The 60,948-nt window shown below is 41.1% G+C and overlaps 4 protein-coding genes across 10 annotated transcripts; all 4 read left to right on the top strand.

Annotated features, from left to right (window-relative positions):
- Positions 1 to 10,432: 10,432 nt before the first annotated feature.
- Positions 10,433 to 21,140, top strand: hao2 (hydroxyacid oxidase 2 (long chain)). 6 transcript variants are annotated; one of them, XM_037110571.1, is made up of 8 exons: positions 10,433 to 10,457; positions 14,775 to 14,927; positions 16,947 to 17,098; positions 17,410 to 17,693; positions 18,043 to 18,261; positions 19,856 to 20,014; positions 20,487 to 20,556; positions 20,653 to 21,140. In XM_037110571.1, exons 1-8 carry the CDS (start codon positions 10,441 to 10,443, stop codon positions 20,706 to 20,708), a joined length of 1,110 nt encoding a protein of 369 aa, XP_036966466.1. In that variant the 5' UTR covers positions 10,433 to 10,440; the 3' UTR covers positions 20,709 to 21,140. The 6 variants fall into 6 exon arrangements, with proteins under 6 accessions (XP_036966466.1, XP_036966471.1, XP_036966465.1 ...); XM_037110576.1 differs by lacking the exon at positions 10,433 to 10,457 and adding an exon at positions 13,136 to 13,258; XM_037110570.1 differs by lacking the exon at positions 10,433 to 10,457 and adding an exon at positions 13,265 to 13,432.
- A 1,324-nt stretch (positions 21,141 to 22,464) lies between these two features.
- On the top strand, positions 22,465 to 39,513 carry si:rp71-68n21.9 (kelch-like protein 9). The gene is made up of 11 exons (XM_037110585.1): positions 22,465 to 22,640; positions 24,935 to 24,991; positions 26,211 to 26,356; positions 27,007 to 27,173; positions 27,475 to 27,607; positions 29,164 to 29,360; positions 29,657 to 29,732; positions 29,901 to 30,458; positions 31,082 to 31,261; positions 31,521 to 31,634; positions 36,728 to 39,513. Exons 2-11 carry the CDS (start codon positions 24,987 to 24,989, stop codon positions 37,222 to 37,224), a joined length of 2,073 nt encoding a protein of 690 aa, XP_036966480.1. The 5' UTR covers positions 22,465 to 22,640; positions 24,935 to 24,986; the 3' UTR covers positions 37,225 to 39,513.
- A 1,568-nt stretch (positions 39,514 to 41,081) lies between these two features.
- hsd3b1 (hydroxy-delta-5-steroid dehydrogenase, 3 beta- and steroid delta-isomerase 1) lies at positions 41,082 to 44,069 on the top strand. Its single transcript, XM_037108629.1, has 3 exons — positions 41,082 to 41,467; positions 41,932 to 42,096; positions 42,493 to 44,069. Exons 1-3 carry the CDS (start codon positions 41,317 to 41,319, stop codon positions 43,299 to 43,301), a joined length of 1,125 nt encoding a protein of 374 aa, XP_036964524.1. The 5' UTR covers positions 41,082 to 41,316; the 3' UTR covers positions 43,302 to 44,069.
- A 648-nt stretch (positions 44,070 to 44,717) lies between these two features.
- Positions 44,718 to 60,338, top strand: pla1a (phospholipase A1 member A). 2 transcript variants are annotated; one of them, XM_037110596.1, is made up of 11 exons: positions 44,718 to 45,236; positions 46,665 to 46,884; positions 47,958 to 48,135; positions 49,152 to 49,260; positions 50,796 to 50,897; positions 51,635 to 51,727; positions 51,980 to 52,162; positions 54,229 to 54,318; positions 55,759 to 55,864; positions 56,935 to 57,090; positions 59,717 to 60,338. In XM_037110596.1, exons 1-11 carry the CDS (start codon positions 45,170 to 45,172, stop codon positions 59,802 to 59,804), a joined length of 1,392 nt encoding a protein of 463 aa, XP_036966491.1. In that variant the 5' UTR covers positions 44,718 to 45,169; the 3' UTR covers positions 59,805 to 60,338. The 2 variants fall into 2 exon arrangements, with proteins under 2 accessions (XP_036966491.1, XP_036966492.1); XM_037110597.1 differs by having other exon boundaries at positions 44,720 to 45,236; positions 51,998 to 52,162; positions 59,717 to 60,258.
- The last annotated feature ends 610 nt before the right edge of the window (positions 60,339 to 60,948 follow it).

Genomic DNA, 60,948 nt, shown 5'->3' on the forward strand with positions numbered 1-60,948 from the left:
AGTGAATGAAGCAGAGGTGTTACTCCTCTTTTTCCAGAATCAGCCAGTCAAGCAACGCACTGAAGAAGTGTAGCTGCTTCATACAACCAGCTGTGGCTGTGGTAGACAGCCACACACACACACACACACACACACACACACACACACGCACACACACACACACAGGCCACTGATGCAGCATTCAGATTAGTAAGAGATGACAAACTAGATATCATTCAGTGTTAATACCAGATGACAGTTCATGTTAAAACACTGGTGCAATGCTGCAACAACACAATGAGGTGCCAACTCTCTTGACTTTTTGCCGTCTGTCACCACAGATTTCCTAACTAGATGTCGAGCCTGTCAAAACTCTGCTCCTCTTTTAACTCAGTGTGCAGAGCTGAGGCCTCTGATGACATGCGTCACATGGTACGGGGAACGCTCCAGCCTCGCATTTTTGGATTTCCTAAAAAAAAAGTGAGTATTGGTGTGATGTGTTAACCACTTTAAAGCCGATTCATGCATCACCCAATCTAAAGCACGTTTCTCTACAGAGTGGAAGTAACATCCTGGATGAAATCATGTCAGCCAGCACTGAATAACCCTAAAAATGTTCATTCCTGCAATTATGTTGTTTTTTAAAATTCTTTTCATGATTGTGTCATATTGATGAATTTTATGTTTTCATTAGATGTATTCATGTTAAAATAAATAAATTTTAGCTTAAGGAACCACAATAGAAGTAGGTCACTCAACTTTATTGCGATATCCAGATGATTTTCAGGACTGTATGCTCATTTATGTTCTGTGTTTTTTAAGGAGCAGACAGCCATGGATGAAGCTTTCAGCTTCTGGAGGAATGAACACTCGCAGTTGAGGAGAGTTTTGTTTTTGTAAATTATTGGAATTAAGAATTTGATTCAACTTCCCTAACACTTCTTAAACTGTCTGCAGCAAGTTCCTTTAATTCTTCTTTTTACAGCTGAACGGTGTGAAATGAACTAGCAAGACACAAAATTGAAGAGAAGCACAGTGACACATACCCTCGTGGCAAATAGAAAGTGAGGTGTTTCCCTGGATCAAACTTAGGCAATAATGTGAGCCCAAATTCACTGTGTCAACACACATAGTTTGTAAGCTTAAGCTAGTTTTGTAGCTCAAACTCTGTGATTTTCAGTTAAATGCCTGAAATAAAGTCTGTGGTTATGATGATGACTACACAGTTTGGTCTATGACATAATATACATTATTACATTTCTCACAGTTTAATTATAAATCTCTTGCATGTGTTAAAAATGTTGTTTGCTAATTAGGGTCTAAATGAGACAGCAGAGGTTGTCACAGGGCCGGCCCGAGACATAAGTGAACTAAGCATCAGCTTTTTGCGATTTTCCCAATCGAGAACATTTTTTTGTGTGTGTGTGTGTGTGTGTGTGTGTGTGTGTGTGTGTGTGTGTGTGTGTGTGTGTGTGTGTGGGGCGGGGGGGGGCTGCAGAGGCTTGGGCCAGCACTCGGTTGTCAGAACAATAAATTACTACCCTACTCACTGGTCTGTCTTTACAGGCCCACTTTAGTTATAAACTATTCTAACTCTAACTTCATAACTTGTACAGTGATCAGTTAGAAAACATGTACAGTAATTGTGTAGTAAGACGTGTGTGTTGGTGACGTTCAAGTCATGTAACCACGATGTAGTCTGTTAATATTCTAAAATCAGAGTTTTAGCACTAGAGATTTAATTTAACTTTTAAAAATCACAAAGTGGTGTTCATCTGTGAAGATTATCATGACAAGCAAAATGTGAAAGTATCATAAACTTGTGTTTGACGAAGGGGTTATTTTCTGCAATAATACAAACTCTAAATAATCCATAGGCTTTTTCAACCAGGGCAATGCTAACTTCAGAGTTAGCGTAATAATACATCAGGCCAGTGTATTTAAGGTAATGATGAAAATAACTTCAAGTTGTAAGGTTGGTATCTTTACAATAATAACAATAATAATAACTACATATGTGTACATACATATGTGTGTGTATACATATATACACACAGCAACAATATTTTATATTATTAGTGCTGCTGTCAGTGAAAATGGTCAAAACTACAGTCGCTAGGAGAAGCTTCCATTTTGTCTTGATGGAAAGACTCACAGGGGGACACGCAGGGGAACGAGCACCACCACTTCCTGTAATACAGATCTGGCTAGCATGTGAATTTGTTTCAAAAGCTTGTGAAAGAGAGCCGCAACACATTTTTAATTTGCCTTGTTCGACGCAGCTGTATGCAGCATGCATGGTAATGATGTCATCTGCTGTCTGTGCGGGGCTGTGTTAATAACTGTGATATGGCGACGGTGGAACAAAGTAAACGAAGACAAGACTACAGAGCAGCTTCTTTCCTCGGGCTGCGAGACTCTTCTACTCTATTTCACGAAGTCTCCAACCTGGATACATTGGAACGAGACTCGCTATGATAACTTCACAGAAATAAGCCAATCTTTTGTTTATGTGGTCTGATTATGTTGCACATAGAGAGGTATCCATATTAAACTGAGACCATTTCATAACCAGTTAAAAGCTCCCTGTCACACACTGAAATAAGTTAAATGTCTCCTCTAATCACGCCGACTGCCTCACTTTCATTTTTCAACAGGCCGTTTCCTTCTCTGTTTCATGTCATGTCCAACTAACCCTTTCCTGGAAAACACTGACTTGTGCGTGAAGCATTAGCATTTGAAGACATCATGTTCCCTTTACATAACTTCACAAGACGGGCCTCCAAACAATCTCTGGACACATGAATGGAGAGAAACACTCTGACGTTCACCACAAAAGTGCCAAACTTCAACAGACTGCAGAAAGGGGCAGCGGGGGGAGGAAATAGCGTTTATGTGCAGAGCGGAAAGCCCGCGTGAAACTTAACGTCTTATTGCAGTCGCAGAAGAGTTCACAGTCGTCACAATCGGTTTTTCATAGCTCCAAGTGCACTTCAGGGAGGAATAAATCGCTCATGCAAATTATGATGTGCACCTCCCTCATCTGGAGGGGGAAAAAAAAACAAAAAAAACGAGCACAAATAATAGTTTCACACAACACCACCGCCCCTCGGTACATGTGAGCACACGGTCCGCCGCCTGCGCGCATGGATTGAATCATAAGAGTCTGAAATGGCGTGACTGCGGGCCGTGAGTTATGCTCTAATCTCTCCCAGACATCAAATACTCTGGACTTCCATCACTCAGCCGCTACATGACATTTACAGCCACTGATGTGTTCGCTCCTCTGCCTTCGCTTTGGCACTCCAAACAATGCTTTCCACTGACACACAACACTGCCGCTATGCTCCTGAATATTTCAAAAAAGACCTTGTCTATGGGAGCTTATCCATTAAACAAAACTGATTTACTACAATTGATGAATATACTTGCTTGTTTTTTTTCTGAATCTCCATTGTCTCATATCTTGTTATTTCATTGTTTGGTTATTTATATTTGTTTCATGTCACTGTCATGTCATTTCGCTCCAATATAAGTGAGGCCACATTGTGTGTTTTCTGTCAGGTAGTGGTCAAAACATGTAACCACTATAACTAAAAGTTCCATTTGACATATTTTCTCATATTTGGAGAATCTGAATTGTCTCTGTTTTTTTTTGTTTTTTTTTAAGCTTACGATTTATCATTCTAGCACTAACTCTGCCTTGTCAATCAAAATGTGTATCCAGAGTCCTAGACATTTTCCACTCTGGCTCTTCTTTTTCAAAATTTGAAAAAGAATTTGAAAAAGAAGCAACGTTAATAACTGAGGATCATGAACATTTTCAGGGTCACTTTTTCACCCAAACTATCATATGAGGTACAAGAGAGTCTCATTTCCACCCATCTTTTGTTTGTGTGAATACAAACTGCAATGTGGATTGTGTTTAAGAGAGGTAATCATAAAGAGTCTTGTATATAAACTAAAAATTCAGACTCACTGAAGAGCTTTGATAATATTTCACATCGATTCCGATCAAATTAAAATTGCCCATCGTTTCACAACGTTTCACAGCCATTCTTCTTTAATCTCTCTATGCCAGGGTAATGTAGCTTGGAAGTAATATCTCCATATTTCTCAGCTTCATCACAATTCACAATATGTATTTGGAAAAAAAAAATCTAATATCACAATATTTTTTAACAAATACCTTGATATTAGAATTGTAGAGAAGAATATTGGTAATTAAACACAAAAATTTATGATCAACAATCATCAACAATGCGGATATAATGATTAAGTGAGTAAACAAAAGTTTTAGAACGAGTGGAACAGTCCAGTGTGTTCAGAAAATGACAGTTTTATAGTAACGCATCCATTAAAAGTCTACACTTATGTCATATCAGGATTTAATGATACCCAAAATCTATAAATATTGATATAATAACTGATATCAATATACTGCCCAGCCCATATGTTATCATATAACAAGGTGATAATAATTCCAGCAAAATTAATAAAACAAAGAGGACAAAGTGTGCAAATTGTTGAATTATCCTCTGATAACAACACATGTTCAAGACAAATTATTTTTTAAGTATCTTTAACAACAACACAGCACAGACCTATGTCAGTCTAAATATCATGTGACTAAATCAGTTATAACAGAAGGCTGACCAACATATGTAACTCAAACACATGAAAATAACTCAGACTACATCACACAGTCTCATGAACACCAAGCATTCATTTCATTCATTAGTTTTTATAATGAACTATCTTCATCTCTTATCTTGAAATCCTGGTCATAGTGTTTCACATCTGTTCTCATCTGTTCTGTTAAATGTTTTATATTTCTTTAGGCTTCACTCATAAGATTAAATTGTTTTATCAGGTGAGGAAAATTAAGCTGTATTTATGTAGCCTGTATATTCACACATTTGTCTCAAAGTGCTACAATGGTAAAAACCATAATGACACTAACAACCTGAGATGCTCGATCCAGAGAGGTGGGATGCCTGACCTCAACCTGTTACTCTTGTTGTTTTCTGTTTGTCTCGTCTAATCATTCTGACATGTTACTGCTTCTTTGTCCTAACTGGAGTGGGAATGCGCAAAACCTGCTGAGAGACAGCTTTTAATTGAGTCAGTTACCACAGCAGGTAAGGTGTTTTGCTTAAACAGTGCTTTGCTCTTTTTCAACTTAAGAAACAAATAAAATCCTCCCATCTGTCTCTGGCCTGGGTGCGAGGAGTTAAAGCCATGATGGACAGCCATCAGGTTAGCATGAAACTGCAGCCCGTGCCCGTGGACTCCGCTGTATTTAGTCTGATAATAAACCTGGGAGAGACAGAGGTGGAGGAGCGGCGAGCCTCGTCAGGGCATGATAACACCTTGACAATTCAACACACATGTGCCGCGGCGTGCTGGGCCGCAGCCTCGGGGCACAGCCTCAGCCAGCATGTGGAAGAGGTTTTCCACTCAGCTGAACGTCCAGTGCCTCCAATACGGCGGCCCCGGAGCCAGATCTAACTCTGTGGTATTAGGCATTGAGGCCAGCTGTGGATTAACACAATTTGCACCTCCTCTCAGCACAGGTAACACCCACACCTCCCCATGGAGGTCCAACTCATCGGGCTTGGCCTTTGGCTCCACCTTCACAGCCTTTCGTGTTTAAAGCCGAAATAAAACAAATTCGGAGACACACACAGAAAGACAGACGTCTCTCAAGAAGCCAGGTTTTGTTACCGAAGATATTACATTTACAGAGAGAAAATTCAATTCTAAAAGCCTTAATGAAATGAGAGCGAGAGAATCTAATTTAACATCACTGCTCCCCGCCGCTGTTTTAAAACGCTTGAACAACTTCTCGGGGCGTTTTGTTTCGTCCGCGGCGAGCTGAGACACTGTGGCATTCATAGCATTTTCTCTCACATCCTGCCATCAATCCATCACTTACGGGTGGGGACCCTAACAAAACAAGCTCACGATATCAAAGGTTGGGACATCTGTGTTTTATATGTAAAGACCCTCAAAACACCTGTCAAAGTCCACACTCCACTTGACAAGTTTGACATTTCCATAAAGAGCAGCGGAACCACGTTTTGTTTGTGTATTTTTGTCCTCCGGTCTTTGTTTCTTACATTTCATCATCAGAGTCAGATCAGCACTGTAACTGACATAGTTTCTGGACCGAAAAGATAGTCAGCCTTCTCATGATGACTCGGCAGAGAAATTCCAAAATTTGGGGCCGAGCTGTGTAGGCCAAACAAATCCCCCCCACACACACACACACACACACACACACACACACACACACACACACACACACACACACACACCCCATCCAACCTCTGGAAACATCTGGTGGCATAAAATCTCAAGGCCAGCAGGAGTTGGAGCGTTGGGGGTACAGCTGCATTTCTTTCACGGCCATGTTTGACGGTCGGTCCAATCCTCCCGCCCAGCTCCATAAAAAAAGGTTTCATTCTGAGCGGTATCTTCCTTCGGCAGCAATTCAGCAGCAGTTTGGCTGAGTGAGGCCCTTATTTTAATTGAGGAACTTGATTATTTCACTTAATCATCAAATAAGACAGCTGTTTTAAAAGTTAAACCGTCCTAATGTGTACTCTTGGAGTTTTAAATTTTGGTGCAACATGATTTAGTATGCAATGATTTATTTGTGTTCCAAAAATTATTTGTTAGCTGTAGAGTATGTACGTTGTTTTTTTTAGGAATATCCTGCATAGTGTTTGGTTTTTTTTGTTTTTTTTTTGAAGCTGCAGTGCATCGAGCTCTCAGGACTCAAGAATTCGAGAGGCTGTATTTTCATATGCAGAAATAAAACAAGTTATCAATGCAGTGAAATTCTTAGTTCATTATGTCTCTATTGCTGTCAATTTACCTATTTAAAAATATATAAAAAATGTATAAAAGAAGAAAGATAAGAAATACACACACACTGACACAGTCCATTCCACTCACCACCCATGTACACTCACACACACTGAGGCAGAATGCTGCACTCTCAGGAACACAATGAGCTGAACTATTAACCAGGATCAGTCATTCATTTAGCTTCAGCCACAGTCAGACACTGATTGACCCTCTTGGACAAACTAACTGACAACACACACACATTAAAAAAAACTGAAGGAAGGACCAAAGGTTTGCAGGATACGAGAAAGTTGGAGAGTAAAGCGGGAAAGGCAAGGAATTTATACGGGAAAGATAGAAAGGTAGAAAAGAGAGAAATCTGATGAAGGAAGGGTGGATGGAAGAAATGAAAAATGAAGCAAGGCATGAAAGAAGGCGGACGGAGCAAATGGGAGAAGAAGAAAAGGAGGAGGAATGGAAGAAAGAAAGAAAGAAAGAAAGAAAGAAAGAAAGAAAGAAAGAAAGAAAGAAAGAAAGAAAGAAAGAAAGAAAGAAAGAAAGAAATGAGAACAGGAGGTGTTTGCTGCTCCTAAACAATTGACCTGGGCAAGCTTTTGGTGTTTTTTGGCACACAGAGAGAGGCCGGGGCTCAGACTGCTGACGAGAGGCTTAGCTGGTGCCGAGCCACGGTGGGTGGAGCATCACACTGGGTGGGGTGGAGAGTCGGGGGAGGGAGGGAGGATGGGGGGGGGGGGGGGGGGGGTAGGACTGCCCTCTGACACGACCCTGTCACAGGAGAGTAGAACCAACACGTAACCGTCCAAATAGCTGAGACTAAGGTAAGACGCTGAATTTATCCTCCTCAGTATCTGTATTTATTCACCTGAGTGCATTAACAGCATTCTGCTTCGTTGGCCATTTGCCTTTTACACAAATATACAAAATCTATTATTTGTTAACCAAATAATTCAATTACAGCAGCAAGGTGTCAGTATGTATTTTCTACTGTTGATGAGCAGCATTCCAAACGTTACCAGGCCTGTGTGACAGAAACTAATAATCTATAACAGAAGCTGCTTCAATCTTCTCCTTGTTTAGCATGGCACTCCTAATGCCACACAGCAGGTGTTCTAGAAATTCACCTGGACAATGTGCTCCCAGCAGCCATTCAGTGGCTATAAATGACCATCACCTTTCACACCCTACACATGACAGAGGCTCACATTCATCACACACACACACACACACACACACACACACACACACACACACACACACACACACACACACACACACACACACAGTGAAAAAAAGAAAAACCTATAGAAAGATACATGTGATAAAGACATTATAATATTAATAATAATGTGAAGATAAATCAGTACTGCCCAGGGGTAGAATACAAAGCAGTAAATGTGTTTTATGTGTTTTTTTTTTATATTTTGTGAATTTAAAGTGAGGGAAGACAAAACGCTTCACTAACACTGAATATGAGCGTATAAATCTTATTTAACTGAATAAATTGTTCTAAATGTTTTACACTTTTTTGTAATCCCTAAAAAAGAAAATAAACGCTGTAAAACTAAATTGTTAAACATAGATATGACTTCGAACACTTTCTAGTTAAACCTTAGAATGCACAGAGACGAGGACACAGGTAGGTCCAGTGTGAGGTGTGACTCTGTGTTGACAGCAGTGACAGGTGTGACCTCAGAGGTCATGTACAGTTGTTCTGCAGGCACACTGAACGCTGTGGTGTGTGGGTACCGACACGCTCATTAAACAACGGTCTGCTTGTGTTTACCTGCCTTACAGATGTTGAGTGGAGCTTTACGAATGGACCCACATTCAGTACTGCACTGCCCTCAAGTGTTCACAGTCAAAAGCTTACACTGCACTGTGTGTGTGGGTGCTGCAAAGGTTTCACAGGATCAAGGCTTCTGTATTGTACTGCGTAAAATAAAAGGATCCTGTGTTGATTATAAAAACAATGATACAACTGTCCAAATATTGCACACAAATAAAGTATACTGTGACCATTCTCCACTGTGTGCAGCAGTATGTGCTGTGATTGTAATACTACGACTGGTTGCTTATTAAAAGTAATAAGTAATAATAACCACATTGCCTCAGGGGGGCTTTACAATCTGTACAGTCAACTCCCCCCAAAAATGTATTTTAGTAGGGGGAAAAAAATTTAAAGAAAAGAGAAGAAGAGCCACGGAGGAAGGCTCTTTTTTACAGGACAGACAGATGTAATGGATGTCAAGTGCAGACAGCAACATCACAGTATACAGATTACAAGACAAGATATCTGATACAAGTAAGTAAGTTATAAAATATATGTAACACTAATGTTGGCTAAGTGAGTTAGCTACTCTTTCATTCTGCAAGTGTGCCATTCTCTGGCAACTTGTTTCACAGTAGTGGTACCCTGAGGGCTCAGGTTTGCCTCGTGGACAACCAGGAAGCAGCACTGTGTTGTTTTTATCATCATTTCTGTTCTGTTTGTATCAAATCTATAAATAAAATCCAAAATTAGCATGAAATGATTACTATAAAAGGCGATGGTAATGATTGCAGGTTTGGGTCATTTTAACGTCTGTCCAAAGAATGCCGAGGATTTGCACTCAAGTACAGGTACAGTTACAATGCTGAGATTTTACTCAGTCTCAAGTAAAACTACAGGTATTACGATAATACTTAAGTTAAAGTATAAGTCATCTTCTGGAACACTCCTCAGATTGCAGATATTTAATTGTTTATGTGTAATGCAGCACCAGGAGCAGGCTTTCTGTCTGAATGAATGAACTGCTCTGTTCTGATCAGTGGTCACCGCTCCAGCCTGCGCCTGCTGCACTGTGAAATATGACAAAGTGACTTCACTTCAAAAATCAAGGAAGCTGATTATCTTAGATTTACCAAGTAAATTAAACTAATTATATTGATTTTTTTTTTTTTTTTTTTTTTTTTTTTTTTGCTTGTGCAATTTTCATATTTGATAGTCTACTTTACTTGGTAATTCTGAGCTAATTGGTTTCCTGACTTTTTAAAAGTAAAGTTTCACAATTTGTGTTATAGAGTTTTGTGATGGTTTTGTGTCCATATGGCAGGGTTTTGCGATCAGAGAGCATTATTTGCTACAAAATTCTGATGAAAATGTTAGATTTACATTGTAAATTGTCAGATGCATACTTAAGTATAAGCAAAATTGCAGACTTGGAAAAAATAACAGCACAAGTACCCAAGAAATGGCTTAATCAAAGTCATGTAATGCATATTTTTAAACCCTGATTCTTAATATTCATGAGATAGTATTAATGATAATAGAAGTAGTAATTGTTATTGCAGCAGGCAGAGTAATCACAGTAGTGTCAGTACATGTATTCATGTTCATTCATGTAGGAGCAAGATTATCATTTGCTGTTGTATAATCATCAGTATCTACAGCAGAAGTATTATATTGGTATCACTATACATTTCTTTATAGGTGGATAAAATACTGGTGGTAGTATGAGTCTTGTCAGAAGCAGTGATGTGCACTCTGTTGTGGATTGTTCCCAGGTTATGAATCTGTCGGGAGAGAGAAAGTTCGACTGAGAGAAAATGAATATTTGCAATCGGTGAGTACTGACGTGAGCAACACAACACATCATCTCCACACTGTCTGCTCACACACCCGACTGTCTCTGTGCTCGCTGCGTTACCCTTGTGAACTACTGACACGACAGGATCCGTTCATTTACATTCATGAAGAAACATCATTCAACAAATTAGTCCATATTTAATTACAAAAAGATGTATTGTCATTTTTGCAATACCATTCTGATTGTTTATTCATTTTAATCATGTAATGTTAATTTCTTAACACCTATATAATCATTGTTTGCAGTGGTAAACATAGAACTATAATTATTATTACTGACTGTGTTATGTTTGATTTATTTATGTAAATTGAACTGTGATGTTAATGCACAAGACTTTTTACATATGAGTTGACTTTCTTATGTAGCCTGTTTGGTCCCAAACCTGAAACATTCTATTTACAGTGATGCCAGAGAAAATCACCAAATCCTGCTGGAATCAGAAAATATTAGCTCATTTTGACTGGTGAATGAATTAAATGATTACTTTATTTAAGAAATTATTGTTGATAATGTTACGTTGATAATTCTTAGTGCTACCTTAGACGTTGGCAATTCCACATTGCAATTCTTCTTGCTGTTATTTTTTCACTAACCAAATTTAAGACTAACCGACAAAGGTGCTTGCTGGAAAAACACCCGGTGACAGTGACGAGAAAGCAGCAGGAGCACCTCATGAGGTACACCAGGACAAATTTGATTTATTTTTGGCATTATTTTCATCAGTTTGGCATTAGCTTTTAAATGACCCAGGCAGGTCCACATTAATGTTAGAAGACCAACAAAATATGGAAATACATGATAAACAAAGGCAGCTGGACTTGCTTGATGTTTTTGAAGACATTTCACCTTCAGAGAGAATTCTACAGTTAACAATCCTTTATCCCCCAGATTGTCCATGACCTGCATGACTGACAACACTAACAGACACATGGTAGTTGGCTTGAAGATAATTATTAATTTCTTGTCTTACTCTTTCACTCAAATTACTGTGTAAATCAGTACGGTTAACACTATATACTGTACATAAATAACGTACGATGTGGATTTCAGAGTTTTTAGTGAATTTCTAAGGTTGTATTTTCATCCGGTTATCATGAGGTTCAGTAGGCCTGCACATGAAGCATGTCTTGGCCTCTGTTTAATGACTGTCAGGATAAGTGAAGTTGTGGCACCATGGCTTAATAATGAACATTGCTTTTCTTTTCCCCTTTTGTGAATGGTTAGCTAGCTTAAATGGCCTTGACTTTGCATTTTGGCATCATGTTTAGAGAATGAAACAGTCTGAAACAGAGTGATAGATTAAAAAAAAAAAAAAAGGGCAGACCAAAATGTGAAAGTAAATTAAAGTAAGTAGGCATATTGAAGTGGTGGCAACACGTGTCACTGGGAGAAACGCCCTTACTGATGACATCAGTCTGTCGCGTCATAAACACAGCCTCACTTAAAGGCAACAGCAGCCTGGATATGGCAGATGTGTTTGGCTCAGCAGGTAGGCTACTTGTTGCTCAGCTGTAACAAAATGAAGCTGATGACAGGCACATCAAAAGTCAACTTGGGCTGCGTTTCACATGCCTTCCTTCCCTTCTTCTCATTACTTTACCTTTGACAACCTGAAAGTAATCTTCCAGTCCTGAAAGAGACACGGTTTGCTTTCCAGCCTTCAGTCTGCAGCTTGTTGGCTTGCTGTCTGACCATCATATTTTTTTGTATTTTGAGCTAACCAGCACACTGTGGCTTTGACGCTGAGGACTGTTAACTGTTATTTTCACTCACTTTTCCTCATGATTTTGTAGGCCCTGAAAATGACTTTAATGATAAAATATATCAAAAATATATGGCATTTTCCTCCACGTTGGGCAAAATTTGAATGAGAAAAAAAGTGTTAACTGCTTCCCAAATAGACTTTTTGCACAGGAGCTATTTCAATATGCAACAGTGGGTTAACACATGCATTACATATTACAGTAATGCTGCGGTGGCTGCTGTGAAAAAGGTCTACTCCCTCAAAAAAGACAGGGCAAGTCGTCTGTATGCTCAAAGGAAGGATACTAACTTAATTACATTTTGATTTACTTAAACATTGTATTGAAGCACAATCGTGGCGGTTCTGGCATTAAATTGGCTAGTCTAACATACATAAAGATATTTGTAAAAAACATGAAAATCTAAGAGGGAATGCCCGATGTCCACTACTTGGATAATAAATAACTTTCCAGAAATGCTTCCTCTGTATACAACAAACAAATGCCTCCTAAAAGCCCCAGGGAAATAAAATGTCAAAGTGAAGGTCTATAGGGGCTTGAGGTTTAAGGGGTTCCCAAATAAACACAGTTTCCTCACTACAAATGATTTGGACAGACAAGAAAACACAACAGGGCCTAAACAGACCAGATGTTCTGGGTGGCAATATACTGTAAGACGAATGAGGTTCTCATGGCGTCAGGGACAGATCCCGGATGAGGGTGAGAGTCACCGGCAAGTCATTTCCCACCTCTCCTAAGCCTTTACAATGATTGGCTGGGAGGGAAATGCACCCAAGCTGCCTCCAATCATCAGTGAGGAGTCAGTCTCCTCACCTGCACACAGGTGATCTGAGTCCCCTGCAATTAGTCATGAGAGATTTTGGAAAATCATCCCAAAACAAAGAAAAAAAGTGAGTCCAAACCATTGGACTGCAAGAAAATTTGCCAAAAAAAACCCCACCCACGTTTGTTGGTTGGTTTGTCAGCAGGATGAAAAACTACTGAAGAGGAGATTTCCACTAAATCTGGGAAGAGGAAAGACCCCGTTATCTTTAGTGTGGTTTTAGAAACAGGGATTGTTTTAGGAATCTTTCCCTTACTTCCTTCAGCATTGTGATATTGGGCACATTTCCTATATTTTCTCGTGAAATAATGCATGGATCTTGATGAAAAAAAAAAAAATCTGCTGTGTTTAGGTGGCTTTTCTCTGTGAGTGAGTACACTTTGACGCAATGGATCTGGTGGTTTGTTTTTAATGTTGGATTTGGCTTGACTGAATTAAAAGGGACTGTTATGCCATGGCGGAGGTATGCACTTTACTGAGTGCCATTCTAGTTTGACAGATGTAGTAACTTTATCTTTTTTAAAAACTGTACAAAAAACGTGATGGACTGTTGAGTGTTTTTACGTTGTGGTACTGCACCTTTCACATCAAAAAGGATCTGAATACTTCTTCCAGGTGCAGGTGATCCTGACTAAACGCTCTCCAGCTGTTGTGTGTTAGCAGCTGTGTCACCATCTGCACCAGACAACGTGTGATAAATGATTAACTTTCTTACTCACGGAAGGAACGGCATTCAAAGCTGATTATTTGACATGAACTGCCAGTGTGGAGATGGATAAAAGAGGAGTTTTGTACACGCTGGCATGCGGATATGTGCATACAGCGTGTAAACATGCACGTCCTTATGTGCTACTGTCCCATCAGGACAACAGAGCACTGTGTCGGACACCTCTTGTCCTCACTATAGTTGGAATCACCATCAGCACATTTCCAGCTTGTGTAAACACAATAAGAGCAAAGGTTGCCCTCAGGTCACACACACTGTCGGGGGGCTTTCATAGCAGCTCTTTGAAAGTTTGATTCTGACGGACACAAAAGCAACGTTGAGGACACGAGGACTCACACTGACACAAGGACTCATCTCTGCTTCAAACCAAATAGAAAAGCTATAAAAAAGTCAGACAGTCATTTTAGTCGCTCGGATGTTAAAATGTTGAGGCTTGACTGTCGAGTTGTTGACTGCGTGACACGGGGGAAGATGGAACAGTGATGTTGCAACTCCAGTCCTTCGTGGAGGCCGGGTCATGTGAGATGAGGGATTTTGTTTATGAATGATCAATCATTTGTGGTAAGTCTCGAAGCTGTAAGCTCTTGCGTGCAGTTAGTATTTTTATTTTGAACCTGGAGTCTGTTTGCCGTCGGTGCCTTCAGCAATTTGATTCACATGGAGAGAAACAAATCCAGATGAAACTGGATATGTCTGGTTGCGGCAAGACTGGAAATAAATAACAAATCGTGTGTGTCCAGGTCAGCAGCAGTGTTTAGCACTGAGCGAATAGATATTCTGAATTCTGCTTTTGAAACGATTATTATGAATATCAGTGAGTGTGTGCATATGGTGAACTTCCGTGTTGATGTGCTGCATGTATTAATGATTATTCAACAAGAATGTTTTATTGATGTCAGATTATCTCCTCCCGATTCAATTCTTCCTAAACAGATTTCACTAAGTGTCAGAGTGACAATCTGATCTTTGTTCACACACAGAGAGGGAGGTCGCTGTGCAGAGATGGCTATGGTATGCCTGACCGACTTTGAGGAGTATGCAAAGGAGCATCTCTCGAAGGCCACCTGGGATTATTATGCAGCTGGAGCGGACGAATGCTGCACCAGGGACGACAATCTACTGGCTTACAAAAGGTACAGTGGGGAGCACAACATTTACAGAGACATTCAAGGTCACCACGAGCACAACAATTCAGGTGTATCGCTGTTGTTTAAATATTTAAAGGCACCTTGTCTTACTGTAACTTCATCCAAATGAGCGGCTCCAGACGTGCAGGCATTGTACAACATGTGCTGTGAGGCAGAACAGTGTGAACCCACCTGAGCTCAAATCACCATATTGAAGTGATGAACATAGTTATTTAAATTGATGTATGTCATGACATTTATGAACTTTACTTCAAAACATTAATAAATGCACCAAAATCATCAACAGAATATGAGGAAATAACACTTTTGTAATGATGCAAAAGTCGGCTACGTGTTATGTTGCAGATATATCTACTGAAGCTAGCATGCTAACCAGCTGGCTCGGGGCCACTTTGTAGGGTGATAGTCCAATTGTAAACAACACGAGCCAACACTCTCCCAGCGCTCTGAGCTCCTGGTCATTAGCAGAGTCAGCTAATAAAAATGCCAACTGCACAGTTAAGTGAGCTTACTAGCCAACAGCAGCTACAGGATGATATCCTGCCCAATATCTGTTTGGAGTGTGAAAGTGACAGGGTTGATTCTTACACCTTCAACAGCTTAAGACTAAAAACTAAAGCTCATATAAGGACACAGTCTGTGAGGCCATAAATAAAGTTTGGTGGACTTTGTGTGACGGCTGTTACTGATTCCTGTACATACTGTGCACTACGTGTGGTGATGATGCCTTACAGTATAATCATAAACAGGCAGTTGCATTTCTGCCCTGTGCTGATGCTGCATTGTTCCTCAGGCCCCCCTGCAGTGAATAAGGACATGTTTTGAGAGATGCATCACCAGTGGGACAAAGTGCATTCTTCTCAGCTTTCCTAATGTCTCCATGAAGACTGAAAGACTGCTTTCCCTCACTGTGATGGATCTGCACATTTAACTTCCTTGCATCAATAATGTTGTTACTAGGGATTTGTTTGCTGGTGCATTTGGGGTCAGGTTTTCCTCAGCAGGAATACAGATTGGGCTGTGTCTTGGAAAGATGATCCTAAATCATAGTTTTGGGGAGACGGAGTCCCAGAGGGTCTGTCTATTCTTAGTCAAAGAAATATGACTTGACCGCAAAAACAGTGGGTTATCATCTTAAGATGGATTTATTTTAAAGGAATGGAATACTGAATATTAAGACTTGGCAGTGCTCTGTCAACAGACTGGTTTGGTTCCAAAGGTCAAGATTTTCTTTTTGTTCAAATGGGAGAAAAAAAAGCATGTTGTGTGTTTGATAAAAGTTTGGTATCTAAAATAGAATCAAAATTGACATGAGTTTGTAACTGACAACCATTCTCTGAAATCCAATTTTAAAGTGGCAATTTGTCAGATGGCTGTAGCCAAAACTTTAAAACAGGGTCTTTCAGACTTTTTCCACCTGAGAGACAAAACAAAACTGAATTTTGGGCCACGAGGAATAAGAAAACATTCCAAAAACAGAGTTAAACAGCATGAACACTGATTTTTTGTAACTGTTTTTAATCAAATTTTCAAGACGGCTCCTGCAAAGAGCACATTGAGCAGATAGTGATATGCTGCCCCCTGTTGTTTTGGAGGTGCTCTCAAATGCTGACCATTTCTTAGAAGTTACACCTTTCAGTAAAACTCCATCAGGTTAGGACCACATGTATAGTCAAACAATTTGTCCAACATTAGAGATTTTGTTAGACTATTCACGCCAATGCGGCTAACAAGTCTGTATGGTGTGTCACGCTATTATGGGTATTCAAGTCAAGGAGTGGTTTTGTCATTTGTTTTAGTCTTTTACAGCTAGGGGGTGGATTTATCAGATTGATGTGATTGTTGTTGCTTTGTCTGTTCATCTGAAAATGTGTCTGTTCATTCACAGCTTCTCAGCTGATAAAATGATAATGCTGCTCTATTGTGACATGAAAAGTATATTGTATATGATGATATATGATGCCCACTCCTACCTCCTGTGTACCATGTGTACTTCACACTCAGGATCCGTCTGAGGCCTCGCATCCTGCGGGACGTGTCAGTGAGTGACACACGGACCACAGTGCAGGGGACGGAAATCAGCTTTCCAGTCGGTATCGCGCCCACTGCCTTTCACTGTCTGGCCTGGCATGAAGGAGAGGTGGCCACTGCGCGGGGTGAGGACTCTGTGTGTGTGTGTGTGTGTGTGTGTGTGTGTGTGTGTGTGTGTGTGTGTGTGTGTGTGTGTGTGTGTGTGTGTCTGTGTCTGACCCGGTTGTGGTTGAGTAGACAATATTAACCAGCATCAGTGTTATTATACATTGCCAACACTAGGTGGGAGCATAAGATTACTATAATCCAATTACTGCTCTTACATTTCTGAGGATCTGAGGCACATGGGTGCAGATTACTGTGACACTGGACTTCTCAAACCAACGTGTAACTTTTCAATAACCACAGTCATAATTCCTCATCCTCTACCTCACAGCCACGGAGGCACTCAACACCTGCTACATCACCAGCACTTACTCCACCTGCTCAGTGGAGGAGATTGTGGCAGCAGCTCCAAACGGTTACCGCTGGTTCCAGCTGTATGTGTACCGGGACCGGAAGCTGTCAGAGCAGATTGTGCACCGCGTCGAGTCCCTCGGCTACAAGGCCCTGGTCCTCACCGTCGACGTCCCATACACCGGCAAGCGCCGCAACGACATCCGCAACCAGTTCAAGCTGCCGCCACACCTCAAGGTCAAGAACTTCGATGGAGTGTTCCAGGTAACATATTCAGGACTCACAGACAAACCGGAAGTAGTGACGTGAGACACAACAAAGATGAGACTGAGCAAAGACAAGTCAGGTCAAATAAGTAAAGACTTCTTGATTCACTGCGATGTAAAAGAGCATACAACTGTTTGAAACGCCAGTCAACAGAACAGTCACATTGTTTACTTATATTGTGTGAAACATTGACAGGAAGTTAAATGTATTAGTGCATTTTTAAACTTCAAACTTGCCTCACAGCAATAGTTTTGTAGTTATCAGTGATAGCAGAAGCAACACCAAACCAGAGAACATGTGTTATCAGTTGATGCTCACAGTGGTTGTGCAAATGCACATTACGCAGGAGACAGCTGTGCCAGAGGAGTACGGGATCCCGGCCAACACCTTGGACCCCTCCATCAGCTGGAAGGACGTGTACTGGCTGCAGTCCATCACCCGCCTGCCGATTATCATCAAGGGGATCCTGACTAAGGAGGACGCTGAGTTGGCTGTGGAGCACGGCGTCCAGGGCATCATCGTGTCAAACCATGGGGGGAGACAGCTGGACGGTGGCCCGGCCTCGGTACTTATTGGCTGTTACCTCTAAAAATGATACAGTGTTAAAGATCAATTTGTTTTAATGTGATCTTTATGGAAGGTAATGCAAGTGTACACCGCTGTAAGAAACAGCAGTGACGCACCTTCCAGTAAGCAGTAGCACTGTCAGTACTACTACTGCTCAGTCCTACAGCTACGGCTCTCACTGGCATTACTACTGTGAGGATTAGTGCAACAAAGTTGTTTTAATATTAAAGAGTTGAGTGAGAAGACAGGTACCACTCTTATGACTGTACCATACAGGCACCTCGGAATGTCACCTATTACAGAGTTGTTGCAGTGATGGTTGAGGAAACATAATAAAAAAAAGATCCACATGCGCAGTTCTGTCTCAACATTTGCTAGAGTTAATGTTGCTTAGTGATATTCGTTTTCCACTGCCAGGTATTTACAGATGCCGTGGCTGTCCCTCTACACCACCGCTTAGTCCCTATTAACTACAATATCTTCATCAGCTTAAACTTAAACAAAAGTGTAAAAACTGAATTCACGCCTTTTTCCAGTTTCTGTCCTGAGACCTCATTTTGGAAAAAATATGTATGGTAGTGAATGTAGAGAGACAAAAAAAAAGTTTGTCAGTTTAAAAGATATTCATTATTGTCAAGTACGTCTGTTTGTCATAAAACTGATGAGATATCAGATTGTGAAAATATGTCATTATAAAGACTACACTACCAACAGTTTCAACCAACTCTCCTTTCACATAACTGCAGCTGTCAATACGAGCAGATTTACTGTGTTTTTCATCTTTGTCGATACTTTTTCTGTGCTGAGTTGGCAGCCATGTTGGTGTGTCAGTGAGAGGATGTAGTTCACTGAGCATTTAAACACAAAACGCGAGGATGAGGAAGTTCATTTAGAACAAACTGTGACATTCTTCACTTTAAAAATGATCCTTTAAATTGACAGACATCGTGCGTGAGATTCATGGCACGACTCAAATGGAATCAAAAACTGACAGAAGAGTCCAGCTCGACTTCTGACTGCAGCTTTTTATTTAGCAAAGCTGCCTCTGACAGCTGAAAGCCCGTCAGAGGTTTACTCTTGTCTTGTGCCTCTTGCTCAGCCACTGTCTCTCTTTCTCTTCTTAGCTTCCTCCGTCGATATCCTTTTCAGCGTCTTCCTGACAGTTTTTTGATGCAGTGATAGCAGTGTAAACATCACCACTCTCTGGCCATGCCCTATAAGCAGAGTCAGCTAGCAGAACTAACTTGTAGCTGCACTATGCAGCAGTTAAAAGGGGCTTTCGGGAAACTCCTTGAATGACAGAGTTAAGGCAGAGCAGCCGGAGGACATCGGAGGGAAAACCAGAGGACTTTTTTTTTTTTTTTTTTATTCATCATAATCAGTGACAGTTGGTTTAGCATGTGATGTGCTGTCATAACGCTCTACACACTGTGATGCCACTCACTCACTGAAGTTACACAGTGCAGGCAAGTCAAACATTAAAAAAAACAAAACAAAACAAAACAGTAGGTTGTTAAAATCACTGTTTTTTTTTTCCAGCATGTGCACTGTTGCTTTAATGTTTATCATATACTCAACTCTGTCGCCAACAGATTGACGCTCTGTCGGAGATCGTGGACACAGTGCAGGGCAGGATCGAGGTCTATCTGGACGGAGGAATCAGGACAGGGAGTGATGTACTGAAATCGCTGGCCTTGGGAGCCAAGTGTGTTTTCATTGGCCGTCCTGCAGTGTGGGGCCTTGCTTACAAGGTACAAACAACAGCACTGATCACTGTGTGATACTGCGTATGTGTGATTGATTATCACCGCACGGAAATGTTCTTCACTGAAATGTTATTCCTGACATCTGTCTGGCTTTGTTGACATACTGCCTCTCTTGTTTAGTTTCTACCAGGCTGCACAGAGCAGCTGTCCTTGACAGCTAAAGTTTATCTTTGAAAGGCATTGACACTACTGGAGCCAGGGCCTTGGTGGAAGGTTGCCATGCTAAATGCATGGTCTGAAACCGTTTAATTACTGTTCGTAACTTGCAGAGCCATACTGTTGTCTGAATTCGAGGATTTGATCCACTGTTTGAGATGCAGAATTAGATTTTACAGAAAGTATTTTTCTAAATAGTTTAAAGTTTTTAAAGAACAATAGCATCTTAAAAGCCGAAGCTGATGCCGGCTGTTTTGTGTTAATGTTCTATAGTAATGATGGTTCCTGTGTGATTTTTCAGGGTGAGGAGGGAGTGAGGGAAGTACTGCAAATCTTAAATGATGAGTTCCGTTTGTCCATGGCTTTATCAGGTGAGAGTTGTGACGTCAAGATACTAAATCAGAGTAACGACGCTCATATATTTTGAGCATTAATACAAAAGCAGTAATTCAATTTGTCTCATCCAGGCTGCAGGAACGTGGCAGAAATAAACAGGAACCTCATTCAGTTCTCCAAACTCTGAGAGACCAGCAGAGGAAAGCACAGAGGACAGTAGCAGCACCCACAGAACAGGACTCACTACGCAACCACACCAGCCGTGTTGAAGAAGAGACCAGGCCTCCACCGTGACAAAGGAACTGAAAGATGTTTGCCTCAGAAGTCGTGACTCTGTCATGTCAGGGAACACAAAAACATGCAAGCAGCTTCCATAGTTTGGAAATGACTCATGCGAGAGAGACGGTGTCTTGGGAAAGCTGAGGATCGGCGGCAGATTTAGCAAGTGAAGAATGAAAGTGTTTCTGCTTTTGGATTGGACAGGATGGGGGCACTTTTCATGAAACCAACACACTATGGGTTTTATTGTAACAAATCGACTGATCATGACATATCACTGCGGATGGAGATGCTGCCAGTGCTTGTGATTAAATAAACACCAGCTGAGCTGAAGACAATCTGTATTATTATTATTATTATTATTATTATTATTATTATTATTATTATTATTATTATTTATTATTATCTGTTATAAAATCTACTCTGGATCTGTTATTAGCAGGCAACAGCAGATAAGATGTAGCAGGAGTCTGTCTTTTGTTTTCATTTTCTTACTTAATACTGAAGGGTCTTTACATGAACAAATGTACTACAAGGAGTTTGACTGTTCATGATATAGTCTAATATGACTTACATGAGGAAAAAAGAGCCAGGACATGTAGTTATAACACATATTGTTAATCATTTACACAATTGTCATAAATCGATGCATTATGTCGTCGCCAAGCAAACACGTTCTCCCTGCACAACTCGTCAGGTTGTTGTTTGCCCCAAAACTACTTGGGAAAGTTTAGGAAAAGAGTTCACTTTCTTAAATGATTAAATATATGTTTGTTAACTTGACTCTTGGTCACAAATGGGAAATTGGCCTAATGGGCTTTAGGCGGACCATCTGGTGTATGATCCATCCAACCAGTTGGACATCTGTAGCTCTTTAAACTACTGCACTGCAGTGGCCACTACAAGAAGTGATGCTGAGTAAATTACAGTGGCCAACTTAGAAACACACACACACACACACACACACACACACTAGCCTGATCAAGATCTTTTACACAGGAAGGAGTGGTGCTCATACCACCTCTGTCCACCAGGGCTGCCAGAAACGAGACAAAATGAAAGTTCCTTGCAGCAGCTTCGATGCAGGGAAGATTCAGGTGCAGTGTTTAAGTATTTATCAGTGATAGAGGCACATAGGTGCCACAATAATCCGTAGCAGATATGGGTGTTCGTTTTCTGTGTTTTAAATCTCTAACAAAACTAATATAATCCTGTTATTCCAATGATCAGTAAAGAAAGACAGATCTGTGATTGTACTTTGTTTCAGTCACAAGTCTGATTAAAAAAAAAGCGAAATTAAAGGACCAACAACCTTTTCATTTATAGTTTTTGTGTAAGGTTGTGTTAGCATGTTATACGTTTTGATCTTTCAGCCAACAAAAGGCATAAAAATGCCGTAAGTTGTAGGAATGAGTGACAAACAATTTTAGACAACATGATCCTCCATTTTGGTTCTCATGCTTGTCTATCTCTACAGATAACTGAAGGCCTGCGAGAGTGCATGTATATATTTAAAAAAATAATAATAATAAATTTAAAAAACTTGTGAAAGCTATTGTTTAGCTCACTAATGACATCACCATTGTGACACTTAGGGGTGGGAAGTGTCAAGATGCAGAAGAGGCACAAACAGTGAGAAAGAGAAGTAGCACAGGAAGTGACTGAGGTCTCGGTTAAGGCAAAGAAACGGTAGTGCTCACCCAGATGCTTCAACTCTCCAACCAGACAGCGCAGTGCAGCAGACATTTTCTGCTCAGAGGATCCAACCGGTTCTGGTTGGTTAGACGAACAGGCTGGAGGGAAGCCTCGGGTCCAGTCTGCTGAGGAGGATTTCTTCCAGGTAGGTCCCTAATAGGTGTCCTTCTTGCACAATTGTGACAATAAAGTACCACAAATCCATACATGTGTGTCCATATGGCTCTGATTCCGCCAGTGCTGGATGAAGTATTCAGATGCTTTAATAAAGTAAAATTACAAATGACACACCATGAAAATACTGAAGTACAAGTAAAAGTCCTACATTAAAAACCTGTTGGATTTATTATCAGTAAAAGTACTGTATTGTGTAGCAAAATGTTACCTGTCAGTGTTTTCCTTTTATAGCAGATGTTAATGTGTCATTTTACTGCTGCTTACATTTGAGGTTAGCTTATCTTAACTGATATATGTATATATAAATATATAAATATATATATATACTGCTCTGGTGTCAGAACACGGCCTGTTTTCAACTTTGTGACATTTTCAAGCTAATCCGAGAGGTATTGTAAATTTTAGAGTTTATCTTGCTTACATTTCACAGCAAACATTCAAAATAAACACATCTGGAGATACATGCTTTGCATAGACAGGAAGGGTATGAAAATGAGTCTAAAGCTGCCAGATAAATGAGAACACCTTCTTCCTCTGTGGTATAGTAAAGCAAAGGGCATCAAGTTGCATAAAATGCACATCATTCTGTTTTGTGTGACACTGAGCGACTGTGTGTCCTCACCACACCTGTCAGCTGAAGGAGAGCTTGAGGGTCGTCATCAACAAAGGCCATTTTTGTTCTTCAAATTCCACTGTCATCGATGTTGCAACAGTCACTCACACATTTAACCAGCACATTGTGCTCTCAGATAAAGTCTTCTGTATTAAATGATTCTCTAAATGTGGTAAAAAAAAAAAAAAAAAACACAGCTGCAATGAAACAAATAAGTCTCTCAGACCACAAGCACATAACAATTATGATTACAGAAAAGAAATGGCCTGTAAACAATTAAAGGATAACACAGTGCAGTTACAGAGCAACAGAAAGTGCAACAGGAACAACAGATAACCAGACAATGGTAACTAAATGAGACAACATACACCCTCAATGCGATAAGTGAGATATTGTTCATAATTGTGTTGCACAGAAAGATTGTTATTATTTCTGTAAAATTCTACAGAAGAATTGGGTTTAATAATGTTAAACATGTACGGTTTCCGTGCTCATAAAAGCAAATCACTACTGGAAGATACATGTCAGTTGTTTGCTCTACCTTACCACAAGGGATTAGAATACAATAATATTTCTGGTGCTGCATGTGCTTACAAAACAGCACACCTTTAAATAGCAACAGTGAAGCCTCTGACACGGCTGGTTTTATCTGGTGATAAACATGCTACCTGGAGATTCAGACTGCAACATGGAGGATGTTGAAAATTACTATTTTACTGTCAGCAAACCTACTAGATAAATATTCATAGAATTTTCACTGTCCAGATTATGTGATCTATGCATGTTGTTAGACACGAATCACCTTTTAGACAGTTGATGCTATCTGCCAACGAGCCGCGCCACATCAAACATGGTGTGAAAAAGAGAACGTGACAGCATTGTGACTTTGTATAGAGGATTTTTTTAGACACAATTCTGTCTTGATTGTTGAGTGAGACACTAATGCAGGATTCTATTATTAAAATTTTAGGACAAGCTTGTATAAGAAAATGTAGTTTGCAGTCTCTGAAGGCCGCTCTTAAAACCAGAAATAACGAGGATTGTGAGGGAAATGATTAAACATGTCCATATTTATCCAATATATAAGTCTATTCTTATTCATGTATAAGATCAAAAGTAAATTCCTAAATGATCAAGTTTAATTCTTTAAATTTAAAAAGTTGAAGCAGAATCTGGAAACAGTAGTAACTGGAAGTGAGTCCTGCCAGCATTGTGCTCAGTGGAGTGAGCCCAGTGGCTGAGGGTAATAATGGAGGAATGCAGGTGCTATTCATTTTCAATGACAGTTGAATAGCACCTGAAAGCGCACAAGGTAGGAGGAGAAGTAAAGCAAAAAATAAAATGTATTTATATAATGGAATGCGCAGAATGAGTTAAGAAGTCTCCAGCAGCCTGAGGAGAGAAGCTGCCCTCTGGTCTGCTGGGTGCAGTGGGTGTTGGGTTGGATCGATAATGAGTCACTTTACTGAAGTGATATTTTTAAATGAACATGGGAGCACGTAAGCGAACTTCTGATTATACTTATACATAGGTCTGAAAACTTCCTGTAGATGACTTCTTCTGGGGTCAGAACAGCTGACTGTACACGTCTGTGACTGTGTGTCTGTGTGAAATCTGTCCACTGAAGCTCCTCTTTTGTCTCCACACAGGAGGTCTCATCAGCGTAACAGAAGTCCACAACCCCAACAAGAGGCCAATGAAATGGGGTAAGACAGTTTTTGCATTGTCAATATATAATGAGAATTATGAACCCAGTTACCTCAATACATGTTAGCTAGGTGTGTTTCTGCAAAGCCACAGAACAGCATGTTTCTTTATGCTGTAACTTTACAGCTGTTTAGGTTGAATTTTCTATTTCTGTCTTGTCACAACGGTGCTCTTAGTGTTAGGAGCAAAAAGCACCAGGTGAGGGTTTGGAAAACAGCATGGTTCGGCTTAAAAGACCTTTTATGGATGCCAGCCATGATCGTGGACGGAGATGCCTGAGACACAGCTGGAAATGTTTGGCAGATCTCCTCAAACAATGTTGGGTTTTGTCACCACAAACAATCCCCAGGTGTCCTCACAAATATACTCAGTGCAGTCGGTCGTTTGCTAGTCTCGTTGCGCTTGAAATAGCGCAACTGCCATCCCCTATACCTCCGTAAGTCACAGCCAGCTTATGAGCATATAACATGAACTTGATGTGTCACATTTGCCAGTTTCACCTACATCTTTGATTATTTGACCTCCTGCATACTTAGTATTCTACAGGATGCACAATGAATCAATAACCGCTGAAAGTCTGAATTGAGTGTGAGCACAGAGAGGTGCTGTGTATCTGTCAAGACCTAGCAATCATTTCAAGAGTAACAGCAGGTTCCAGTCCTGTGTTTTAAATCATGCTGGTTGGCTCAAGTTTGGTGCTAATTAAGTACATTTTCCATTAAAAAATAGACATACTGCACTATTCTTTCACTCTATTCTTTCACTATTTCAAGCAATGTTTACTTTTTACATACTTTTTATTTATGTCTGTGAGTATGTTCTTTAACTTCTGATTGGGCTGAACTTACTGTAAGTGAGTAGCTTGGCAGGAAATAGTTTCAAGAGAGGAAGTCATTCGCTGGTTCCTCCCTCTCAGGTCGCAGGGGAAACAATACAGAAGGACATTTGGATGCCACGATGTCAAATGCTTCGGATTAGAGAAGGTGAAAGTGCAGCTCTAGGCCCTTTAATGAGTCATTGTCAGCTAAAAAGAAACTGGAGGAAGTGGCAGCCTCCTTGCACTCAACCTCAGAGAAGTGACAAACTGCCAGTGCGTGAAACTCTGAAAAATAAAAACAATGTGTTGGATGCACTCCACTTAAGTCACGAAATGAGATTGTGGTGAAGGATGGGGGGGGGGGGCTGCTCTTGAAATGACCCGCACCTCATCCTCTGTAGGGGAAGTGGAGATGACAGCGGGCCGGGGAGGCTGAGCCGCAGACTGTCTCGCCTGAGCGGCAGGCATCAGAACAGAGATCCTCCGAGACCTCCAGCCCAGCCAGAAAGACCCCCTGCTCCTCCACCTGACAGGCCTGTTCAGCAAGGTGTGTGTCCTCACTGGCACTCAGTAGATTTACAATGCTATAACTGAGTAACTAAGTACATGTGCTTGTGAATCATCCTTAAAGGCGAGTTTAAACCAAAAATGGTGTCCTGCTCAACCTCATGACAATGAAAAGTAAGGTCTGGAGCTGGAGCTTCACAGTGAAACAGTGTTGCAGCATCCTCCATTTCCATCTTATGCTAAAAAAAATTATGCATACTTTGTTTCTCTCCATCAGTACATTTCAGAATTTATCTGACACAATATTTGGTGGTTAATTTTCAGATAAAAACTCCACATCACCTGATGAGTTACCGAATTATGATGCGTTATAATAGATTACACATGAAGTAGATGAATTAGCTCTGCGTCGAAAAGTAAAGTACTACTTTCAAAAAACGATCATGATGCAGTAATACACTGACTGGGGCAATTTATGAGTACTCTTCATTTTGATACTTTCACATTTTGATGCTAATACTTCTGGGGTTACAAGAGTAGAATAGCAGACTGGTAGTTCTAAAAGCAAAAGGCAAAGAAAGGAAGATCATTAAACAAACAGTCATAAAAGTTTTAGTGGCTGAGTAGTTTAATGTACTCATCAGGACATTCCTCATCTCTAAATATCTGTTCTTTATTTGAATCTTACAGATGACAGACCTCCACAAGCTCCCTCTCCGGCCTTGGCTCCTGCTCCAGCTCCTCTCCCCATGGAAATGCCACCTAAGCGTCCAGATAAGTCCACAAAGCCCAAACTCCCCCCTCGGCCGCTGTCTAAGGTGTTCTGTAGCGGTGAACATGGAGCAGCTGTGTTGCAGGTACATCTGTTTTTTTATATTAACTAACTGAGTGGCTCTGAGTTATGAACTTATTCTGGGGCACAAATATGAAAATAAACATCTTTTACAAATGTAATTTTCCTTTTTTTCTCAAGAACTACATTATGCTTAAAGCATGATCACTCCTGTCTTTAAGGGGATTTTTATTTCTTTCATTGAAAATAAATTCACTTCCATCTGCACTCCACCAAATCCAACACCATCAACACAGTGAGGAGGCAGAGCAGACTGTAGTAACCAGTCCCCAAAGTGGTTTCTGAACATCTCGTACATCCCACAGGGCTTTGATTCATTCCGGGCAGATGCGACTCTCTGCGATGTCATCTTGGTTCCTGGGGACAGCAAGGAAACTTTCCCAGTCCACAGAGTCATCATGGCGTCATCCAGCGACTATTTCAAGGCGATGTTTACTGGTGGGTTCCTCTGTTCTATTAGACCAGAAGCAGACCGTGTGGGACGTTAGCAGGGCTGCCAAGTTTACCAACATTTAGAGCAATATCTTATTTTGAATTGACGTTAGGGTTAGACTGTATGTCATCTTTTGGTCTTAACCATCAATATTTGCTGATTCTCTCACTCACCTCCATGTCAGCTGCTCTCCCTGCCCTGTTCATACACATATTGCACATTAAGATTAGACTGCTGTGATGTCATTTTTCAGTTTTATTCAGTCATTATTTCTCCTGTCTGCACACACAAGAGCTGGTGGTGCCTGTGGTGATTTGGGTGACTTTTGAAAGTGCCACTGTAGGTAGCAGCTCCACCAAGAGCCCTCCACTTTTCCCCTGTTTTCTACTGTCTTCTCCACTTTTTCCTCTGCTGTGTCATCGTCTGTCTCCTCTGCTCTCTCATCCTCTGTGTCCCCTGGAGTCTCATCCTCCTCCACTGTGTCAATCCTTATCAAATTCAAAGTCTCTTGCACTGTTTCCTCTGACTCCTCTGACTCCTGGTAAGTTTTTTGGCAGGGGGGTGGCTGACCCCTCGCTGGCCAGAATGAAAGCTGGTCTTTCCGCTTCTTCCGTGACGTCTTTGAAACAGAAAGAAAAGAACCGTAGTGTGTTGTGACGGAATGACTCTCAGTCTCGAAAACTAGCTTCTACCCCGTAAATCCCATTAGCTCATGGTGTCAGTTTGCTCACGAGCAAATGACGGATTTCTTTTTTTAAATCCAATCTGATTGGATGGGATTAAGCCAATGAGGGGCAGAGTAGTACGAGCAAGTACGGCAAGCAGCAAGTGAGGAAATGTATTAGAGGGGGACATGATTATTTGTCCTGAGGTTGGTACTGTAAAGGCTGTGTCCTCTGTTTTATTGCAGTTTTAGTACATCTCAGATTGAGCTTGTCAGGCCATCATTAGCATGCTTACATGTCATCTGTAGACCTTAAGGTGATAGTTGGGGTCTTTTGATGTGTTGGGTTGTAATGAGGTTCTCACCTCTTTAGGTGAGCCTTCTTTCAGGTGGCTAAAATATGTCTTGCTGTCGGTCACTTTCAGCAGTACAATGCTCTGCTTGTCTACTGCAGGTAATACAGATAAACGCCTCATACAAAACCACATCAGAGGACCCCAACAATCAGTTTAAGAATCACTAGTGTGTGTAACACCGTGTGTGTGATTGTGCAGCCTCGGAATGACCTGGCACATTGCGATCCCCACAGCTACACCGCTAGCTTTGCTGAGATAAATACCACCAGTAGTCACATTTCCATTTGTAGATTAATAATCTGACACAGTAAAAGAAAAGAGGAAGGACTTGTTCACATTCTGCATTTACATTCGACACCATCATTAACTGCATTACTATTACTATCCTCACAGAGATTGAGCAGCCAGGATTTACTGTGTCAGCTGTGTCTGTGTCTTGCTGACTGTGCACTCTGACGTCATGCCTGCACCACACAAATCCTCTGTAATGAGGCAGAATCGTTCACTGACCTTGTCTTTGTACTTGTCTCTCCTTGTGCAGGAGGCATGAGGGAGCAGGAGATGAGAGAGATCAAGCTGCATGGGGTCACTAAGTTGGGTTTAAAGAACATCATAGACTTCATTTACACATCCAAAGTCAGCCTGGACATGGGTAATCTCCAGGATACACTGGAGGCCGCCAACTTCTTGCAGGTCATGCCTGTCCTGAGGTTCTGTAACCAGCTCCTGAGCAGTGAGGTGAGAGGCTGTTGTTTTCAGTGTAATGTCACTCACCGGTGACGTCGCAGAAATTCATTATTGAAAGGTTTTTTATATTCAGTTATGCTGGAGGTCTAACTCGTTAAGCTGCCAGATCCCTCTGAGTGCTTCACTGTCCTTCAATGCCCCCAATTATACTGGCCAGAATACATTTTTGAGTGACCTGCGCGTGTGATGATTAACGCCTTGGGCTGCAAAATAGGGAAAGTAATGAAGAGGGACACAGATAATTGTTAATCAACTGAATGCATTCCCTTTGTTTCTCTTCGGCGCAGATCACAATTGATAACTGTGTGGAGGTGGAGCGAATCGCCATAGACTTGCTTCTGGAGGACGTGCAGCAAAATATAGGTGAGAATACAGCTTTACTCAATGCGTATAACATGAGGATGAGTTGAAATTTGAAAGTTAGAGTTTGATACTCAGAAAACCCCACAACTAGTCAGTCCATCCATTACTCCATATTTATTTGTCTGCTAAAACTCAAGATTAGTGCTGATCCTCTTTGTTGTGTCCTAGGTGAGTTTGTGAGCCAGAACCTCTCAGTGCTGGTGGAGTGCGACCGCTACCTCCAGCTCTCTGAGACCACCATGGCCAACGCTCTCTCCAGCAACTCCCTGGAGGGTTTCTCTGAGATGGAGCTCTACCACATCGCGCGAGGGTGGCTGGACCATGACCAACCCAATCGCCGCTCCTCTGTCTACAACTTGATGCGTCACATTCGCTTCCCACTCATGAACCCTGGCGAGCTCATTCAGATCTCCCAGGATGACGAGGAGGAGGGAGACTCCATGATGCGCTCTGAAACGGCCTGCGTGAACCTCCTGCTGGAGGCCAGCAACTACCAGATGATGCCCTACATGCAGCCAGCTCTGCAAACTGAGAGAACACAAATACGCTCAGACGCCACCCACATTCTGGCGCTGGGCGGTGTGATGCGACAGCAGCTGGTGGTGAGCCGTGAGCTGAGGCTGTATGATGAAAAGAGCGGCCACTGGAGGGCCCTGAAGCCCATGGAGGTGCCGCGTTACCAGCATGGTGTGGCTCTTCTGGGTGGCTTCCTCTTCATTGTTGGAGGTCAGGGCGCTTACACGTCACTCTGTACACTCAGGACGATATTCAAATCAAGCTGTCTATTATATTTCTATCTATATCTGCTGAGGGAACATTCTCCAACATGTTGCATCGCCACCACACGGTAGGGTGAGACAAGGCATATTTTGTTGGTTGCAGTCTGCAGCCTCACCACTCGATGCCCCCAAATCCTACACACTTGACTTATAACATGGGCATTTAATTAGGGACAAACGCTAAAAATCCTAGCTCACGGAAACGTAACCCCAAGTCATATTTAGCTTGTTGACAAAGGAACTTTGGTCCTAAACAATCAGCAACATTTTTTTAATTACTTTCTAATTTGTAAGTTGAGTTATAAGCTTCAGTTTGTAGGATAGTTGACTGTTGGGTCTCATTCCCAACTCAAATACGATTTATTTTGGGTTGTGGCCAACCAAGTCATAGCATAGCTGTCTTACAAATTGGAGCTTTAATTACTTGTACTTGAAGTCATGTTACATAATGCATCATCGAGACTGAGAAGCATGAATGAATGCTTTACTAAAAATAGAATTGAATCACAGGCTATCATGTATCCTCCACTGTATTTACCACTCTTATTTTTATTCTTGTCGTCCTCTCAGGCCAAAGTACATATGACACCAAGGGTAAGACGGCCATAGACAGTGCCTACCGCTATGACCCACGATTCGACAAGTGGCTTCAGATTGCTTCACTCAATGAGAAGAGGACTTTCTTCCACCTGAGCGCTCTGAAGGGGAAACTGTTTGCAGTCGGAGGAAGGAATGCCTCGGGAGAGATCGGTGAGCTGCTTCTAATCCTTGTTCCTTTTTTTACTCACTACTGTCTAATATTAGCATATAAATTTTTTTTTTTTTTTCAGATTATCGGTTCTGAAACAAGTATTTCAGTTCCTCCCACCGCTGCTACTATCACTGCTCCTTACTTCAGCTATTACTGCTGTTAATGCTACTACTGATTTTTCGCTGGTCAAAAAACAAATCTATGCGAGTCACAACTTTTGTACTGACACAGTCTTACCCCAAATATCACTTTGATCAGACACGGTGGAATGCTACAACCTGAAGAAAAATGAATGGACGCTTGTGGCCAACATGGTGGAGCCTCACTATGGACATGCTGGAACTGTTCACGGGGACCTCATGTACATTTCAGGTAACACTGTTCAACACGCAGTCAGTGTCAATTTTTTGTCTTGAATGAACCATGTAGACTCATCCTATTTTCTTACAACTGACACTGTAAGGGATTTGTAAGGACTATCTTTGTAGTTCAGACTGTACCAAAAAAATGAAGGGACATGGGAGCTTCAAATCAGTTTGAATGGTAAAAATCAAGAGGTATGTCTTAAGTTAATGGAAGTGGCTTGCCCATAAATTTTACATAAATCAGTAGACTATAACAGTTAAAGGTTCATAGATTTGGCATTTTACAACACCAGGGTTGCAAAATGGATCTGAGTTGAAGTGCATTCATGCAACACAAGAGAAACAAAAAACGTCCTTACATCATTGTTTGTAATATGGCCAGTAATGGTGGTGTCATCTACATACTCTTCAACAGACTTCTCCTGGTGTCAGGGAGTGCACTCATGGGTGTACAGTGTGAACCGGAGGGGGCTGAGCACACAGCCATGTGATTCTAATCTCCAGTGTTGAGTACATAACTGTAGGTTAGAAATTTCTGATCCAGGGATACATACATTAAACATTTGCTGACAACATTAAACCAATTGAAACGCCCCTTAAATGTGTTTAAATGTATTAGGATATTGATCAGGGGTACATAGGATCCTCAGAACATAGCTGCGCTCCCATTCATTTTCTCTGCTGTGCAGTCTGAATACATCCTCCCAAAACAGGCAATGTACTGCCTTGTTAGTTATATAATCTCAGGAAAATTTACATCAATTTGCACCCACTTGTGTCTCTCCATTGACTAATTGCATGGCATCAAACATTAACTTACGTTCTGTCTGAAAACACTGTTAATTGTAATTTGCTAAGTTTACCTCTATTTTAATTCAACTGTGATAAAGTACCAGAGATGGGATAAAGATGCAGATTAAAAACTTAAAAATAATAAAATAACCCAGCGAGTTGCTAAAATACCACTATGACTGTATTAAACTGACTCATGTGACCATCTGTTCTGCTACCTCTCTGGTTAAGTCGTGGTCAGGCTTAGTAAGAACTCTGTGGTCAGGGGGAGATCGCTGTCAGGGTCAGTGTGACAGAGAGCTAGCCCTTGTGGTGAAAAAGAGAGCAACACAGGCTGTTCTCAGGCAAGAGGGCATGACTTTCTCACACGGTCTCCAATGCTGATGACTTTCTTTGAGCGTTTAAGATAACTTCCTCAATTTTGTTGCAGCTATCCAACAGCATTATGCAATGTACTGACAGAGAGGACAGTCATCCTTTACACAATCAACACAGGTCATGTCACCAGCAACGGTGCTTTTAAACATGTAATTTGTAATTCTGCACTGCAATGCCTAAAAACTACTAGACCTTTGTTGTTGTGTTGTGTACCTACATTATCCCAATTGTTCCATCAATGTTCAAACCAGGGAAATACACAAGTTAACTCAACACAAGGTGGGTTTCATTCAGGCGCCTCTCGCTACTTTTGGGGTCAAATTTAAACATTTCTGGGTCACATGAGATGATGTTGTTTAATGGTGTTTTTCACCACAAGCTAAGTGATGACTGGTGTGTATTGGGGTTACTTACACAGTGTTTTTTCCACCACAAACAGCCAGCCATTGCTATAATAAAAATTAGGCGTAAGCTGACATTAACAAGCAAAGGCACACACTAATTCAGCACCCACCAGAGACTCTGGTTCTCGCTCTTCCTCCTCGCCTCTTTGTAATGTTACGTTCATGAAGAAAAATACATTTCTTTCCAGGGATAGTGTAAAACCATTGGTAGGAACATGCGTAGTGTCACTGCATGTGTTTTTTTGCATGTGGGTCCTTGTGCATGTGCGTCTGAGTCTGCGTCTATGTCTGCGTTTGCGCTTTTGCATTTGCGATAAACTAGGAACCAGTCACAGAATAACTTGTCTGAAGCACTACTAGAGGTTAAAAAAAAAAAAAGATTTGAAGAATAAAAATAATTGAAAATTCCACAGAACACCATCAAAATGAAGGGAAATGTGAAGAAGGAAAGAGAACATTTTGACTGATTTCAGCTTTGGGTTGTTGACAGTGGAAATAAAGGCATCTTGTGTGTACACTGTCTTCATTCACAGCTAACACTGTTTTCTGAAGGGACTGTCTAAAAGTGTGTAAAATGTTCCATTTTGATGCAATGAATTATTGACTTGCTTGCTTGCCTGACCTATTTGAAACCACTTCCTGTTTAGCAGCAACTTCTGTTGAGCTACTGTCAGCCTGCTCTCAGACAGGTTTCCCAGCAACCTTGGACAGGAAACTCAGGTTAAGTGCGGAAACGCTAGTTTCACATATAGGACGAAGAAACAGGAAACGCAAAGACCTGTGGTTAAAGCAGTTCACAGTATCATGCAACAAATTTAAAGCCCACAGCTTTCAGAAACTGTGGGGGTGTCATACTTATCAGAAAATGCAACACTGTTGTATTTAATTCACATACTGATTGTCTAACACACTCAGGTTTAGTATAATTTAATCAAAAAATGTAGTCAAAGCTTAAAAGTTGCGGGACAGTTGATATAGATTTTATCGTTTCTACCTCTATGTAGGCATATACATGATATTCTGCTCTACTCAAGAGAAAGATTCATAAACAAACCAGGGAGTCTTGAGCTTATCAGAGTGTTATGTCTGTACGGCATACTTATGTTGACAGCAGAAACAGCTCAACATGAGCTCTCCTAGTAGGAAATACAGTATCTTGTGATCTGGCCTGGTTTAGTCTGCTTCTGAGAAATAGACGTGGCTCTCAGTGGGTTGGTAAATGTTCAGATACAGTATACTCATGCAGAAAGGTAATTTGTGAAAGCTCCTACTGGAAGCTGCTGCTCAGTTTATTCAACATGAGGCAACATTATTTCCATGTTGTAAGTCAGAATAACCAAAAAAGTCACATGAAGGTGACATTAGTGGAGAAAAAATCTTTTCACCTGCTTTACACTTATAAAACAACAACATTATCTATCAATTTTAGGTGAATTGAACTTTTTCACATACACATATAAACAGGACCTTTACACTTGCACTTGAGTATATGGAGAGATTTCAGACTAAGGCGGCTGCCCTGTAATCTGGTGCCCTAGGCAGTGAGGGGTTCGGTGCCTTGCACAAGCGCACCTCGCCAGTGCCCAGGAGGTGAACTGGCATCTCTCCAGCCATCAGCTCACACTCTGACTGGACCCCAAGCCAAGTCCCGACAGGCCGAGCTTCATCTGCCCAAAAAATGACCATGTTGGATAACTGTTGTTGAACATTGGAGAAAAAAATGGGACACCAATTCTGCAAAGTTTAGAGCCCCTGAGCACCCGAGAGATCATTAGTTTTATCTTGTGCACGCATGAAAAGCAGCTTATTGCACAACTGGGTCATTTGATTCAAAGCCACCTTAAGAAAATGTTGCATAAAGAGTTGTTTGATTTATCCACCCATTGTCTGGAGAAGAAAGTGATAATGTTTACAATACCACTATCATTGATGAAGAAGCATTTCATGTTACAGTTGGTTTACATGCTTGTGGAGAGGTTGCACCGTGTGGGGTGGATAATAGATGTGACTTAAAATGATGTTCAGTATAAATTAATAGTTCATTGCAAATGCTTTAAAGACACAAATGCAAAACACCTATATGGCAAAAGGAAGTGGTTAAGTCACCAGACAAGAAAATGTGCTTTTGCATGTTGAAGTCTGTTGATTACGAATAATATATGTTACGCCTGTTGAAGGGCATTTTTCAGGAAATATTGGGTCTTTAAAGTTTCATGCTTGGTTTCTACAATTATAACTTTTACAATAATGTTGAAAGAACAAGATCTTCAGTATCAGAACATGTAGTATATTTCACTGTATGTCACTTTGAGAACACTTCTGAGCCAATCAAACCTTCACTGTGTCTGTAGAAGAGAAAACATGACGGATTAATCCTTTATCCCTCTCACACCCAACACATAAAGTGTTATAAAACAACAAATAGCAACAGTACTAGTGACTTCAGTGTGAACAGTTACACCTTTTTGTGCATCTTCCTGTTCCTCTTTGCAGTAAGGACAATAACAACCTTGAGCTTTACAGAGGAATGATCAGAACGATTTTGATATCAGATGATATTTTAGAGAATGGAGGGTAATAAAATAAAACTTCAAAATCAGTGTGTTAGTAAAAAGTAACCACAAGAAAAGAAAGACCTCATTTTTAGATGATCTATAGATGGCATTGTCTTCAGTGGGTGAAAGCAGGTGCGTTGGCCACATCTGCTTTTGTGTCTGGTCAAAGGAAAGTACCTGAACACTCATCCATGTTAGAACAGAGTCATTGTACCCAGAGTGACCAAGACAACCTTGAATCAAACAGACCAGCTTTGTCCCCTCAAAAAGAATGACTTATATACTCCGATGCTAAAATCAGTAATAAAACTATTAGTTTATTCATATATGGACAACAGTTAACCATATGATAACACTATTTTGGATTGTTGTAGATTGAGTATTTGTCTTTAGTTTAACAGTAAAAATAAAAAATCATTAACTGAGTCACTGAACATGCATGTCATTTCCCACTTTATTTTAAAAAATAAAGACTGCTTTTAATTTCTGCTTATGTGTCAACGCAGTCAAATGGATAAATAGCTGCAGACCTAAAATTAGTTTTTTTTCCCCAGGAATGTTTAAGTGTTGAAAATGTCATGTCATTGTCCAAACCGCTTATCCCTTTCCATGGGGTTGCGGGGTGTTGCTGCTGGAGCCAATTCCAGCCTTGTGTCAGGGCGAGGGCAGGGTGTTCCCTGGATAAGTCGCCTGCTCATCGCAGGGCCCTCACTAGTGAGCTAGTGGTTCAGTATCTCACTCAAGGACACTTCAACATGCAGCTCAGCCCGGAGCTGGGATTTGAACCAGTGACCTTCCGATCACTAGTCGACCTTCCGATCACTAGTTGACCTGCTCTACCCGCTGAGCTACAGCCGCTGTTGCAAATGTTCCAGTATTTACTATATAACACTCATAAGTACCTGCAAGATCTTTTTTAAGAATAATTTGAACACACTGTAAAATTAGTCTGATTATCTTTTGTCACACAGGAGGCATCACCCGTGACACCTTCCAGAAGGAGCTTTGGTGTTACGATCCCGTCGCTGACACGTGGAGTCGACGGGCCGACATGATGGAGCTCCGCGGCCTGCACTGCATGTGCACCGTGGGAGACAAACTCTACGTCATGGGCGGGAATCATTTCCGAGGCAGCAGCGACTACGACGACGTCCTGGGCTGTGAATACTACAGCCCAGAGACAGACCAGTGGACAATGGTGGCGGCGATGCCCCGGGGCCAGAGCGATGTTGGTGTGACGGTGTTTAACGGGCAGATCTACGTGGTGGGAGGGTACTCCTGGAACAGCAGGTGCATGGTTGACATTGTGCAGCGGTATGATCCAGAGCGGGACGTGTGGGACAGGGTGTTCAACGTGCTGGAGCCTCTGGGTGGGATCCGTGCCTGTACTATGACAGTTCATCTGCCGGAGGGATCAGTGGATGAGGCGCAGATTCAGGATTGTCCGCTGCCCACGGCGAAGAACTGATCGAGCACCTTCAAACAGGGGGGTTTCCAGCCTCTGCCTCTGTCAGACCAGAATCGGCAAGAAGAAATACGCTGAAGGCGGAAAAACAGGAAGCAGTGTGGGTGGCAAACACAAGCTGCTGGTGCAAGCATGGCTAGCTAGTTAACAATGGCATTCAACAATTTCAAAATTCTGCACCTTTCTGTCAAACACTTTATGTCATTTCCTGTCCTTTCATTTCTGGTTGGCCATGCAACATGGCTCCTGCTCCGCTTCTCGTTTTGTCGCAGACTGCAGTTTCACTCAATATGTCACTAATTAAAGGTCAAACCCACCCTCCCTCTTAGCAGCGCTGGAAATCTATTCAGTGGACATTGGGTTTTGCTGTTTCACAGATCATAGTTCAATCAGATTGATTTCTGAGGCAAATAGATTTCAGGCTGTAGCCTGGAGTGTTATCCATAGGCCAAAAGACCACTATACGAAGTTCCAAGCGAGTTAAAGTGGCAGCAGATGTGCACAGCTGTAATGTGAGTTTATTGGCTCCCACTGAACTGTAGTTTCGGGAACCTAGCTAGCTTCTATTAATGTCCATACAAAGAGCCATATGAATTGTGGCCTGCTGCTTTATAGCCATGTAGCAAGATCCAGCCAGTCATCTGAGTAAATATCCCAAGTTTGTGGAAAATCCTATGAGCCACTGTGGTTGATTTAGTAACTCATGAGTGACCCTGACATCACCTCCACCGCTGAAACCTCTGGAGAAACTGCAGAGGGTGAGGCTAACACGCCTAACAATGGTCGACATATATGCAACAGCTACCGACGTGTTTATTCATGGGACCAGAGGCCTCCAGTACTGATAGTTACTGTCGGCCAAGTTAATTATGCAACAGAATTCTATACAAAAGGTTTGCTCTGTCTCTCAATCACCTGAGGGGTTCTTGGCCTTAAAAAACGTTCAGTTAAGCTGTGTGAACCGATCCAGTCATTTCTCACTATGGATCTCATGAATAGGTCAAAAACATGTCAAAACGATGACGCACAAGCTGAAAGGAACAAACTGAACTCTCTCAAAATCTAGTTAGTTATGTGTTTTTAATGTTTCTTTTTTTTAATTATGAGGAATTTCTATGGATAGTAATTCATAAGATGAGAGTTGCACTGTGGCTGTATGGAATTCAGTACACATATGTATCACATGAGCTAAACCGAACTGGAAATTGCCCATTTCGAATGTAGTGCTCCTTTTTTTTTTCAATTTACTGGTATTGTACTTTACTACACCTTTAACCTGATCTTAAATGTTCTCAGGGTAATCTTAACAACTTTGTGATGAAGATTCTAATGAGCCGCCCTGAAACAGGAAGTTCATTCAACTCTGCATGGTCCAATTTACTCCAAAATTGAGGTTTATGATGAGAGACTCATCCTGAATACATTTACATAACAAAAATCATGTAAAGTCATAGGACAACCTAGTGGCAAATAGGAAATTGTGTTGTTTTTTTTTATTATTTTGATATAATCCTCGTAGCCTCTTGAAGAGGTCCACTTCAAATTAAAATAGAAAATGGTACATGGTGAATATTGTGAGTTTTCAGTTGTACATGGTTTAATCTTCCCCAAACTTCACTCATTTCATAAAGGACCAGTCTGAGGACTACTACGTCATAATTATTTGGAGTTATCCACATTGCGCCGCCTACTGGCAACAGGAAGTAAACCTCTCCTGACAATCATCATAATTTATTATGATATTTTCACGGTGCAGTCGTCCCTTAATAGACTTGAGTCTAAAGAGTTATTTGTGTCGACTGTTTGCCTCTGGCCATGGTAAGGGCCCATTCCACACTGCAACTTTTTATTTAATCATCATTCAGAACTTTAAAATGATTCTCCATTTGTAATCAACACAAACAGTCACATTTTCCAAATAAAACTGAGTGAAAAAGCCAATTATACGACAGAAATGATGCACCAACAGACGTGCGCAAATGGAATTCCTTTCAAAAAAGTTCGTCAAAGCAGATTACTTCTGAGAAGGCCCTTGCGATGTAGTTAAATGTACTATTGAATTATCTATACTGATTGCATAACCTGTGACTATGAAGCAAAACATTCTGTGCTTTTCCACTATCAGCTCCACTATCAGCCTCTTTCGTGCCCCCCACAAAGGATTTCATTTCTGTACCTCGTTTCCATAACACAAGCTCAGTCAGTTACTGTCACAGGAAAAATAAATGTTGGATTTTGTATATTTATATCGATATTCAGTGTTCTGAGTTGAAAATAAAATGCTTATTATGATCTCTGTCTTACACAAAGAATCACATTATTTACTGTCAGAGATGTTCCATCCTATTAAGTGTTATAACACAAACACACACACACACACACACACACACACACACACAAGCACATTCTTTGATGAAGTTACCCTTGAGGCTTCGTCCTTCACCCCTAGATAAGACAGCAGACAGTGAGACAGCAGTGATATCAACCGCTCTACCAAGGACGACAAATGCTGAGAAGCAGATGGCCACGATACAAGTGTAGGCTTAGTGATGCATAACATGTTATTGAAAATACTAAATCAGTGTAGACCTACTGCTGCAAAACCACGCAACACTCACACTTTCCATCATAACATCAACTGATCAATCTTTGGTTTGGCCACCCAGTAGACAGATGAAACCTTGACATGTCAGATCTTGTTTTCCTTAACTGATCTAGCCATGTGCCTTCATCTGGAGTAGAAAGCACTTGGTATGAAGAATATACAAGAGTACTGATCTACTCATCTTTCCGTTTAAAGGAACCTAAAACTAAAACTGTTCCTCTGAATTTCTAAACAGAGCAGTGAAAAGGGCACTGAAGATATAAAAAAACGTACTGCACTTCAAAGCAAAGATCTCCTGTCCCCTCTGCTGCTGCTGTCAATAAACGTTTAAAATATACAGAAAGGGGAATTAGCAGAGTTACATGACGCTGAGTTTTGTTCAAGAGAGAAGAGACACTCCACAGTGTTCAGGCGAAGACAGAGATGTGCTTCAGAAAGAAAGAAAAGTGTTGAATAGCAGCCCACTGCTGGGTGGTTTCGGCTGTATAATGCATCATAATCGATTCTCTAATCCCATGTTTCTTACTCATTATCTTTATCTGCCATAAAATATATTCATAGAATATATCTAACAAAGAAAAAATGAATAAACTGATCATTGTATGTATAAAATCTTGACCTACAAACTATAACTATGCAATAAATGAATACTGGAGTAAAATGTACAATATCTTCTGTATCAAGACTTTACACACATCAACCATACAACCGGTTTATTTTTAATTAAATCTGTATTGTTATAGATGGAACTACCGAATAGCATAGAAAAGCTGCTAACGGGCCTTTACTTGTAACATGTATGCATCAGAGTGTACAATTTTATATACACTAATATGGTGAATATAGCACTCTGTTGAGCCATCTGGCATAATCAATACTTTTACTACTTTGGTATTTTGCTGCCAGCACTTGAGTAGATTAATTTATGTTAAGATATCTATTAGGAGTAAGTGTAAGCAGTATAAGTAGTAGTCTGAGTAGTTTTACAATGAGTCCTGTATCAGTTGTATTATTTCATCTTGGTAGATGTCACATCAGAATCAGGCTGTGTATCACATGCTTTGCCGGCATTTCCCCTGTAACAATCTGCCTTTTCTAGTCAAATTAAACACGACATCCGTCCCTGACATGTAAAAAATTCCCAGCCCCACCTCGTCTAGCCCAAGAAAGCATCACATTCTCCCAAAGTAGCGAAGCCCGTCCTCTTTTTTTTTTTTTTTTTCACGCTGCCTTGGAGCAGTTCATTTGTTGTGATTTTTTCTTGTCCAGATTTGAGTTTACAAAAGGTGGATGTGCTGAGGCTGGGAGGGCAGAGGGTGCCGTCGCTCTCCTGCAGACAGAACCAAAACATCCACGGACAAAAGCTGTGTTCTTTTATTTCAGCTTTCAGCTCTTTCTCTCAAGAGGCCCTTCCAAAGCCTCGTTTCAAGAGAGGTTTTCAGGATTTTTTTTTTGGTGTTGTTCTCATACCAAGAGAGAACTAACGTGTGATGTCTCTGAGGGGTGATGTGTGCGTGGTGACGGGAGCCTGTGGATTCCTGGGGAAGAGGCTGGTGAGGCTGCTGCTGGAGGAGGAGAGCATGGCTGAGATCCGCCTGATGGACAAACACGTACCAACCAAACTTTTAGACACTCTGGAGGGTAAAATCCGTCTTCTCACAAATTGCTCACCTTTTCTCTCTCTTTCTCTCTAATATTTATGAGGCTGTAGAACACTGATATCACGGGAACACTTTGTGATGCTACTTGTTTTATAGACGTATTTAAATACAGAGAGCCGCGCTGAGAACCAAAGTTTTCTAGGAGTGTCCAAGACAGACCAAGCAGTGATTACAGACTTATAATGTTGAATGATTATTGGAGGTCTTATCGTTCTCTCAACTAAAATAAAAGACTCTGGCTGATATAAATGTTGAAATCTCAGAGTATTTTGTCACCAACCCATTATATGAGGTGCACAGTGCTCTGTATTATTTGTGACTGCTTTACAGATGTGCAGTTTCTGAGGTGAAAAAGGCATAAGAAAACTCTGTTGATTTGTATAATAAGCGAGCCATGTATTGTGTTAATGGATGGGAGTTCATCCTTGATGTTCTGTGTGTCAGACTGTAGAGGGGACACGAAGTTGAGTATATTCGAGGGGGACATCAGAGACGCAGACTTCCTGAAAAAAACCTGTCGAGGTGCGTCAACTGTCTTCCACATTGCATCCATCATCGACGTCAATGATTCAGTGGAGCCCAGTGAGATATACGGTGTCAATGTCAAAGGTAAGGCAGCCGCTTTAATCCACTGAAACTTCTGCTGGGCAGCTACAGTCTTTGTCCATGGATATGACTGAATTACTTTAATTAATCAACTTATTTATGCCCACTGACACATTTCACTGTTTCCCATACAGTAACTTTTTCTTGTATAACAGAACTCCTCACAAGCTACCAGCACTCTTTTCTGCTTCCTCCATGTCAGGTTCTCTGGGCTGATCATAGAGGCCCTGAATAAACTGCATTAACAGGGTGCACTACTTAACTCTTATTTTTACCTTCTTGCCTACCTTCTATATTCTCTACTGATGCTTGAAGTGCTCCTATGAGATGTGTAGTTAGACAGTGATTCAGATTTTCTTAGTTACTTTATGAACTATGAACAGTGTCCTTGCTTTGCAGGAACTCAGCTGCTTCTGGAGGCATGTATTCAAGAGAACGTGGTGTCCTTCATCTACACCAGCACAATAGAGGTGCTGGGACCAAACTCCCAGGGTGAGCCTATTGTTAACGGCAACGAGGACACAGTTTACGAATGTGCTCTGAAGTTTAACTACAGCAAGACCAAACGGGAGGCAGAGCAGAGAACCCTGCAGGCGCACAGTGAGGTGCTCCACAATGGAGGTCGACTGGCCACCTGCGCCCTCAGACCTATGTATATTTACGGGGAAGGCTGCCGCTTCCTGCTGGGCCACATGTGTGACGGCATTCGAAACAAGGACGTTCTCTATCGCATGTCTCTACCTGACGCCCTAGTGAATCCTGTCTACGTGGGAAACGTGGCCGCGGCCCACCTCCAAGCAGCCCGCAGCCTTAAAGATCCACAAAAAAGACATGTTGTCGGAGGAAAGTTCTACTACGTTTCCGATGACACACCACATGTGAGTTATTCGGACTTTAACCACGTCATGTTGTCACCTCTGGGCTTCAGCATTCAAGAGAAACTCCCAGTGCCTCTCGGCCTCTTCTACGTCATCTGCTTCTTAATGGAGGTGCTCTGCATGGTGATCCGACCGTTGGTACGTGTTGTCCCGCCGCTGAACCGCCAGCTTCTCACCATGTTGAACACGCCTTTCAGCTTCAACTATCAGAAGGCCCAGAGGGACCTGGGATATGTCCCCAGACACAGCTGGGAGGAAGCACGCAAACGCACCATTGAATGGCTCGCCGTGCAGTTGCCAATGGAAAGAGAAAGAATAAGAGCTAAATAATGGCTGAAAAGTTGTTAGGACTATCAGTCGCATGAATGTTAAAATGAATGTTAAAAAGTTATCAGTTTGTCTGTTTGTGACCTTTCTGTTTTTCTGCATGACTAACACTATTGTCCTGTGGGCATAAGCAATAAAAACAAAAGTTCAGTGACGGTAAACGTGAGGAACTCAAGAGTCATTCAAAAACATATGGTAGTCATCACTGTTGATGTTTTTTTTAAAGCACAATTGGTGTTTTGCTCTGTTATTTGGTATTGTTATGGCATCTTTCAGATAATCTGGAAATGTTTAGCAATTCTTCGTTGTTTGTTTATCTGCTATAACCACTAGGAGTCTCCAAATCCTACTCCCCTGGGATTAAAGGTCCAGTGTGTATGATTTAGGTTGATTTAGTGGCAGAAGTGGAACATAATATTCGTAATTATATTTACATTAATTAATAATCTCTTGAAACTAATAATCTTTTCATTTTTAATACCTTAGAATGAGCCTTGTATATCAACAGAGGGAACAGGTCCTTTTCCAATGACTGCCCTGTTGCACAACTATGTTTCTCCAGTAACCCAGAAAAAGCAAACCAAACACTGGATGTAGAGTGGGCCGCCATAAGGGAGGGTTAAACGAGGTGTGTTCAGTTATTTGCAACCACATCGCTAGAGATGCCACTAAATCTTTCACACTGAACTCAGGACTAATGTTCAGTATGACCTGTTGTTCCTGTAGTTTATTGCCATGTTTTGAGTGCTATTAAAGGTTATTGTGAAAAAAACATCTTCACTGATTGTACATTTTTAACATATTAATATTAGTTAACAGTAGTTTATGTATGTATTCATTGTCCACATTATGTATAAGGCATGCAGACTTGTTTTATAGTAGATCAAAATAATTAACAGTATTCATAGGTGAAATGTGTTTTATTGGGTTCAACTTAGATCTTAAATATTCTGGTCATTAGGCTCTAAATCCCTGTGTGATTACCCAGAATGACTGCCAACGGCAACATTTACTCCTGACCCAGTTTCCTTGAAATGAATGACACTTTTTGTGTAATTACTTTAAAACGAGAAACAAGAAACAAGAACAAGTGAAACCCACTGTTTATTCATAACCGTAGCTAATTACACAACCACTTTGAACAGAAACACAATGATTATTAAATACGATAAACTGATTAAAGATTAAACATAGGGATTAAATCAAATAAATTCCGCTGAGTATTTTCCTGCATATTTACAAAGGGTATTGTTTATGTAATGGTGAAACATTGATGCGGATAATTGATTTTCTCAGAGACAACAGGGTTAGCTCTCCTCGCAAACATACGCACAACTGTGGACAGCCACACACCAACACACAAGCCAGTGGGCAGCCAGGCCAGAGTCCAGCATTTAAAACAAACACAGCCATTGAATACCAATGAGGTCATGGATTCACCGCCAAGCTAAGAGCTTCAACCACTTGACGGCTCAGTGGGAACCCAGTCTGGAAAAAAAAATCCCCCACTCACAAATGTGATGACTGAGTAAAAGGACAAGAGAACAGCTCGTTGTGGATCTGCTCAGGCTTAAAGTGGAGCTTTACAAGAAAACAACCATAGCAAACTCTTCTGGGATCATTAGAAACGTTTGTTTATGAAACCCTCTGGATGGCCTTATGCGGATTCCTGCCTTGCTTCATGACCACTGTTTGCCAGTTAAAGTAGTCGTGCCAGAGTTACAGCACCGCACAGAGCCGGGATTTTCTGAAGCTAAAAGCTGATCTCCGTCTAACAATCTGGGGCTAAACAGAGCAGCTGAGCACAGTTAAGCATCAGCTCAAGCTCCCGGGCAGTCTCTCTCCCCATTCAGCGCTCTGTTACTACAGAAATGCCTTGGGAACACAAAACGGTCCTCCTCAGTGTTTTGACAGTCTGCATCACATCTCTGGTGGTGGGTAAGTGGCCTGCTCATTCTGCATCATTTCACTGGTATTTTTTGTGCAGTAGTTCCAAACAAATATGCCAGCATGCTCGATTGAATCAGAAGAAATGTACTTATCTTTGTTAGGAACGTGTGCAAAAGTCTTTTCAAAACACAGTGATACGATGATGACTTAACAACACATTAGTACCTGTGTTGTAAAGAGAACCCAAAAGTCAGACTTAAAGTCAAGTTATTGTTATATTACTATAGTAAAAGTGAAAGTATGAATAGTACTGGAGTGAAAGTCTTTTAGTGTCTGATATAAAAAGTATTTAATTACCCAAAGTAAATTATACATATAGTATGCATGCATGTATGAATATTCTGTATACCATGGGACAACAGTTTATTGGCGCGACAGATTATCATATCTGATATTCTGCATTTTACAGATTATTTTAAAAATATATATATAATTATATATAATTTTACAAATGCGCTGCTTTGGTGCCTTGGCTCTGATTCAGCATGCAATTAAAGTAACTAGTAATTAAAGTTATATAAAACTATAGAATTGAGTTTGTATTAAAAATGACAAAATACTTATTATTAATGATTAAAGGTTCTATTTGTAAGAAAAATAGAATTATGAGTGTAATGCCCAACTTGTCAAAAACTGACTCTCTGGGATTGCAGCTGGTCTGTCCTACAATCCCAAATCCATCAGTATTTGACATTTTGGGAAAGAGACTCAAAAATCAACTTTTCTTACAAATAGCACCTTTACGGTCAAACCATGAGACATCATGTCACAGTATTACTGATGAGAATACATTCTTTTGTTTCCATATGAACATAGTGACACTTTATGAAAAATCTGATCTCGCAGTGTTTGTGCCCTTCCCATACATCATAATATATGTTGCTCCATGGATCTTCATTGCAACTGGGGAAGATTAATGGAAATATACACACATAGGAGAAGTTTTTCTTTCCTACACCTGATTTACATTGTGAAAGTGTCTAATTAAACCCAAAGCATCTTTTCTTACACCTAACCTGGTAGATTTGTTGCCTAAACCTAACCAAACACCAACAGAAAACTTGGGGGAAGAAAATGAAAAAATAATGAGTGAACTTAGTGTAAAAATAGCAGACTGACAATATGCTCCTAACAGGACACACACCCATGTCTCCTCAGTGAGATTCCTATACTTAATTCCTCCAGATGCAGATCAGCCCCACAGATGAACCAGGGAGAGCATTGATAATGATGTCTAGGAACAACATCAACACGGTGATATCAGATACATAAGTATTGTGCATTATCAGAGATAGTAGAACATTATTCCAGATTATTTGAATTCAGCATCAGGTGGTGTGTGATGTGATGCATGAGACCAGCACTCACTGTGTTTAGGCCCAGTTAGTGCAACATTATTTCCCTGTAACGGACCAGGTGTAGAGGAGAGGCAGAGAGATGAGTGTGCTGACCTGAACAACACCACCTGGCTGGAGTACCAGCAGCAGAGAGTCAAGGTGCAGGTCCAGTACCTGCTGCTGACCAGGAGGAACATGGACTGTGCACAAATGTTCACACAGCAGACTCTGACTGACACACAGCAGCCCTCGTACCTCAACACGTCCCTGCCCACCAAGGTCATCATCCACGGGTACAGGTGAGGAGAAGACCGCCAGAGGCCTCCAAGAATCAGTCCTATCATGTCTCTAGACAGATTTCTATATTTGTGTTTTTGTTTGTGTGATTCTAACTGGTTTGAAGTGAGTGGGGCTCATCCACCAATCAGGATTCAGAGTCAGCTGACGTGTTGTTTAGTCGCTCTCAGTCAGATTTAAGCAAACCACACCCACACAGACACGCAGGTTAGCTCAGTTTGTGAGGGGAACTTTAATTGCAGCTTATCTAATCATAAATATTTGATGTTAGAGAGAAATACTTTGAAACCAAGTTTTAAAACATACTTACGTAACCCCAGCCCAAAAGTCCTAAAACCTAAATTAAGCTGCGAGTTGTTTTTTTGGAAAGTCCCACAAAGTGAAAGCATTCTTCTTACAGCTTCAGCTGTACTCCGTAAAATCTGTAGTAAATAAATACAGTCTTAAATTGTGTTCATTACTTGCTAAGTTCAGATTTAGTAGTATTTATTTAAGTTTGGAAAAAAACGCGCTTTGTAGCTTTGAAGAAATGAGAGATATGAGGAAACATTGGGCCACTACTGAGCCATATACAGTGGACAAGACAGATATTGGCAAAAAAGACAGCAAATAATCTTCATCCGGGCTAATGGCTTAGATATTTACAGATAACACATAAATCAAGATATCATCCATCTATAAAAATGTCTTCCATCAAGTATATGAACGATGAACAAAATATAGATGAACAATCTCAAAAAATTTAAAAAAAAACAAGACATATTGTAGGTGTCCACACAGTGACCATAAACGCCAAAGCATCAGCAGGGAAAATAATGTGTAAGTTAAACCAACAACATTAGAGTTATAGTGTAAGTTTTTCACACAGATCCTTTTCTGGTTTTTACACATCCCTTCAACCTTAACTCTCAGATTTGTATTGGAAATAGATAAACGCTCATTGTATTAGTTTTTTCAGGGCTTTTTCATTTGATGATGTTGTTGCTGTACATTCTCCCACTTCTCCCACATCCCCTGCTTTGTTTCCACCCTCCCACCATCCCTGACTTGACCCTTCTCCGCTCGACCCCTACAGGGCCATTGGCAGCAAGCCATCCTGGGTGAAGCAGCTGGCCCGGGCCCTGCTCAGGGTGCAGGATGTGAACGTTTTGGTGGTGGACTGGGTGTACGGTGCCTCCTTCGCCTACAACCTGGTGGTGGAGAACTACAAAGAAGTGGCTGTGCAGATCTCTGTCCTCATCAACCAGCTGCAGGTGAGCTGTTACCTGACATTCATCATTTAATCTCAAGGGGTGTTGACTGCAGAGCAGAAAGGAAGTTTTATCTATATATCAAGAGACATGTGAAAATATATATTAAACCTACACGCAGTAGTCACATGGTACTAGGTGGCATTCAGAATGAGTATACTCTAATATAAAAATGTTCCAATGAATGAAGTAAGTAAAGAGATCAAGCTTGTATCACTTAAAAACAACAGTAATAACTTGTTTGCATCAAAATGTCTAAAAAAAAACGACCAGACCTGTGATGACTGTCTCATTCAGTTGTGTACTTACATTATCCCAAATGTTTCTAACAATGTTCAAATCCCCAAATCCATGAGTTTTATCAAACTAACGGTCCATTTCATTTGATTGTCTTTCGCTATTGCTTCAGTAGAAACGTTAGGGGCGCATTCAATTGGAAAATTGTGTTCCCCCATTTCTTGTGGTTTTCTCACATTTCCTCAGAACAGTGTGAACAGTTATCACAACAGACCTGCTGTGTCAGTGCTGAACAACACCCAACCAGCGGCGGCGTGTATGAACCCCACAGTATGAAAAAGGCAGCGTGCTTGCAAAAATAACACAGCATTGTGTCTAAAAGCAGCCTTTGTTGAGGCTGACATGGCCCAGATGATACATGACAGAGTGAGAAAGGAAAATCTGCAGCTTGATTAAGATCAAGTGAATAGAACGTATAGAAACATACAGCGTCTGTAAGGATTTTGACCTGAGACACGTCAGATTTAATCAGATAAGATGTTCGTTTAACAACGAAGAAAACAGCTCCCATGATCCCGCGCTGCCGGGGAACATCATCAAGCTACATCTTTTGTTTTCACTGTTTCGATTAAGAAGCAACTAGTGGCAGAAGTTACAAACTGTGTGTTTAAGGGTTATTGTGTCTACAGTATTAGTTTAACGGAAGCTGTCTGGTTACCAGACTAAACAGTATGAATTAGAAAATAAAGATTAGTGAAGGTTGCCATATTCTTGTCCAACAGAAACACGGATGCAAACTAGAGTCCTTCCACTTCATCGGGATCAGTCTCGGGGCACATGTCGCAGGTTTCGTGGGGACTCTTTTCGAGGGAAAGATAGGAAGAATCACAGGTGAGTCCAGACCACGTCCAGATGAGTACATGAGTCTTTTCTGAGGACTGATCATTGTGTTGCAATGTAAAGGTGAAGTGTCATGACGTCTTACTTTGACCAAAAAAAGATTTTTAAAAAAAGGTAATTCAAAGTTTTGCTGAACGGATCTAAGTCCTGCTACATCTGTGCACAGCTTTACTGGATAAATACCAAAACCATTAGCACAATATGGCCATACTGTGAAAAATCAAAGGGTGCCAGCAGCTGTTACGAAAGAGGCAGATGTTGAAGGTGTCCACAGTTCAGGAGTCTCTCACAGCCTGGATGTGTTTCAGTGTGACCTTGGAAGATTAGCTGGGCTCTTCAAAGGACAACGGCACTTTGATAAGAGCCACTCTGAAGCTGCGTGGAGAGGCCCAGTCCTCTCGTCTCCACAACACACCACCCGACACAATACGCCACTGTTCACTTGTTTATGTCGGGTCTTTTTGTCTGAGAGGGGAGGCTGGTGCAAGTTTGGCTGACACTACAACACAGTGGAGCCAAAGCTGCTGACTGGAATCTGGTCACTCACCCAAAAACACAAGTCTCTCACAGATCAAATAAATGGCAGTAATAAATATTTACTGCTGGGGAGATCACAAATAAATACGATATGAATCAATTTGACTAAACTATTGCCAGCTCTAAAAAACGGTTCATTTTGCTTGCTAGCAGAGGTCAGTACAGCTCTTTTTCAACACTAGAAAGTTCAGGTCCTTCAAAGTTTTGAGAAATACCAAACATCCCTGAATGCACTTATGTTTGCGTTCCCATCACTGTCTCATTAAGATTAGTTACAGTAAATGAAGAGGAAGTAACAGGAAACGACAAAGAGTATTTTCTTTTTCACATTTACTTCTCTTGCTGCTGCTGTGCATCCCAATTGTTGCTCTTTTCTAAAAAGAAAAAAAGACACTTTCACAACAGATAACTAGACTAAACACCAGGCTCCTCAAATGAAGATGCTGCTAATGTTACCATGTTATGAGAAGAAATGATTTTACAATATAGTGGCATCACATGCTCATTGACTTTCCATGCTTTGTAGGGATTATACACAAATGAAAACACAATTCTGGATATCACATATTTGTGCCAATTGATCTCCCTGAATCCCACACATTTAAGATTAAGATGTTCCTTTATTGATCCCCTTAGGAGAAATGTGCAGGTAACACAGCAGTACAGAGGGAAATAAGTAGCAGCACAAGAGTAAGTCTCAAAAAATACGGTCAATAATAGAGACATATTGGAGAGAATTAAATAACAATTTGAATAATATAATGAAAAAACTATTAGAATAAAGATAAACATACTATATACAGTAACTGTCCTTGTGTGTACATGACGTGTGTTCATTTGACCTTTAAAACACAAAACCACTGAACTTTAACAAATCACTGTCTATTTAAAGGCTACAACATACTGATTACTCAAGGAAATGATGCTTCTGAATGGCTATCTTCCAGTGATGTGATTTCCATCGTTCCATCCTTCTCCTTGTCATCCAGGCCTTGACCCTGCGGGGCCCATGTTTAAAGGAGCCGACACCTACGACCGGCTGGACCCCTCTGACGCTCAGTTTGTCGACGCCATCCACACAGACTCTGACTGTGAGACAACCTGAACTTACCATACAGCCTTAAAATGATGCTTACTGTTTCCACTCGAATACTAGTGGCAGAGGGACTATTTACATGACAGAGGTTAACAAGAAAGCGTGTTTTCAGCCGACTGTGTTACAGATTAACTTTCTGGTACAAGCGTTAGCATATGAGGTCTAACGTTAGCAGACTTTTCAGTGACCGTTTGCGGAGTCAGTCTTCTGAACACTTCTCTACATGTGCTATGATTAAGCGTGTCACAGCTAAAATCCAGTGGTTTTCTCAGGAGAGCAGAACAAGACGTTAACATACCTCAGCAGTACACGTTTGTCTGCTCCCCTCGCTCACCCAGGTCGGCGTATTACGATGTCGTTAAAGCAGCCAACTCAAGAAAGACAAGGAAAAAAAATATAAAATGTGCAAGTATCCTAAATTGTGGGCTCTTTTGAACTTATTTCTACAGTCCTGCTATGATCTGTTTCTGTTATACACATACTCTGAGGACAGTGCGCCACTGTAGTCAAACGAGTGCCCGCTGTCTTATGGGTTGTAGTGTGGTTGTAGGGGAGGCATGTAATGGTGGATGAACACAGCACTAAAACAGACCTGATTTAGGGACATGTAGTTTTCTGTCTAAAATCTATAATCATTTGTTTTGCCTTTCAGCTCGTTGTTTGTGAGGAGTGAAAAGCTCCGCCGCAGAGATCGAACGCTGACAGGACTAATGAGTTTTTCCTCCATAACAGACTTTGGCATCTCCATCCCTGTCGGTCATGTGGACTTCTTTCTGAACGGAGGAAAGGACCAGACGGGGTGTGCCCGCTCCAGGTTTGCCTCAAGTAAGTTCGGCGCTCACTGAAAGCTTAAAGCTGGGGGCTAACAGCAGGGGGCAGCTGTTTTGTTTGGGTTTTTTTTATGTTTGTTACTTTGGCTGTTGTGCTGTTTTCATCGAGAAGTCATGCATAACATGTTAATTACATACACAAACATATTTAACCCAGCTTCACATCACTGCAGATTTTAAAATAACTATCATTTTCGCAATGACAGTCTGCAGACATGTGGCTCCCTTAGTGTTTGTGTGCTGTCAGTTCTCATTTACTTCCCAGTGTATGGCTATGTGATCTGCGACCACATGAGGGCGCTGCACGTGTACATGAGTGCGCTGAATGGCACGTGCCCCTTAGTGGGGATCCCGTGCTTCAGCTATGAGGACTTCCTGAAAGGACAGTGCGTCAACTGTGACGTCTTCAAGGGGCGGTGTCCAACTATAGGTAAGACACACCTGGAGTCCACCTGATGTGTTTTAATGATGTAGTTCTGTCGGTCTTAACATGAGGAAAGTGATTCCATGTGTTGGGCTTTATAGAGACAAGAGTTCACATGCCAGGCTTACTGCAGCTACAGTGTTCCTGCTGACTGTCCATACTGTCAGCTGTAGCATATGTGTCTGTTGTTGGCTACTGCTGTCTTCATTGCTCTCGCTGCACTGCTAATACTGCTGCTCATTTTTTTGTACCACCGCTATTTACAGTCCTGCTATCAGTGCTCCTGAAATCATTAAAACAGTGTATAGCATAAACGTCTATTGGTTAGTAATGGAAAGCATATATATGCACAAACTGTGTGTAAAATTTAAAGGTACTAAAGGTATTAAGGTACTTGGGTATTATTTAAATATTTAATTTTCTGTTCCTTTTTTTTTCAAAGCTACTACAAGGAACTTAATTTTTGTTGGTGTTGCTGTTTCTGACCACCTCTGTGGACAAAAGCTCGTGATGGGGAAAGAAAATTTAGTTTCAGTGCCGTGACACGAGACTACAGCTTCTTCCCTCAGACTGTGAGACTCTTCAGTTCACCCTCAGAAATAACCCTAACCCGAGCCCAATAATTAATAAATAAATAATATTATGACTCATCCGACTTCGACAAGTTGGTATTTGACCCAGTGGCGGACATTAAGAAAAACTAAAAGGATTACACAGAAATAGCCAATCAAGAACAATCGAAGTAGTAAAAAATAAAATTGTTAAATTTGGCTCCACCTCTACAAAATTAGGTAGTGCTTACATTTTAATAGATCATTGATAATGATCCCAATATATACAACTATCAAACACAGCTACCAAAATTAAGCGTGTCACTCTGATTTGAATTTAGAAACCTGTAATTTGAACAAGAGATCTCTTTTGACTTATTTGATTAGATTTTGGAAATCATACTTCAATTTAATAGCCATTATTCAAATGTTTATGTTCATCAAAAATTGTATGTTCAGTGGAGGCTTCAAGTTTCCAAAACACAGTTATGTACGCTGAATATTGGATCAGGATTGGCTTACAAACCGTCTGTGATGTCACAATCATGCAAGTAGCCCCGCCTCTTAAAACCAGATTTATAATGAGCACAGAGGTATTTTACACTTCGAGCGATGTCTGTCCTCCTCCAGTCCTCCTCCAGTCATTCAAAGTTGAATGTCTGGAGGAGGACTTTAAATAAAAAAAAACTTGGTTTGCGGGATTGTGTTGAAAAGTTATACAATCAACGATCCTGATGAATAATTTCCTGTATCACAGCTTTCACTATCAGTGGTATGGTAGTAGTAGAGGCAGTTTGTAGAACTATCAGATGACACATTATCTGTGGCCGACAATGATTTCATTCAGAGTGCTCTTCAACCTCTCCTTACTTGGTCACAACAGTTTACTGGCTGTAGTCACATTGTTCTTGTGCCCTCACAGCGTCACAACATCAGAGACATCTGCCACCTGCAGCCCTCCCCCTCCAGGCTGAACCTTCACCACCGAGCGTGGTTCAGTTTTAGAGCAACTTGAAACTTGTAATATCATGCGTGGATAAGAGTCATCTGTTCATACTGACCTACTACACTGGAATAAAACATGGTTGTGTTGGAGTTAAAAGGTGTGTCCATATTGATTATTGCCGTAAACCAGAGCGAGACCAGATTAGATTTAAAACTGAGCAATTTGATGCACTGAACCCGCATAATGTCCCAATAACTGATTCAATCCAATGACCTAATCCCCACCTAACATCCTTCACAATACACAACACTATACACAATACTGGCGTGTATATATATTGTGCGTCTTGTTTGGTTCTCTGTTGAGTGTCAGTGTCACCAGCAGTCGTGGCGTCTGGCTGCACTCATGCAGCAGGCCTGCTCTCGTCACACCACAGCTTTTGGCAGCTTCTTATCATTTCAGCCCCTGATACACTGACGCATGCAGATACAGCGACACAGTTAATGTACACGGAGCCGTTTTGATGTGTGACGTAGGCCAAGTGTGACCCTCACTCACTTTGTGTGTGTTTTCAGGATTATCAGAAAACTGTGGGATATCCATGTCTCCACTTCCCAAAGAGCAGAAGCTGTTCCTTCTCACTTCCTCTTCGCCACCTTTTTGCGGTGAGTGTCAGGGTGTGTGTGTGTGTGTGTGTGTGTGTGTGTGTGTGTGTGTGTGTGTGTGTGTGTGTGTGTGTGTGTGAGTGCTTCAGGTGTGCTGGAGTCAGAGCAGAGCGGTAACCACCAGCTGCACCCAATCCTGCAGCCAGCCTGCCTTCGTATGCTCAGCCCTGCCACTTCCATCCTGTTACAAAAAGAACAAGGAACAAAGTACCAAGGCTGGATGCGCAGTATACTGACTCAACACTAGCTACGGTCTGGCAGGATGGAAGTGGCAGGGCTGAGCATACGAAGGCAGGCTGGCTGCAGGATTGGGTGCAGCTGGTGGTTACCGCTCTGCTCTGACTCCAGCACACCTGAAGCACTCACACACACACACACACACACACACACACACACACACACACACACACACACACACACACACACACACACACGAGGACAGGGAGAGAGACTGGGGAAATGACCCTGGATATAGAAGGAGCGGCTGAGGCAGATGTAACAGTCTTTATGTTATTTTAGAGAATATCACAAGACAGCGTGGATTGTCTTGCAAGTTATATTTTGGCACGGGTTTCACAAATAATTGAACGCTTCCTCATTTTAGTGCTTCCAATATTTCCCCTTAAAATAACATATGGACCAACCATAGCCTGAAATTACGACTTAATTCTTGCAATATCTCGACTATATTCTCAGATGATTCTCATGATTCAGGGATTTTATTAATTTTTGTCGATAGGGACAAAAGGAAAAGAAAAGGCGGCAATTTTCATTAATGTCATGGAAAATCTAAATAATGGATTCATAAATGCTACAACCAAAAAAGTGATCTGAGGACTCTCGCAGATTACTTTAATTGTTTCTGACTACAGTAAGGGCTGACTAAATGTAAATTAATTTAGTTGCATAAAAGTCCCCCAGAAACATTCTGTAAAGTCATGCTGGTCATATTTGTAGGACCTTTATTATTAGCATTAGCAAAGTCAGTGTGACCTCCACAGCAGTGAGGACTGCTCTGCTGGAGGCACACCATAGCTTTTATGCTGTTCCACTCTGTGGCAACTTTCATTGCAATTAATCTTTTTTCCAATTTAGATTTATACAGAAGTTTGACCGTCAGGATCTCAAGTTTTCCTCTCTTCGCTGTGTCTCAGAGGCCCATCCCTTGAGAACAGAGACAAGATTTTACTGTTTTGATCATGAAAAGCAACATTTAATAATCACTAAATTACAACTTCAGTTAGACATGGTGCATTCATGTTGATGTTTGTGTTAAATTATTCAAACACTGATTTTTGTCTTCTCTAAATGTTACTGATTTTGTTTCAAGACAGCCAAGTGACATTCACAAAAAAAAAAAAAAAAAAATGTTTGTATATGTTGTAGGTAGATGTAGGTAAGCACTAAATACATGTTTCCCACTGTTGCTCCTGTGCTCAGCCCACCACATCCTGCTGAAGCTGGAGGTCTCTCGCCTGGATAAGAGTGCCGAGGTGGAGGTGACACTGAGGACGGGGAGCCTTGGAAAAGAGCAGCGGCTCAGACTGTAGGTGCCACGTCTCTAATGTTACAGTCTCATTAAATTCTCACTTTTGCAGAGGCGTCCAGATGTACCACATAACACATTGTCAACTGCTTTGGTACTTTGATTTCCTTTAGTTTGAAACATTAGATTAATTACATCAACAGGAAATTATTAGCAACTATTAAAAACGACCAGTTCGTCATTTAAGTCACTTTTCAAAAGAACATTCATTTGAACATTCATTGACCCTAGCTCAACAGTTATGAGGCAGCTGTAATTTGAGGCACGTGCCACCATTTTTCGTGCATTCTAGAGCTAATTACTAACTGATTAATTCATTTTCCAGATGAACTGATAATTGAGCAATTGTTAATTCATCTGTGCAATCAGGATGCAGTATGTCGTTGTAAAGCAGTCCAGAGGAATACAATACAACTACTTGGAGAATAAAGACCAAGTTAATGTCCATTAACATTCATTATTACATCATATTACGAAGTGGAGAGAACATCAGTGGGCAAGGATTCTCACAGACTCCATTTAATCAGCGCTGATCACACTCCAGTGCAGTGTCCTCATCCCAAAACTAGTAATTCTTTTTTGTCTCCCAGAAACAGCTGAGCAGACAGCTTCTATTTTGAGAAGAGAGGAACTGTACATGTCAGTGTAAAAGCCCGGCCAGGTGCAGGATAGTGTGGTACTACAGAAACACTGAGAGAGGACACGAGCCCATGCGCGCTTTCACTTGCGTTGACAAGGGCACTTTATCCTCCCCTTTTCTTACTTGAATATGAGTGTTGGTGCAGTTTAGTTTTTTTAGTTTGTATGAACACAAGAAAATTGTAACATAAAACTGAGGCAAAACTGGAACTCCAAGTTAATGTTCCACATTGTTGATTCAAAAAGCGTGAGAGCAGGAGGTGTAGCCGTCAGTCTGTTTCAATAAATTCTGAGTAATAAACACAGAGAGCGATAACTGTCCTCTGTGATGAATGTTGATTATCTGAAAGAGTTTCTGTCTGCCTGCTCCTCTGTGGGTATGACACCTTATTTACATGCATGCTGTGTGTGTATATGTGTGTGTCATGCAGTCAGACAGATACGACAGTGTACAGGACGGTGTTGCCGTTCCCTCTGGCTCTGTGTGAGATCAACACCATCGAGCTGAGGAACACCGGAGCTCGCTTCTACAGACAAGGAGACATCCACGTCAAGTCTGTGTGTCTCTCCGAATTCCCCTCACTCAGGTACAGCACCTATAGGACCACCTGGACACATGTACTGTTCTGTTTAAGCTCACTCTGTCTAGATGTTGTCCTCCTGTATACTGTAGGTCATTTACAGGTTCAGGAAACCAAACTGTTTCCAGGCCTGTTTCTGCTGATGGAGTATACAAGTAGTTGATCAGAAATAGTCTGTCAGTTTGGTTCTTGTCTGCAGTGCTGACACACAGGTTCAACTGGAAAATGTTTAAAGGGTTACTGCACTAAAAAAGGTTTTGCATATCAAACCCTTATGACCTATAGAGCTGAACTTAAAGGACTGTAGTTAACTCCTTTATGGAACACGCCATGATTAACCACATTTCTCAATGGAATTTGACAGGCAAATAAATATCTGAAAATGTCCACATAAAAATCCTCAATCTGTCCTCTAACTAATTTAAAGGGATAGTTCGTGTTTTTTGAAGTCTGGTCATATAAAGTACATATCTATATTCGACCTCTTCCCTACCGTAATCACCAATCAGTGCAGCCTCAGTTTGGAGAAGCAGAGAGATGCTCCATCCCAGACGTTCAGCTTTGTACTGCAGTGAACAGGGTCCAGAGAAAAAGTGAAATAAACCACCTAAAACAAGGCTCATCTAAAAAAATCTGTAACAGTTCAAGTGTACATTGTATAGAGAAAATTCACACCGCTTTACATCGCCGTCAGACCTGCCTTTCTTTTGGCACTCCATTTTCTCAACTATAGAACCTCTGTATCCCTACGCATTAGCGCAACTTGGCAACAGGTGATCTGCAAGCAGTGAAATACAGCGCGAGGCCCAGCTGCTGAAAGAGGTTTACTTTCGATAAAAACCAAACTTAACAGACCGCCAAACCTCCGCATCCCTACGCATTAGCGCAACATTAGCTCTACTGGAGCTACTGTGCGGCTCAAAAATTTGAGCCAAGTATAGAATGCTGACCAATCAGAGACGGAGTAGGGGAGGTCTTATGAGAACAAGTCCTCAAGAGCCGTATGGCTGCACCACCTGCTGCTCAAATAGAACAATATAATGGCAAGGACCAATAGTAGAATGCATTCATAATGATTTCCCTTGTTAGAGCCATGAGCCAAAATTATGTATTGGTAGATGTCATCGTGGCTTAAATACAACACAATTATTACTACAAAAAAATTTTAATCACGAAATTATGTCATTACATCCCTAGAATCAATACAGCAGCTGCACTTTCTGGCTCTCTTTAGCACATATGCCTGCCTCCTCTTTGTCGTTCCGTTTAGTTTTGGTGTGTTGGGGCTCATTAAAGATGGCAGAGCAGAGCCTCAAAGACAACAGCAGGAGTTTTCAGATATTTTGCGAGGCAAAAGATGACGAAGAAGAAGTAAATCGACTTCGACATGCTGACTCTGAGGTTGGTGACAGTTCCAAGTTCAAACTTGAGAAATCTCAGACAGTAGAGGTTCAGTTGAGAGGAAAATACTTTGACTATGGTCAGAAGTTGTGTTGTGCTCAACACTTAGCACTCTACACAAGCATTGTGGAGTGTGACACGGACGGGTGGTTAAGATGGTGTCAGCAGTTTAGCTTAGGTTACAACTGTCGTCGTGAAGAGGGAGTTGAGCCGGAAGGCAAAGGTTTTGACTTACATTTACTGGTCCATCTATGTTCCAACTCTCACCGATGTTCAAGAACTGTTGGGAGTGACCAAACCTTAGAGAAAGGGTAAGGAGCTTGGACATCCGGCGGGAGCTCAGAGGAGAACCATTGCTCCTTTGCCTCGAAAGGAGGCAGGTGAGGTTGTTCAGGTGTCTGGTCAAGATGCTTTCCAGGGCATTTGGTGGTTTTTCGAGCACGACCAACTGGGAGGAGATCCCAGGGCAGACCCAGAACCTGCTGGAGTTATTATGATTATGTACAGTATGTATCTGATCTGGCCCAGGATTGCCTCAGGATCCCTCATGAGGAGCTGGAAAGGGTTGCCTGGGAGAAGGACATATGGAATACCCTTCTAAACATACTGCCCCTGTAACCCAACCCTACAAAAGGCGGATGGATGGATTTGTGGATTTGGATTTTTCCCTGTGGTATCAAACATATTGATATTTTCCAGGGTATTATATTGAAGTGGATTGAATGCCAGCGAAAAAGAACAAGAAATGGCAACATAGAAATGTCTGCGATTATTCGGAAAGTGCCACCATTTATTTATTTTATTTTTTTTTAATCTTTATGTGATAGCTGAAGGAAGAAAGATGAAAGTAAATGAGGAGAGAGACCTTAACTGTTGTTAATAAAAAACATGACAAAGGGTGAACCCTGATGGCTGGATAACATGCATCCCTTAATGATTGCAACATCCCCAGTCCGACTCCAGATGCGACCTTTGTCACATGTTATCCTCTCGCTTCCCTTTCTGTTTCTGTTCACTTTTATCAATATTTAAATACTATAATGCCAAAATAATCATCTTAAAAAGGCAAAACAATACATGATCTAGAGGTTCCACGTGAGCCACGTCCAGTTCTATTTTCTCTTGAGCTGTTTTGTCCAATGGTGTCTCATCTGTTTTACAAGATTTTACTTCTCCACTTTAAAGACAAAGTTAAACGTTTAAATGACATTTTTGTGTGTTTCTGTTTCAGGCATGAGGAGCCGCTGTGTGTGAACAACATTAATGTCAGACGAGGAGCTCCGTGGTCACATGACTTAGTGCAAGTGTGTGGCTTCTAAAGAGATCTTCTCAAAAGACACTAAATAACATTACAAAGTTGTCCGCGGGTACCAACGTGAAGTCTGTTTCACATTCTCACCAGCTTGTTTAATGATCAGAGTTAAGTCTCTGTCTGGAGAGCCAAAGAACCACATTTGGGAGTTAATACACAGACTATCACTCTACTGCTCACTGACTTAATGCAGTCTAGTCAAACTTTATCAGTTACTTCGCTAATCCAATGATCTTCCAACATTATGAATGTCGTAAAAAAAAAATGTTGCATGTGTGTGTTGTCTTTTGGTATTCAGATTTGCCTCGTAGCTCATCTTTGCCTCTGAGAAGTGTTTAAAGAATGAGACCTTTTTCTGTAATGTAGCTTTAGCATGTTCCACTTTCTTAAGGATTTTGTGACATGAACAGTTACTTGCTGAGTGCTGTATTTAAAAGACAAGCAATAAACTAATAACAGGGCCTCGCTTTTCTCTGTTCACAGTTTAAGGTTAATAACTAAATTTTTGTATTAACACTGAATAAAATCTGTAATAATGTCAGTTTGTGGCTATTCAGAGCTGTATGACAACACATCTGTTCGAACTGAGACAGGACAAAGTGTTCGACGTCCTGGTGTGGACAAAAGTGAGTGAGGAAGTTGGACCACCTGGTAAGTTAGAGAAATGTGTCTCAGCTTGTCATCTGGCAGACAGAGCTGATGAAGCATGAATTCAGGCTTTTTACAAGGTGGCATTATGATGTTATTTAGGTATTTATGGCTGTCAGTGATGGGCAAGTCACTTAATTTCCTTTTAAAGTGATATATTTCGTTACAGTATCACCGTCTGCATAGAGTAATACATTACTTATTACTCTACCTTTATACCTATTTTCAACAAGATGCCTAAATTACCTATATAGAACAATTAAACAGCCTAGGTGTTTTTGAATAAACAAATGGCCTTCAGTTTAAATTTAAGGGCATTCATAGGATTTGGCTTCATCATACAAAATGCAGCTTTTAAGTCACACAGAGGCTTAACAAAGAGCGTACACCAGTCAGGCAAACATAATGACCACCTGTCTAATACTGTGTTGGTCCTCCTTTTGCTGTCAGAACAGCCCTGACCCCTCGAAGCATAGACCCCTGAAGGTGTGCTGTGGTATCTG

This window comes from Acanthopagrus latus, chromosome 9 (assembly GCF_904848185.1).
Source record: "Acanthopagrus latus isolate v.2019 chromosome 9, fAcaLat1.1, whole genome shotgun sequence".
NCBI lineage: Eukaryota > Metazoa > Chordata > Actinopteri > Spariformes > Sparidae > Acanthopagrus > Acanthopagrus latus.

Bases quoted from the DNA above. Each gene is read 5' to 3' on its own strand.
- hao2 (XM_037110570.1), top strand. From the start codon at position 13,380: ATGGATCTTGATGAAAAAAAAAAAAATCTGCTGTGTTTAGGTGGCTTT. The intron at 14,928-16,946 runs GTACAGTGGGGA...CTTCACACTCAG, and splicing joins AATCTACTGGCTTACAAAAG to GATCCGTCTGAGGCCTCGCA. The intron at 18,262-19,855 runs GTACTTATTGGC...TGTCGCCAACAG, and splicing joins TGGACGGTGGCCCGGCCTCG to ATTGACGCTCTGTCGGAGAT.
- si:rp71-68n21.9 (XM_037110585.1), top strand. The intron at 26,357-27,006 runs GTGTGTGTCCTC...TGAATCTTACAG, and splicing joins TGACAGGCCTGTTCAGCAAG to ATGACAGACCTCCACAAGCT. The intron at 31,262-31,520 runs GTGAGCTGCTTC...CACTTTGATCAG, and splicing joins GAATGCCTCGGGAGAGATCG to ACACGGTGGAATGCTACAAC.
- hsd3b1 (XM_037108629.1), top strand. From the start codon at position 41,317: ATGTCTCTGAGGGGTGATGTGTGCGTGGTGACGGGAGCCTGTGGATTC. The intron at 41,468-41,931 runs GTAAAATCCGTC...TCTGTGTGTCAG, and splicing joins ACTTTTAGACACTCTGGAGG to ACTGTAGAGGGGACACGAAG. The intron at 42,097-42,492 runs GTAAGGCAGCCG...CTTGCTTTGCAG, and splicing joins ATACGGTGTCAATGTCAAAG to GAACTCAGCTGCTTCTGGAG.
- pla1a (XM_037110596.1), top strand. From the start codon at position 45,170: ATGCCTTGGGAACACAAAACGGTCCTCCTCAGTGTTTTGACAGTCTGC. The intron at 52,163-54,228 runs GTAAGACACACC...GTGTGTTTTCAG, and splicing joins GGGGCGGTGTCCAACTATAG to GATTATCAGAAAACTGTGGG. The intron at 54,319-55,758 runs GTGAGTGTCAGG...TCCTGTGCTCAG, and splicing joins CTCTTCGCCACCTTTTTGCG to CCCACCACATCCTGCTGAAG.